Raw genomic sequence first — 72,089 nt, 5'->3', positions numbered from 1 at the left:
ATTATTTATTTAATTTATTTAATTAATATTTAGTGTTTGTTTTTGGGTTTACTTTTATTTAGCTTCTTAAAAAGCACAGGCTAATATTCTTTTCTTTTGTTTCAGATGCGTGTAAAAAAACAGTCTGCCAAAACTGCAAGAGCTAAGCGTCTTAAGAAAAAGCAAATGACAGGAACAGGAGTTGAACAGAAGACAGTAGAACCTGAAAAAACTAGTGTCATCAATGAAACTGGTAAAAAGAAAACTATTGTGGCAGTAGAAACAGGCAGAAAAAACACCAATGGGATCTTTAAAAGAAAACAAGTGTCAGAAGCTGGCCCATTGACGAAAAAGAAGAAGCCAACAGTCATAAGTGAAATTTCCAATGTTAATGAAGATAAACAAACTCGAATGCAGTTAGACCAGAGACAACTAAATATAAATGCTTTAAGCAGTGTTGTAATAACGAGACTACCAACAAAATTCGAGTTAGCTATAAGAGAGGGGCCAACTGTAGTATGTAGTTGCTGCTTGCGACTGTGGTTCCCTTTATCATGCAAAAAATCAAATCGTCACAATTTGGAATTAAAGTATGGGAATGAATTTGTAAATAAAATATATAATGATGGTGATCAATTTTGTGTTTCCTGTTTAAAAAATATTTATAAAGGACATTACCCTCTATATTGGTCTGGAAATTACAATGTGGTTTATCCTGTTCCAGAAGAATTAAAAGATTTAACAACCTTAGAAGAAAGAATGGTCTCAGCCAGAATACCATTTATGCAAATTAGGGAAGTTGGCTATGCAAGACAGTGCTATATAACTGGTCAAATTGTTAATGTACCAGTTAATGTAGATACCACTACTAGAATCCTTCCAAGAAATTTAGATGACACACAGACAATTCAAGTTCAGCTAAAGAAAAAACTTAATTTCAAAAATGCTTATTTGCTTGAAACCATTAGACCTGCAGTTGTAATTAAAGCAGCTAAATATTTATGTCAACAACCCCTGTATGTCCAAGAAGGTATTCAAGTGTCTGACAATTGGCAGAAAGACATAGAAAACTACATTAGCTCACAACAAAATCATAATGACGATGATGATATATTAATAGATGCATTAATTAGGCAGATTGATCTTGAATCATTCAAGTGTAGTACAACAAAACATATAAATAATATTGCGGTGGATAAACTAAATAATTGTGAAACAATGGAAGTCGAAAAATCAAATATTGCTGTAAGGTGTAGTAAAAAAGAGGCCAATATCTATCAGTTGGATGAATTTCTAGAAGATGAGGATGAAGAACCATTGAATCCTGGTGGCCAAGAAACTTTATTAGACAAGAATAATCTAGAAAACATCTGTTTCGCCCCTGGGGAAGGAAAAACTCCAATCCATTTAATGCAGGACAAGTACAGTGATGAACTCTCCTTTCCAAGTCTATATTGTGGAAAAATGAAACAATTCTTTATTAAATACAGCTACTCAGATGAAATTAAAATACAACTTCAACACAAAGACAGGAGATTTGCAAGGACAGATTATCTTCTATACACATTTAAAAAGAGCCAAATAATTTTATTAACAAAAGCTGTGTATACATGCCTTAGGAAGAAGAAAAATGAAAGTGGAAAATATACAGCTGGACAAGTCATACAACCCGATTTCATCGAGCAACTTGTAAAAAATGATGATGGCTATCATTTTCTTAATAAAATAAAAGGTTCTCCGGCATACTGGAAACAAGAGAAAACAAAACTAATGTGTATGATTCGACAGTTTGGAATTCCAACATTATTCATAACCATTTCTGCAGCTGAAACAGCATGGCCTGAATTAATTGTAATATTAGCCAAGGTTGTTGATGGTAAAGAAATTTCACTTGAAGAAGCTAATACCCTCTCTTATTTGGATAAGACCCGTTTAATCAGGACCGACCCTATAACGTGTGCTCGATATTTTGACCATAGATTTAAGTTGCTATTTAAACACATGAAGAGTGATAGTGGACCATTTAAACAACACCCAATAGTGCATTTTTACTATCGAGTAGAATTTCAACATCGTGGCTCACCCCATATCCATGGATTACTATGGTTAGCAGATGCCCCCAAATTTGATGAAACCGCTGAAAGTTTCAAAGAATGCTGCAAGTTTGCCGACAAGTTCATCACTTGCCAGGGAGATCTAGAGAGTGTCAATGAAATAATCCAATTCAACACTCATCATCATTCAAAGTCTTGCAAGAAAGATATAAAGGGATATGAGGTTAGTAAAGATATCTTAATGGATTAATAAGATTTTGATAAATGTTAATAAAAAAGTGTAAAAAAAAAATAGTTATTTTAAGAATAATAGCAGTAAATCTTTGTTTTTTTTTATTGATTCTCTTCTTTTATATTCTATAATACTAGTATATATACACATTTGAATTACTGTTTGTCATTATTAATCTCATGTAAAAAGGCTGATATTCAAAGATTCCAGTTATTTCAAAATAAAGTAAGGCTAATTATTATATTTTATATATATTACACTCTAATTAATTAAATTATTAAAATACTTGGCTGGCTTGTCATACACCTAAGTAAAAAGATATCTTTAAGAATACAATATCTTCAGAATAATAAATATTTTATTTTATTTCAGGTCTGCAGATATGGTATCCCCTATCTTCCTATGGATGAAACCACCATATTGATGCCTATTAAACTGGACAAGAAAATAGATACCAATAAGGAGCTAAGAAAAACCATGTCCGAAAAATTGTTGTTAATAAAAACAAAATTACAAAATAAACCTGATTTGTCCTTCGAAGGATTTTTAGCAGATCTCTGTATGTCAAAAGAAGAATATCTAACAATAATTCAACACAACATATTTAAGACAACAATGTTCCTAAAGAGAAGACCTAAAGATTGTTTCATCAACAACTTCAATGAAGAAATATTTACTATGATGAGAAGTAATATGGATATCCAGCTAGTCTATGAACCTTACGGTTGTTGTAGCTATATAGTCAACTATATAAATAAATCCCAAAGAGGTGTGTCAGATTTACTCATGAGAACAATGGAAGCGGTTAAAAAAGGCAACCTCGACATCAAAGGTAAATTAAAGGCAATGGCGTCAGTTTTTTTAAATGCTAGTGAAGTGAGTGCTCAAGAAGCGGCCTATTGTGTGCTTCAGATTCCCCTGCATGAAACGTCCAGTGGATATATTTACATTCCTACTAACCCAATAAAGGAAAGAACAAAGCTATTAAAATCCTTAGCAGAACTAAAAGAAATGTCTGCTGAGGACACCAATATCTATTGTGATGGCTTGATTGAACATTATGAACAGAGACCAGACAAACTTGAAAATATTTGCTTGGCAGAATTGGCCGCCTATTATCAATTCTCCAAGAAGGAAGAACAATCAAAAAAAGCAACCATATTTCCATTGAAAGATGGAAGTGGAATCTTAAATAAAAGAAGTCATCCTAAAATCATATCCTATCGACGTTATGGACTACAACAAGACCCTATAAACTATTACAGAGAACAGATCATGTTATATGTTCCATGGAGAAATGAAGTAGATGAAGTTGAACATGTTGATCAGCAAATGAAATATGTTGACCGATATGCTGAAATAGTCGAAAATAGACGGAAATTTAATGTTTTAGATGAGAAAATATTAGATGAGGCATTGCAATGTGCCCAAGATAGAACAGATAACCTCATTAATAATGGCTTTGAGGGCAATATCGACAATGAGTACATGGCATATGCCATAGATAATCCTGATTATAATCCATTTGATGGCATTGATGGAAACCAAAATGAAGCACCTGTTAAACATATGGCCTTTCCTACTCCTCATCAAATTCCAGACTCAGAGTATGTGGAACTTATAAGCAAATTAAACCAGAAACAATATGAGTTCCTAAATATTGTACAAGACCAGTTACTTGAAAAACAATCATTTTATTGCGTACTTAGTGGACCAGCTGGTACAGGAAAAAGTCACCTAATAACAGCCATAACTCAAACATTATTAAGACATTACAATTCAATTCCTGGAAATAAACCTGAAAGTATCAAAGTTTTACTTGCTGCACCAACAGGCAAAGCAGCATTTAACATTGGCGGAATAACTCTACATTCTGCTCTGTCCTTACCAGTTAATCAATACGATGATGACTTGATTCCCTTAAGCCATGAAACAGTCAACACAATCTATTCTGCCTTATGTGAACTTAAACTAATCATAATTGACGAGTATTCCATGGTTGGTGCCAAAATGTTTGGACATGTAAACAGCAGATTGCAGCAAATCTTCAAATCTGATGAAGCATTTGGAAACATTCCCATTGTCATGTGTGGCGACAGTCGTCAACTACCACCAGTAGGAGATTCCTTTTTATTTTTGCCATCAAAGAGGAATCCCTACAAGGAAATCTGTGGCACTTATTTATGGGACCTTTTTAAGTACTTTGAATTAACCGAGATTATGAGACAAAGTAACGATAAATCATTTGCCATCGCCTTAAATAATATGGCATGTGGTGCGATGACTGACGACGATGTGAAGTTAATTAAGTCGAGAGAGGTTCCTACTGACTTCCAAATCCCAGAAGACACCATCCATTTATTCAGCTACAATAGTGATGTGGATGCATACAATAACGAAAAATTGTCTACGTATAACACAGAGCGGTCGGTGAGTGAAGCCAAAGATGTAGTTAAAGGTAGTTGCTCTGAAAAACTAAAAACATTATTTTTGGAATATGCGAAAGGTTTAAAAAAATCTGAGAGTTTTGGCTTAATGTTGACTGTAACTCTACAATTAAATGCAAAATATATGATCTCTCTCAACATAGATACCAAGGACGGTTTAGTCAATGGTGCAACAGGTGCCCTTCGAAAAATTGAATATGATCACAATCAGATTCCAAATAGAGTATGGATAGAATTTTTCGATACAAAGACTGGTATAGATTGTCGAAACAAACATAAAGCCCACATGGAAGCCCACAACATACCGACCACTTGGACACCAATACTAAAAACTGCAAGAGCGATCAAAATCCAAAAAGGGAGTAACGTCCACGTCGAAAGGCTACAGTTTCCACTTCTCATCAGTGAGGGAATCACCATCCATAAGAGTCAAGGTGCTACCTATGAACAAGTGGTTGTTCACATAAGAAAGCAAATGTCCAGAAGCAGTGTGTATGTTGCCTGCAGCCGAGTTACCAAACTAAGTGGATTGTACATCATTGGACAATTCAAGGCTCCAAGACCACCAACCGACAAAGATGTTGCTTTCAAGGAACTCAAAAATTTGCAGACTAATAAGCTCCTAATATCCAGGTATGAGAACCAATTTGTCAAAGATGTTCATGTTAAAAACGTCATTGCTTATCAAAATGTACAAAGCTTATCAAAAAATCTCAAATTTATAAAAAACAATCCGATCTTTAAAGATGCACATTTGTTATTTTTTGTTGAGACTTGGTTACACAAAAACAATACTACTAATATAGAAATAAATGGTTTTGAATGTTTTGCAAATTTATTCAGTAATGAAAATGTAAGCAAACCTTTTGGCATAATTTGTTATAAGAAAAAAGATTTAACTGCAAAAATAAGTTCAATAAATAAGTACACTAAAAATTTCTCTGGAATAGTTTTTCAAGCTGTAACATTTCTTTTAAATGATATTTTTGTTATGGTAGTATACAATCCTCCAAAATTAACGATTTTACAAGCCCAACGTTGTTTAAGTGACATTATTTTTGGTCAGCAAGGACGGATATTAATTATTGGTGATTTTAATCAAGACATAATAAATGAGACACAAAATGGCCTTAAAATGACTTTGAATTTCAAAGGTTTAACATCTAAACTTAGTGTAGATGAATCTACTACAAAATCTAATACTCAAATTGATTGGCTTTTCAGTAACTTTAAAAATTTACAACATTTTATATATAATACCGTTTATAGTCATCATAAAGCCATAGTGGTTAGTATTTATGATAAAGATTTTATTCCAACATTACCAAAAACTGTTAATGAGTCTAAAAAAGTATCTCAAAAATTACACTTTAATGTTAAGAATACTAATAATAATAATCAATATTTAGCAACCCAAGCATCCTTACAGGAAGATGAAGAAAGTATTAATAATGATGATGACATTATTTTAAGTTCTGATGATGAGAGTATCCCTCATGTTTATAGCACACCACCTTCATTGATGAATAGAGATAATGTTTCGTGTTATGCTAATAGTGTTTTACAGTCACTTTTATGTTTACCAGAAATTCGTGATTCAATTTCAAAGCGAAACACCAACATTAACTCTAGGATTCATGACATTATGCTAAAGAGAACAAATTCTGCAATGGCAGTGAGACAATTACTAGGAGGCATATTCCTACGGCAAGAGCAACAAGACGCTGAAGAATTCTGTAGAAAATTATTGAGAAAATTGGACGTAGACGATGTTCAAATCCACATTAATGCTCGAGCCCATCTGGATGTAAAACATTGTGAAAACTGCAACATTAATGAATATGGAATCAACGATATGGTCAGTATATATATAGCATATTTTCCGGAAAACTGTGGAAATAATATAAATTTTGAATTGATGTTTATTCCTAGACAAAGTGAATTAATATGTCAAAATTGTAGTAATAACTTAACAACATTTTCCAAACTTACCTTTGTTTCTAAATATTTAGTTTTACAACTTCAAAGGTCTCAAATTAGAAATGGTCGTTCAGTTAAAATAAATACCACCTTCTCAAATTTTAATAATCAAAATGTAGTTTTAGATAATTTCAGATTTAAGGTGAAGTGTGTTATCAAGCATCATGGTCAAGAGATTACTTCTGGCCATTATACATCTGTGGTCAACATTAATAATCAATGGTGGAACTGTGATGATAATAATATAGGTAAAGTATCTAATTTTGATGACACATTAAAAGATGTCTATTTGATGATATTAGAATTAATTACAAACTAAGATAATTAACAAACGCTTATATTTTTTTAATTTACATATTTTCATTTTTTGCTTCTTTTACATTAAAAGAATTAAACAAAATTATATGCAAGCATTTCATAATTTTTAATAGACAATGTTCATGATAAAATAATAGATACTTTGAATAGAATTTTTTCTATACTGTATTTATCAATTTATTATCACTGATTTATTGTTTAAAGTAAAAAATATAAAACATATTATAGATATGGAATTTCAGATAGATATTCTAGAAATAAATTGCCTTATTTTAAAATAAAAGACGTTTAAATAAAAATAACTATATGTGCAGAAAATAAGAAAGCTATTGGTAAAACTTCTAAATAATATGAGAAAACGAACAAAATAAATATTAAATTTATTTATTACCTAGAATGTATAGAAAAATAAAAAATTAAATAAATTCTTTGGTCCATATATTTTTTGATTATATAGTTAATATTTATATATTGCAAAATATTGATATCTCAATTTGAAGTTATACTCTCTTAACAGTTTTTATTTTTTAAACTTCAGTAATTTCAAGTAAAGTCTTGATACAAGACATTTATTATGTTGCAAGAAATAATAAACCATTTTGGTATTTGTAATATGATTGAAATTGCATTAATATGTTCAAATGTTTCTATTTGTTAAGATTGTTTTACTTATTTTCCAAGAACAAAAATAACAGGTTATTAATGATAATATTATTGATAATTAATATTGTGACCAACAAATATTTTTAAAATCATTATTTGTTTCTATAATACACTATGATTGTCTTATAGCTTTAGCTACAGCACCACTTGACATTAATGGCGACTTAAGTAAATAAAAAGGCTTAAATAAAAGTACTAAAACAGCTAAAAAAGCTAAAGTACCAAAAAGCCCAATAAAACTACAAGTAGCTAAAAAAATTAAAGTTGTGTTGTGCTAAATCATTAATCCAATCAGGTATCTTTAATGCAACTTTTTTTTATTAGTTGGTCAATATTATTATAATTTTAAATATTGTCTCATAAATGTATAAGGTATTAGTCTTGCTTCTTATAATCAAACATTTTTTTAATCCTATTTAAATACCTAAAATGGTAATAGTATTCAAGTACATGGCTAAGTATTTTTAACTTGATAATTAACTATGATTGTCTTATAGATTTAGCTACAGTGTTACTTGACATTAATAGCAACTTAAGTAAATAAAAGGCTTAAATAAAAGTACTAAAACAGCTAAAATTGCTAAAGTACCAAAAAGCCCAAAAACACTACAAGTAGCTAAGAAATGTCGAAGTAATGTTGTGCTAAAATATTAATCTAATCAGGTACAAATACCAATGTTTTTTCGTTGGATTGGTGAACGTTAATAAAGATTTTTGTTTAGCGTTATTAGTTCTATACGGTACTAAAAGTTGTTCACTTAGCTTTGAAACAAATTTGTTGTATGCAAATATTCACAATTTTGCAATATATTTATTATTATATGATCAAGGATACAAATTATATTATCTAAGGGGCAAAGAAAAACAATTTAAGAAACATACCTGTAAAAAAATATGTTTTGCAATTTTAAACTTCAGTAACTTAGAATTTCAAGTAAAGTCTAATAAAACATTTATTATATTGCAACAAATAATATACCATTTTGGTTTTTGTAATATGATTTAAATTGCATTAATATCTCCAAATGTTTCTATTTGTTAAGAGTTCTTTACTTATTTTCCAACAACAAAAATAACAGATTATTTATGATAGTATTATTTATAATTCATATTGTGACCAAATATTTTTAAAATCATTATAATTTGTTTCTATAATAAACTATGATTGTCTTATAGTTTTAGCTACAGCACCACTTGATATGAATAGCAACTTAAGTAAATAAAAAAGCTTAAATAAAAGTACTAAAACAGCTAAAAATGCTAAAGTACCAAAAAGCCCAATAAAACTACAAGTAGCTAAAAAAAATTAAAGTTGTGTTGTGCTAAATCATTAATCCAATCAGGTATCTTCAAGGCAACTTTTTTTATTAGTTGGTCAATATTATTATAATTTTAAATATTATTGTGTCATAAATGTATAAAGTTAAATTAGTCTTGCTTCTTATAATTAAACATTTTTTTAATCCTATTTAAATACCTAAAATGGTAATAGTATTCAAGTACATGGCTAACTATTTTTAACTTGATAATTAACTGTAATTGTCTTATAGCTTTAGCTACAGTACTACTTGACATTAATAGCAACTTATATAAATAAAAGGCTTAAATAAAAGTACTAAATCAGCTAAAAATGCTAAAGTACCAAAAAGCCCAAAAACATTACAAGCAGCTAAGAAATGCCCAAGTAATATTGTGCTAAAATATTAATCCAATCAGGTACAAATACTAATATTTTTTCGTTGGGTTGGTTAACCTTATTAAAGATTTTTGTTTAGCATTACTAGTTCTATACGGAACTAAAAGTTTTTTACTTGGCTTTAAAAAAAATGTTTATTGAATATCAATAATTACATCTTTGCAATATGTTTAATTTTATATTATCAAAGATATAAATTGTAATAACTAAGGTGCAAGGAAAAGAAAAGGAACATACCTGATAAAAAAAATTGTAACATATGTTTTACTGTTACATGCTTTAATCCTTTTAAGTAACCACTAAAAAAACCACAATAATATTATACATATAATGGTCAACAAATAACAAAACGATTACAATAATTGGCATTTAGAGAATTAGAGTACTACATAAACGCTGATACATAAGTACTAAAATAGCTAAAAAAAGCTTAAGAAAGTACTAAAAGCGCAAACAGTACGAAATTTACTGAATCATGCCAATTTTATTGTGTCAAACTATTAAATCAATTATGTGCATATTTATTTAGAAGCACTTTTTTCCAGCATGACCAGCTTTGTAATATTATGGCAGGTTTTAGAAAAGGAACAACATATTGATATGTATATTAATGAGGATATTTAATGATTCTCTTTTTGGTAAATAAATACTTGTAATAATAATAATATATTCTAATATGTATCTATAAAAAGATAATATAATTGGACCATAAAACATATTTTTATTTTCACACATAAAAATATGTTTTGGCAAATGTTGGCTCGCTGACCCCGCAGCAACAATTGTCTATTGCTTCCGAAAAATTAATTATTTTTTGGATATGCAATACTGATGAGTCCATAATGAGGACGAAACAATATGTTGCTCATCAGATGCCAATATGTTTTTTTTAATCATATTTTCTTATAGGCACCATTTTAATCGCGGCCAACCAGGTGATAGTAACCAGATTTCAATTTAAAGGAAACACGTTCAAAGGGCTTGACAATGACAAGTCCATACACCAAACTTTGACCAGAAGACTACAGATTGAGGGAAAAATTACATCTTCCTGGAGTTTTGGATTGCTCGAGATTTAATTATTGGTGAGTAATTATATTTACTTGACATTTCTTTAAATGAATTTTATGATCCAAAATTTTTTCTTTTATTTATTTGTTTATATTATTTTAAAGAAAATCTTGTATATTAAAAACATTTCTTTACAGGTCATTAAAATGCAAGACACAGAAATGACATCCCTTACTGAGGAATAGATACGTTCAAAGATTTCAGCAAAGCAGATATTTCTTTTTTGTTGCACAATATTTGGTAAGTTTGTTGTAATAATTTTTAATAAATTGTCTTAATATTATTTTTTATAGAACACTTAAGTTACATTTTCGTTTCGCAGCTTCATCAACTGATGCACTATTAGAAGCGCATAGACCTTTTTCCCTATTCACAAATTTGTTTAACATAACATACATTTAAACTTTTCACTTAATAGTTTCTCGGTTATTGAGCTATAAATTTCTAATATCAATTAACTTTTTCTTTGCAAAGTTAGTCGGTTTTTCGTGATGAGACTCTACCATGACTTTCTTTATTGTACTTGAGTGGAAAGTCTCGCCCGGTTTTTAATTTTTAATCATTGTATGTCTTTAAACGGTTGTGATTTTCCATATGTTATTGTGAAGTAATTATTCTATAAAACTCTTTTTCTCCAGAAAGTTTGTTGGTCTTCTCAAATAACTTTTTAAATCTTATTCATAATTTTTAATTTCTAATCGAAGATCATCATCCCTATTTTCAGTTAGCATTGGTGATGACTGGATGGCGAAAGCGCTCTGCTAAACTAATACTTTTAATTTTCATTACAAAGAGGTTTTCGTGTTACATATAAAATTGGTATTTTAATTACCTTCTTAATATACCAAAATACAAATCATTTATGTTTCCATGTCAAAAATATAATTAAAAAAAAGTACGTTTTTTGAGACTTTTTCTTAGTATTATCACAAATATAGAGAGAAAATTTATCTCGTTACACTTTTGTATATACATACATTACTTTAGAGGAAATTATTCAAATTAACACAGAAATATTCTTATTACAGGCCCTTCAAATTGGAGAACAACCATGCATCTTAAACCAGAGGCTCTCCAGTCCCAACTAATGCTTCTAAGCAAAGTCTACGAGAAATACAAATAATTTCAATATTGTGTTAGCTACATTAACGTTTTAGTAAGTTAGCTATAATGATTATATAACTTTTTTTATATTATTAACTATTTTAATTCGAAGAAAATGCTTTCAATAGTCTTATTAATACAAGTACATAAATGTGATTATGGTAAAAAGAAGTCATGAACCTTCCGAAAGGAGTAAATACATGTTTAGAAATTAAATTTTAATGGGGTGTAAACGGTGAGATCATTTTGTAATTAAAATTTATCAAAATTACCTTACTTACTGTTATAAAATATCTGAAAGTAACATATCGTAATATCTTATGTAATCAAGGCTTCTGCACCGCCCTGCAGAACAAGAACCCACTTCTATAGAACACCCCAAGAATGACAGTGTTAGCTTTCAGGACTATAATATATTATATAAGAATGATTGCCCATATTATATGATAATTGTGGCATTCTATTTTTACCAATCAGATTCATACTAATTTTTTTTAAATTAAAAAATTAATAAACTTTTCTTTGATACGCATTTATTTCAAGTAATATTTTTTGGTAAATTCACATTAATTTTTAGGAATTATAATTTCGCTGCAAATGGGCCAAACCTCAACAACGGGAAATGATTGAAGAGAAGTTACTTCTATATTCGCGTTACAAGAGAGAAGGAATTATAATTGTATTGGGACAATTAAAATGTGGATTTTACTTAGGGACAAATTCAATTATTTTAATTATAGAAAGGCTTTCTTTATATCCGACAATAAATGTTCCTTAACAAACAAATATTTTTATCGGATACTAAAAAATCGGTGAAAATAGGGTTTCTTTAATTTTTATAGTTTTTCTCTTGGCAACTTATGCAAATGATACATTTAATAAAAAAAATCACATTTATAAATGATTTGAACGATACCTTCATTTAGGGATTACTTAAAAGTGTTCCATGTTTTCTCTTCAGATAATGCATACAAAAAAAAATTAGTAAAAATAAATAACTTATGTTTATGTGGCAATAAGATCCAACTTCAATGAAAATTAAAAGTTGATAACATGGAATTTTTTATGAATACATAATCAAGAAACTAAATTCAGTGCATTCTATGTTAAAATTATAATTTTGTTATCATATATTTTCATTATATCGAAATTATAATGACAGTGTAAGCTTTTTACTCCAAAGCCTCTGAATTTTCAGTACCTCAAATATATTTGGAAATATTGTATACAACTTAGATATATTTAGGTAAAAATGTATAGGAAACATTAATTGTTTTATTTGTCGCACGTTAAATATTAGCTACTGTTTTGGTGAACTCGAATGTATTTTAAAACGTATTGTAGTAATCTTTTATATTAAACAAAAAAATCTTTAATTGTGATTGATATCCAAATGTTAACATTAGTTTATGTAATTTATATGTAACAAATAGAGGTGAATTTTATAAATAAAACTTGTATCAATCTTTTTAATTATTTATTAAAAATAAAAAAAATTATTGGACCCGCCACCTCGTCCACGGCCGCGGTGTCCACCTCGTCCACGACCGCGGTGTCCACCTCGTCCACGGCGACCACCGCGGCCATGATCCGCCCCCCTGGCAATGAGGTGCCCTGCAGGTCTCCTGTCTAAAAATAGAAAATATTTCATTAAATTTTCATTTCTATTTTAATAATTTATACAGGGTGTCCAAGAATTCTACGATCATATAACAAATAGTGAGTGATAAGCTCAACTTAGTTTTTTTTTAATTGTAAATATTATTAAAGAAGGCGCTTCAGAAATCACATATTAGACTATTAATTATTAAAACTTAACACTTTGCTATTTTATATTATAATTTTGTAATTTAAGTTTATGTAAAATTAAGTAATTTAAATTACAATCCATATGGTATTTGGCCACTATAATCAATATACTTTAATTAAAATTGGACACCTTATGTTTTCAAAACTCAGATAACAGGATATAGTGAAAAATATATAAGATCTTTTCATTATTTTATTTCACTCTATAAATTAAAACCGTTTTAGTTTAAAATATATAAAACTTACCATTGCTTGCTGTCGGCCGGTTCTGAAAGATTTTTTTTTTTAATTATTTATAACAAAACTAGTGACGTTCAATTAAAAATGTGATATTTAAAAAGAAATTAAATATTAAAATAAGAATTAAAATAAAAAGGGCTGCTTACCACTAAGGCGTTGACCTGCCCTTGCAGGGCTTCCAACATTCTAAGTACTGAAAAAAAAAAAGTACCAAATGTAAGCATTATCCTTTTTAGTTATTATATTAAGGTAATTAATTATCCGGCACACTTCTTTTTCATAACTTAAGATATCATTTCAAAAAAATTAAAAATCCCATTTAAAATTCAAAAATTGATGTAATTTTGGAAAAAAAATTAAAGAAATGATAAAACCAATAAAATAAGTTAATCAAATCATAGTCATAATTGCAAGTTTTACTTTTTCAAATTAGAAATTCATAAAACATCTTTCTTGAAAATTATCATTATAGTTCGATTATAAAGTCTCTTATTTAGACAAGTTGACAATTTAAAAAGTTAAACATGTTTATAAAATATGAATTCTCTGTTTTTCAATTTTTACAGAATAAATTTTTTTTTATTGTTACATTTGTGGTTTCGAACTAATATAAATATGCCATAAATGTTGTGTATGTCTGGATTTTCCAAAGTATAGGGTTTTGGAAAAAATGGTCTTGTGGAATCTCTATAAACTGTCAGTTACATTATTCTAGATGTAATTTATATTGCTTAGATTATTGTTAAGAACTTGATGAATGATATATGGTTGTAATTTTGAAGGGTTTTAAACGTACTTTTTTTTTAAAAAATTATCATAAAAAAATACATGTCTTGAAACAAGAAAAATTATTGAAACATAGATATCGCCATAACTGAAAAGTATTATATCCATTACCTGTACATAGGCAAACCTTTAAATTACCCCTTAAAGTTTGTAATAATTTGGTTATCAAGACCTGAAAGAGTTTGTAATGTTGTTTTCTTCACAATCACAAGACATATCATACTTATACATATTTAAGCTTGTAATCATAACAAGTATATTGTGTAAGTTAACATAATTATTATACTAATTTTGTCATAAAAAATTCTATACAATGTTAAATACATTTGACCTATATGTTATAATGACATTTGAAAAGGACTTTTTTTAAAGGATATTGGTATACTCTATCTACTATTTAAACCCTGTTGTATACAAAAAAAAAATTAATTATTGACTTTTAAAATATGAAGAATGTACTTCTGAAAAAACATATATATGTCATGTAACATTCAAAAGCTAGAGTAATTTCTGGCAAATTCAAGAATATGACAAAATGAATTTATTATGACTGTCATATCATATTAATCTATATGCGAAACTTTTTTAAAAGTTATGGCTCTAGCATTTCTTCCTTAAAAGTTATCATTATGTCTGACTATAAAATTAAATTTCAGCCTAAATAGACATGGTTATCTTCAATATCTATAAAATATAAAACAAAAAATTGTTAAAAATAATTTCTATAAAGATTAAAAAATTATATAAATATTAGTTGACCTGTTACCACTTTCTTTTTCTGGGTAAAATGGGTAAACCAAATGACAATTTTGCTTATATTGATAAAATCACAATTAAAAAAATCGGATTAAATTACTTACTATCAGGGGTGGCCACTGAAGGGGCGGCAGTGGTGGCGGCGGTAGTGGTGGCGACGGTCGCCGAAGGGGCGGCGGTCGCTTCAGGGGTGGCGGTCCCCGATGGAGGGTCTATAATAACCAAGAAAGAAAAGATATCAAAAAATGTTAAACCTATTATGCGATATTGCTTAAATTTTTAAAATAACAAAAAACACTGATTTAATTTGAATTACTCACCATCAACTGCAATACCCTCAGGCTCATTGACAATCTATAAAAAAAATGTGACAAATTTAATAAAAATTAAAATAATAATGCCAGCCTAGTCAAAATATTGTACAGAGTGTCAAATTTTCCTGCCATCATCTCTGTCACTATTAATTATATTTTATGAAAAAGTAGCGTAAAAACCGCGCTGCTTTAACTCTAATAGGTAGCAACGAAGATAAGCATCAAAAAATAAATAATTTGAACAGTTCTTCTCATTGATCCTAAACTATTACTCATTATTGTTGTGGTAACACAAAAATATCTGCATTTGTATCCCCTTTTACTTAAAATCAGAACTAAGCGGACATTAAAACATTCTTGCTTAATATACACCAGGTGTCCCAAAATGCTTTTAACAGCAAAGAACTTCGCTAGTTTTGAAGATTTAAGCAAAAAATGTCAAAATGCGTTTTTCGCAAATAAAATCAAAAATTAATACTTACTGCGCTTTGTTCCGCCATTTCAACCGAACTGAACAGAAACTGTTTCCACATCCACTTCATCTCCAAAATCAAACCAACCAATGAGGAGATTGTTATTGATCACGTTATTGATAATGTTATTTATCGATATTGATCACCTGACCTGACCGGCGAAATAACATGTTAGTGCCTGTACATAATGGTGAATTCACATGTGAGTTTTAATTGCACCAGTAAAAATTCGTGCGCCAGTAAATTAAATTTGCACGTGTGTACATCGATTTGTCCAAGAAAGTTTGTATACTTCTTACGTGCTTATAGGATGTATATAGATAGTATTTCTTATAAAAGTTAAGATTGTCGAGAAACGAATCAGAACGAAATCGGAAACTTTGCGAGTTCAAATTATTTTATTTATTACATTTTATTGATTATAATAATAATAAAATTTATTTGCATTAATTTAATATTAAGAGTTACAATAATAAATTAGTTAAATTAGAATAACATAAAAAGAAAGAAACTGGAAGACAATTTATAAAAGTTCGGGTTCAGTACCTGAATATATTCTACATCCTATGAATACTTGAAATAGGTATTAATACATCCATGTAAGATGTGTAAGGAAGAATAAATAATTCAAAACTAGAGACATTTAAAAAAACCAACCACAAAAAAACGACAACAATAGAACATAATTACATGTATATCAATAGTATACACTAACAAATTGTAATAGTTGAAAAGTAGTGCCTTTTAAGTAATTAATTACATTTTTTATTTTACTGGTTCAAAGATACAAATAATAAGAACAAAATTAAAACAAACAACAAAAAAAAAGCTGCATCTTTAGATGTTTTTTAAACCGGTTAACAGTAAGGCTTTTAAGATGAGGCGAGAGTCTATTGTATAAGCAAAAGACGTTATAAGAAAAACTCCTTTTAAATATTGCGGTGGTATGTTCTGGTGGAGTTATTAAATTTCTAAACCTTACATTTATGTTCATCTGGCACATCTGTCCTATATCTAATTTTATTTAAAAGGTAAAGCAGTGTTTTGGTGATAATAATTGCATGTGAGTTGCATTTTCTGCTGCACGAGGAGCAAGTGCCGATGTGAGTAGAGCAACCTTAGGGAACCATACGCTTTCTTAATATTCAAATTAACATGCTCTCCAAAACGAAGATCAGTATCCATCAGAAGACCTAAATTACGTGCTCAGTTTGAACTGGTTAACTGATTCCTCTGCATAATTATTTGCATCTGATTTTTTACATGATTTTTGTTCTTTCTAAAAAATAATAACACAGATTTATTTGGGTTAATTTGCAAATTGTGTTTTTCTGAATATTTAACAAGATTTTTTAGGTCCTCTTCGATACATTTTTCAGCAAGTTCCCATTCTTTTGGTTTAAAAAAGTATAACATTTGCTTATCATCGGCATATTGATGAACTTTTTCATGATCAATGCATAAAGCAATATTACACGTATAAATAGAAAACCAAAGCGGTCCCAAAATTGAGTCTTGTGGTACCCCGTTTTTAATTGCACCTTGCTCCGACTGCCCCACAGACGTTTTAACATATTGGCTCCTCTCATTTAAAAAACTTTCTGTAAAAGCTATTGCTTCCTCTGAAAATCCAACAAAATGTCAAATGGACAGCAGTATCTCATAATTAATAGTGTCAAACGCCTTTAAGTAGTCTAAAAGGATTAGTTCGGTGGTATTGGCTTTATCAGTTTCCCTACATAAATCATCGGTTATATTTACTAAAGATGCTGCGCAGCTATACCCAGTCCTGAAACCTGACTGATGTTCTGGCAGAAGATTAAATTTGTTTATATGTTGTCTAATTTATTTATTCATTACCCTCTTTAAAATTTTTGATAAACATGATAATATACTGACTGGGCGTAAATCATTATAATCAACTGCAACTGCAACTTTCCTTTTTTTTGTAACGGTTTTACTTTGGCAATTGTTCAAGCAGTGGGAAAGATATTTTCAAGAATGCATGAATTAATTATATGACAAATAAAAGGCAAAACTTTCGGAGACCACATTTTTATCATCTGGATATTAATTAAATCTGGTACCACTGCAAGAGACTCAATGGCCAATAAGTGTTCCTTTACTTCATTTACAGTGATTGTTTTAAAAGCAAATAATTCGGAAACAAAACAGTTTTTTTATTGTTTTTATAAAAATGTTAATATATAAAAAAGAAAATTACAAAAAAAAGGTATTAATTTCCATTAGTTTCTTCTCTTCGTTGTTAATTGTTAACCCTATATTCGTTAAATTGCGCAACTGTTTATAATAATCGCAATGAGAGGCATTTTCAGATTTTTTGCAGCTACTGTATGCATTTTTTTTAACTTTATCATTAATACTATATTGTCGGTTAACCAGGATCTTTTTATTTTCACGGTTTTAACAGGAGCCAAAATATTAAATTATTAATTATTTATCATTTCCATTTACCAAGGGACAGACCCATCACCCATAAACCAATCAGATTATTTATTTCTGAGCTGCGCAGCATTTCTCGAATGGTTACGACTGACTATCTGCAGTTGATCTTAAATCTCTGAGTGAGCCACTTTGTACTTCTTCTCTCCATAAACCTTCTACTATTGTTCCATTTTGGAAGTGGAAGAAACTGCTTTTTGAAAATACTCGTCCATCAGATGGTCTTCCGTTTGCAGCCAAAAATCCAGTGCTTCAAATATTAACTTTAAACCTACTAAATTGCCAAGTGGCACTAAGTAGACTTTACAAGGGCTACAGGAAATTGTTCAAAAATTATATGTAAAGCCTAATACAAAAGAGGACAATGAGTTTGATTGTTTTGGGAGGTCGGTGGTTTGTTCGTTGAATAAGCTACTGGAAACAGTCGCTTTGAAATCGATAGCGTACATACACTCTTATCTTATACGGTTGGGTTGGGTTGGATTTGGGAGCATTTGATGTAATGCTCAGCAACTACAACCACCTTCCGCCTCTGCCAGTCATGAATATAACACTATGCCGAAATTCAAACCTTTCGTATAATAACAAAAATACTCACGACAGAAATTTTCGTTCCAGTCTGCAGCAAGAAGAGTCGGATCTACTTGTAATGTATATTGCAATGAAGTGAAAGAATCTCCTGTTGTAAGATATTTTAATATGACTTCCAATTTCAATTATGGTGTTAACGCGTTTCTCAGGTGAGTGTCCATTTTCATAATACGTGACTTCACACAATCTAGAAAAATTACAAAATGTTGTTTTTTCATTCGAAGATAATTTTTGTAGTTTGCAGGATATAAGTCGACAGCCAATACTTGCTTCAATTTACACACGGTCTTTTCGTTTGGTAGAGATTTTTTTTCTCCTGAAAATTTAGCGACTGTTTTGCAGGCTTCGCGAAGTTCGACTGACATATTACGTACTACATGAAAATGAAACTGTCATGACAAATATTTCTGTTTTAGCAGTAGTATGAACCTTTATTACTGGCATGCAAATAGAACTGACGCGACCGTTGGCGCCACTAAACGCATACATGTGTAAATTCACCTTAAAGCAATTAGGATAATTCATGCCAAAGGGTGCCGACGTTGTCAATTTTTTTTTTCTTCGATAAATAATTACTAATATTATCTAATAGTAATATTAAAATGCAGATTGTTGTATATGAATGATTTACTGAAATTTTGAATACTAAAGGTTAGTGGTTAAAAGGTTTGATTTATATCATCAATATAATAATACAGAGGCTATTGTAACTTTTTTGCTATTGAACCAAATGGTATTGTAAAATGAACTTTCCTAAAAACAAATAAGTTTTAAGAGCATATGTAAAAAAAATAATATGTACAATAATAATCATCGTGATATACAGGGTGTTTTGAAATTATTTGTAAAAAAAATAACACTTATACTAGTGGTAATTTTAATATATGAAGTTGTTTTCAGTAGGGGTTGTTAAGAATAATATGAATGTAAACCCAGTTCATTAGTATTTAAAATATATAAAAACAAACATTAACGCGGTATAAAAATACGTGTTTTCCTTCCACTATAAAATCATCGATTACTTCATTTGTATAGCTGCTTTTGAATAATTGTCTTTTACTACTTAACTTATATGTTTGATTAATTTGTACAATTGAGAATTGTAAGTAATATGAATACTAAGAGTTCTTGAGAACGAAGCGTATTGTAACACATCATGGTTCTCTGAAGCATGATACCCAGAAATAAGTAAGTAATATTTCAATGATATTTAATTCTGATTATAATATATAATAAGACCTTCCCTTTTCTCTCTGTATTTACTATAGATTGATGAAAAACAAAGAAAAACCCAAAGTCACGGTCTCACAACATGTAATTAAACGGGGTACACGTGTTTCGCTCTAGTTAGAGCATCATCAGTTACAGCATAAGTGTGTGGATGGCTTCTAAAGGCCTGATGATGCTCTAACTAGAGCGAAACACGTGTAGCCCATTTAATTACATGTTGTGAGGCCGTGACTTTGTGTTTCGTCAATTTTGTATATTGGTCTCTTAGAGAATAATGGATGAGATTTTTGGATTTACTATAGATGTTAATTTTTTCGAAGTACTAAAAAAAGAAAAAGTTGGGTAGAGCACCATGCCGAGGCTAAGGTTTGAACTCAGAGCCTTATGAGGATACGGCAGGTCTCTTCCCCACTGCGTGTTTAGGGCACTCCTTGGATAATTTTGGAGATTTTTTTTTTGTAGTACTGACAAAAAATTTTAAAATTTCTACTGGTCCCCACGGACTAAAGTAGACGCGAAGCGTCTACTTGTTACAATACGCTTCGCGTATTGTAAGAACGCACCGTACATAGTTGAGTGATTTTCGGGACCCTGCGTCACATAAACGTTAATAACTTTGCTTCTATGGCGAATTTTTTTTTCTGGTTTTCACCGTTTTATGTGGGAAGGTTGAGGCTACGTGACGGTGTAGATTTTTTTTGGCCACGCCGCCCCGAAGGGGCGGGCGTGGCAAAAAACCGCATTTTTCGCGAAAACAGCCGCTGCAGAGGTTTGTGAAAAACTGACTGAGCCGAATTTTCTGAAACTCACTGACGTCAAAGCCCTTCATGGGAAGCAGTGCAGAAGGGGAGCTTAAAAAAAAAAACCCATTGGAAGTCGGATTTTTCTGTGAATGAAATTTGAACTTTTTGCGCGGTACCTCGCGGACATAAACATTGGTGGGGCCTTAACGGTGACCTTCATGATGATGCGAATAAAACAACCCTTTTCTACGTGAATGTAGTTATCTTTTTTGTTAAAACAATTTTTTTCAAAAAGCAACTGCTTCCGAGATAAACGAGCTCAAACGTAAAATTTTTTTTTTTGAAAAAAAAAAAAGTGCATTTTTCGAGAAATTATTTTTTTTCTACTAGTAAAAAATTTTTTTAATTTTTTTTGTTTACACTGTTTAAAAGCCTAATCCTTTAGGATTAAATAGAAGTATTAATCATGTCGCTAGGTATTATACAGGGTGAGCTGTGTTAACAAATATGAACCCCTTTTTGAGCCTTTTTTTGACCGATTTTTTCTATTTTTCTTAATAACTCTTTAATGGCGGCACCTAGACATTTCAATCTTTCAGCGTTTTAAGAACTTTTTAAAAGCTATTTTTCGACATAGTCTACGGTCTTCTACGTAGAGCGGTTTTTGCTCTACACCTTTTTTTAACTTTGACGTTTTATACCGGCATACCTATGACACCTACGAAAACCATTTTTTTTCTGAAATCACCGGACACTATCTGGCTATAATCTACTAAAAACCATTTTTCTTCAAATGTTACCGTTTTTCCGCAACGAGCTGTTATTTAAGAAAAACCCCCAAAAATAAGCCGTTCCAATCAACCAATCATACCGTCGACACCACGGGAGCCAACGCATGGTACAATAACGTTGGCGGTCCAGCACCAAATTGACCCAATGTAAAGGCATACGGACGACGTCACTATCGAGTCGCACATGGCCAGATGACGTAAGCGCGGGGTTTTCGGGGTATTGTGGCGGCAAATTCGGCCCCGTTTGCGCTACGAGTTAGAGTAGGAAAAGCGGTTTGAGAGAAGGATGGAGGATGTCTGGCAACAATTATAAACGCGTCGTGTTCGTCTCGTGACGTCATGAGTTATTTTATTAATGAATATTATTAGTATTATGGGGACAATTTTACGCGGTTTCTTGATAAATTACTAGGATAAATAAAATGAATATAAATATTAAGAAATATATATTTGAAATATACAGAGGGTATTGATATTACGGAACATTTATGAGGATAATAATAGTATGGAAATAGAATTATACAGGGGGTTTTAAGGTTGAGGGCATAAATAAGGAAAATATTATTTGTCTTAACAGTAATCGGAATATACCGGGGGTTTTAAGGTTTTAAGGCATTTATAAGAAAAATAATATTTATAATAATAGTAATATTAATCTACAGGGTGTTTTAAAGTTTAAGTGCATTAATAAGGAGAATATTATTTATAATAAAAGTAATATTAATCTTCAGCATGTTTTAAGGTTTTGGTGCTTTCATAAGGAAAATATTATTTATAATTATAGTAATCGTATTATAAAGGGTGTTTTAAGGTTTAAGGACATTTACAAGAAAGATAATATTTATAATAATAGTAATAGCAGCATAACGGTTAGGACAAGGTATAAATATCTGGAAAAAAAATAATAGTGATAATAGTTTTATTTTAGTAGGGTTCTTTTAGTGGGGGTTGCTAAATTGGTAATAAATTTATATTAATAGTTTATCAATTTAGAAAAAAAAGACATTGATGCGGTGTCAAAAAAAGGTGTATTTTTATATTTTTTTACTATATTATTGAGATCACGGCTTTCATAGCTTCAATTCAACAAGTTGATAAATTTTTTTATTCGTTTTTTTTTCCTTAAATTTTTTTATTTTATTATAATTGCCTTTTAAAATAAAAATTTAAAAAAAAAACAAGAAACAAACCACTTTTTCCTATCCTAATACATTGCTTCTTATGGGACCTGATCTTCCTCTTTAGATTGTGACACTCGTATGAATCGTGGAAAAATTCGTCATAAAGCTTTTTTACTAGTTTTTGAATGGTCTTTAACCAGAAAAAAGAAATTTTGAATTTGGAGCATATTTTGAAAAAATGGTCATTTTGACCCCGGATTTTGTTCGAAAATCGAAAATTGCAAAGAAATAGGGTTTCTGTTCATTTTAGAGTCAAATTGGTAATAACCATTTTTAAAGGTACTCTGGAGTAGTGCAAGATAGAAAAATAAAAAATTGACATTTTTCCATAGGACTCTTGATAATTCGATATTTATGTTTTACAGTTTTATTCAATTTTCTCCGATTCTATAATAGCTAGAACCAATTCGTTTTGACAGGCCAATACCTCTTAATATACCCAAGAACTTTTATTTATTACAAAAAGTTGTCAGAGTTATAGTTTATTTATAAAAAAATAAAAACCATTTTTTCGAAATTTTTCGTGGGTATACCCCTTTCGATTTTTGACCAAAAAAAAATTATTTTTTTATTGAGTTTTTTTACTGGAAATTGTTAGTTTAGGGCTTACTTTAAAATCGGCCAATAATCATTTTAGGAAAAAAAAATTGTACGGGGAAAAAAAACCAGTTTTCTTTTGTTTTTCCCACATTTTTACTTATATCTCGGCTTCTATAGCTTCGATTCAATTCGTTGATTATTTTTTTTTTTTTCTTATTCTTCTTCTGTCAATTCTTTTGATATCTTATTACTATTAACTTTCAAAAATTAACCTAAAAAATAAAAAAAATCCACGAAGAAACCCGGTTTTCTTATTTCCAAACATGAATTCTTATGGGACCTAATGTTTCTTTTTATATTGTGACACTCGTATAAATCGTGGAAAATTTTGTCATAAGGCTTTTTCACTAGTTTTTGAATGGACATTAGCTAGAAAAAAGAATTTTTGAATTCGGAGCATATTTTGAAAAAATAGTCATTTTGACCCCGGATTTGGTTCGAAAATCGAAAATTGCAAAGAAATAGGGTTTCTGTTCATTTTAGAGTCAAATTGGTAATAACCTTTTTTAAAGGTACTCTGAAGTAGTGTAGGATAGAAAAATAAAAAATTTACATTTTTCCATAGGGCTCTTGATATTTCGATATTTATGTTTTACAGTTTTTTTCAATTTTCTCCGATTCTATGATAGCTAGAACCGATTTATTTTGACATGCGGATACCTCATAAAATTCCTGAGAACTTTTATTCGAAACAAAAAGTTGTCAGAGTTACAGTTAATTTAGAAAAAAATAAAAACCATTTTTTCGAAATTTTTCGTGGGTATACCCCTTTCGATTTTTGTCCAAAAAAAAAATTATTTTTTTATTGAGTTTTTTTACTGGAAATTATTAGTTAAGGGTTTACTTTAAAATTTGCCAATAATTATTTTAGGAAAAAAAAATGGTACCATGGGAAAAAACAAGTTTTCTTTTGTTTTTTCCACCTTTTTATTAATATCTCGGTTTCTATAGCTTCGACTTAATTCACTGATGGTTTTTTTTACTCCTTTTTCTTCATCTGTCTACTCCTTTCATATATAATTAGTATTGGCTTTCAAAAATAAAACTGAAAAATTACAAAAATCCACGAAAAAACCCGATTTTCTTATCCCCAAACATCAATTCTTATGGGACCTAATCTTTCTATTTATATTGTGCCACTCGTATGAATCGTGGAAAAAATTGTCATGAAGCTTTTTTACTACTTTTTAAGTCGTCTTTAAGTAGAAAAACGAAATTTTGAATTCGGAGCATATTTTGAAAAAATGCTCATTTTGACCCGGATTTTGTTCGAAAATCGAAAAATGCAAAGAAATAGGTTTTCCGTTCGTTTTAGAGTCAAATCGGTAATAATCTTTTTTAAAGGTACTCTGAAGTAGTATAGGATAGAAAAATAAAAAATTGAAATTTTTCCATAGGGCTCATGATAATTCAATATTTATGTTTTATAGTTTTTTTCAATTTTCTCCGATTCTATGATAGCTACAACCGATTTATTTTGACATACGCATACCTCGTGATATGCCTGAGAACTTTTATTTCATACAAAAAGTTGTCAGAGTTATATTTTATTTATAAAAAAATAAAAACCATTTTTTCGAAATTTTTCGTGGGTATACCCCTTTCGATTTTTGTCCAAAAAAAAAATTATTTTTTTATTGAGTTTTTTTACTGGAAATTATTAGTTAAGGGTTTACTTTAAAATTTGCCAATAATCATTTTAGGAAAAAAAAATGGTACGGTGGGAAAAAACCAGTTTTCTTTTGTTTTTCCCACATTTTTACTTATATCTCGGCTTCTATAGTTTCGATTCATTTCGTTTTTGGTTTCTTTTATTCCTTATTCTCCTCATGTCAATTCTTTTTATATCTTATTACTATAAGCTTTCAAAAATAAATTTGAAAAATAAAAAAAATCGACATAAAAACACGGTTGTCTTATTCCAATACTCTAATAAATGGGACCCTCTTTTTCCTTTATCTTGTGGCACGGATAAATCGTGGAAAATTTATTTATAAATCTTTTTACTTAATTTTGAATGGCCTTTAAGGTAAAAAAATACATTTTGAATTTGGAGCATAATTTAAAAACGTAAATGAAATTATCTGCATACTATGGCGAATACGCCATAACGTTCGTCAGTACAACAGTGTATTATAATTGAGAACTCTGTTTTAGCGTATTTACCATAGATGGCGCATTATAATAAACTAAGAAGGTATCATTGAATTTTGGTTATATTTATACGAGTTACTTGAGAGCGGAGCGTATTGTAACACATCATGGTTCTATGAAGCATGATACCCAGAAATAAGTAAAATCTTTATTGTTGTGACGAATTCATAATGAGTTACTTATTATATTGGGTATTACGTCACTTATACCAAAAATCAATTAGAAAATTTTATCTCACACGCTCAACAATTGAAAAGAAGAAGAAAATAGACTTATTCACGTATTTAAAAGAAATATGAACTTAAATTTAACTTGAACTTGAATAAGTCTATTTTCTTCTTCTTTTCAATTGTTGAGCGTGTGAGATAAAAATTTCTAAATTGATTTTTGCTATAAGTGACGTAATACCTAATATAATAAGTAACTCACCCAGAAATAAGTTAGTAATATTTCAATAAAATGTATTTCTGATTATAATAGATAATGAGACCTTCCCTCTTCTCTCTGTATTTACTATAGATGTTAATTCTGTCGAAGTACTAAAAAAAGAAAAAGTTGGGTAGAGCACCATGCCGAGGCTAAGGTTTGAACTCAGAGCCTTATGAGGATACGGCAGGTCTCTTCCCCACTGCGTGTTTAGGGCACTCCTTGGATTATTGTAGAGATTTTTTTTTGTAGTACTGACAAAAATTTTAAAAATTTCTACTGGTCCCCACGGACCAAAGTAGACGCGAAGCGTCTACTTGTTACAATACGCTTCGCGTATTGTAAGAACGCACCGTACATAGTTGGGTGATTTTCGGGACCCTGCGTCACATAAACGTTAATAACTTTGCTTCTATGGCGAATTTTTTTTTCTGGTTTTCACCGTTATATGTGGGAAGGTTGAGGCTACGTGACGGTGTAGATTTTTTTTGGCCACGCCGCCCCGAAGGGGCGGGCGTGGCAAAAAACCGCATTTTTCGCGAAAACAGCCGCTGCAGAGGTTTGTGAAAAACTGACTGAGCCGAATTTTCTGAAACTCACTGACGTCAAAGCCCTTCATGGGAAGCAGTGCAGAAGGGGAGCTTAAAAAAAAAAACCCATTGGAAGTCGGATTTTTCTGTGAATGAAATTTGAACTTTTTGCGCGGTACCTCGCGGACTTAAACGGCCGTGGGGCCTAAACGGTAATGTTCCCGATAATGCGAATAAAACAGCCCTTTTCTACGTAAATGTAGCTTTCTTTTTTATCTTAACTATTTTTTTCCAAAAGAAACTTCTTCCGAGATAAACGAGTTCAAACTTAAAATTTTTTTTTTCGAAAAAAAAAAAAGTGAATTTTTCGAGAAATAATTTTTTTTCTACTTCTAAAAAATTTTTTTAATTTTTTTTGTTTACACCGTTTGAAAGCCTAATCCTTTAGGATTAAATAGAGGTATTATTCATGGTGCTACGTATTATACGGGGTGAGCTGTGTTAACAAATATAAACCCCTTTTTGAGCCTTTTTTTGACCGTTTTTTTCTACTTTTCTTAATAACTCTTTATTGGCGGCACCTAGAAATTTCAAACTTTCAGCATTTTAAGAACTTTTTAAATCCTATTTTTCGACATAGTCTACAGTCTTCTACGTAGAGCAGTTTTTGCTCTACACCTTTTTTTAACTTTGACGCTTTATACCGGCATACCTATGACACCTACGGAAACCATTTTTTTTCTGAAATCACCGGACACTATCTGGCTATAATCCACTAAAAACCGTTTTTCTTCAAATATTACCATTTTCCGGAGGCCCGCTGTTATTTAAGAAAAACCCCCAAAAATAAGCCGTTCCAATCAACCAGCCATACCGTCGACACCACGGGAGCCAACGCATGGTACAAAATAGTTGGCGGTCCAGCACCAAATTGACCCAATGTAAAGGCATACGGACGACGTCACTATCGAGTTGCACATGGTCAGATGACGTAAGCGCGGGGTTTTCGGGGTATTGTGGCGGCAAATTCGGCCCGTTTACGCTACGAGTTAGAGTAGGAAAAGCGGTTTGAGAGAAGGATGGAGGATGTCTCGCAACAATTATAAACGCGTCGTGTTCATCTCGTGACGTCATGAGTTATTTTATTAATGAATATTATTAGTATTATGGGGACAATTTTACGCGGTTTCTTGATAAATTACTAGGATAAATAAAATGAATATAAATATTAAGAAATATATATTTGAAATATACAGAGGGTATTGATATTACGGAACATTTATGAGGATAATAATAGTATGGAAATAGAATTATAAAGGGTGTTTTAAGGTTTAAGGACATTGACAAGAAAGATAATATTTATAATAATAGTAATAGCAGCATAAAGGTTAGGACAAGGTATAAATATCTGGAAAAAAAATAATAGTAATAATAGTTTTATTTTAGTTAGGGTTCTTTTAGTGGGGGTTGCTAAATTGGTAATAAATTTATATTAATAGTTTATCAATTTAGAAAAAAAAGACATTGATGCGGTGTCAAAAAAAGGTGTATTTTTATATTTTTTTTACTATATTATTGAGATCACGGCTTTCATAGCTTCAATTCAATAAGTTGATAAATTTTTTTATTCGTTTTTTTTTTCTTTAAATTTTTTTTATTTTATTATAATTGCCTTTTAAAATAAAAATTAAAAAAAAAAAAAAAACAAGAAACAAACCACTTTTTCCTATCCTAATACATTGCTTCTTATGGGACCTGATCTTCCTCTTTAGATTGTGACACTCGTATGAATCGTGGAAAAATTTGTCATAAAGCTTTTTTACTAGTTTTTGAATGGTCTTTAACCAGAAAAAAGAAATTTTGAATTCGGAGCATATTTTGAAAAAATGGTCATTTTGACCCGGATTTTGTTCGAAAATCGAAAAATGCAAAGAAATAGGTTTTCCGTTCATTTTAGAGTCAAATCGGTAATAATCTTTTTTAAAGGTACATTAAAGTAGTACAGGATAGGAAAATAAAAAATTAAAATTTTGCCATAGGGCTCTTGATAATTCGATATTTATGTTTTACAGTTTTTTTCAATTTTCTCCGATTCTATAATAGCTAGAACCAATTCGTTTTGACAGGCGAATACCTCTTAATATACCCAAGAACTTTTATTTAATACAAAAAGTTATCAGAGTTATAGTTTATTTATAAAAAAATAAAAACCATTTTTTCGAAATTTTTCGTGGGTATACCCCTTTCGATTTTCGACCAAAAAAAAAATTATTTTTTTATTGGGCTTTTTTACTGGAAATTGTTAGTTTAGGGCTTACTTTAAAATTTGCCAATAATCGTTTTAGGAAAAAAAATTGTACGGTGGGAAAAAACCAGTTTTCTTTTGTTTTTCCCACATTTTTACTATAGTATCGCGGGTTCTGTAGCTTTGATTCAATTCGTTTATGGTTTCTTTAATTCCTTATTCTTCTCCTGTCAATTCTTTTTATATCCAGTTACTATTGGTTCTCAAAAATATTACTGAAAAATCAAAAAAATCCACGAAAAAACCCGGTTTTCTTATCCCCAAACATGAATTCTTATGGGACCTAATCTTTCTATTTATATTGTGGCACTCGTATGGATCGTGGAAAAATTTGTCATAAAGCTTTTTTACTAGTTTTTGAATGGTCTTTAACCAGAAAAAAGAAATTTTGAATTCGGAGCATGTTTTGAAAAAATGGTCATTTTGACCCGGATTTTGTTCGAAAATCGAAAAATGCAAAGAAATAGGTTTTCCGTTCATTTTAGAGTCAAATCGGTAATAATCTTTTTTAAAGGTACTCTAAAGTAGTACAGGATAGGAAAATAAAAAATTAAAATTTTGCCATAGGGCTCTTGATAATTCGATATTTATGTTTTACAGTTTTTTTCAATTTTCTCCGATTTTATAATAGCTAGAACCAATTCGTTTTGACAGGCGAATACCTCTTAATATACCCAAGAACTTTTATTTATTACAAAAAGTTGTCAGAGTTATAGTTTATTTATAGAAAAATAAAAACCATTTTTTCGAAATTTTTCGTGGGTATACCCCTTTCGATTTTCGCCCAAAAAAAAATTATTTTTTTATTGAGTTTTTTTACTGGAAATTGTTAGTTTAGGGCTTACTTTAAAATCGGCCAATAATCATTTTAGGAAAAAAAAATTGTACGGGGGAAAAAACCAGTTTTCTTTTGTTTTTCCCACATTTTTACTTATATCTCGGCTTCTATAGCTTCGATTCAATTCGTTGATTGTTTCTTTTTTTTTCTTATTCTTCTTCTGTCAATTCTTTTGATATCTTATTACTATTAACTTTCAAAAATTAACCTAAAAAATAAAAAAAAATCGACGAAGAAACCCGGTTTTCTTATTCCCAAACATGAATTCTTATGGGACCTAATGTTTCTCTTTATATTGTGACACTCGTATAAATCGTGGAAAATTTTGTCATAAGGCTTTTTCACTACTTTTTGAATGGACATTAGCTAGAAAAAAGAATTTTTAAATTCGGAGCATATTTTGAAAAAATGGTCATTTTGACCCCGGATTTGGTTCGAAAATCGAAAATTGCAAAGAAATAGGGTTTCTGTTCATTTTAGAGTCAAATTGGTAATAACCTTTTTTAAAGGTACTCTGAAGTAGTGTAGGATAGAAAAATAAAAAATTTACATTTTTCCATAGGGCTCTTGATATTTCGATATTTATGTTTTACAGTTTTTTTCAATTTTCTCCGATTCTATAATAGCTAGAACCGATTTATTTTGACATGCGGATACCTCATAAAATTCCTGAGAACTTTTATTTGAAACAAAAAGTTGTCAGAGTTACAGTTAATTTAGAAAAAAATAAAAACCATTTTTTCGAAATTTTTCGTGGGTATACCCCTTTCGATTTTTGACCAAAAAAAAATTATTTTTTTATTGAGTTTTTTTACTGGAAATTATTAGTTTAGGGTTTACTTTAAAATTTGCCAATAATTATTTTAGGAAAAAAAAATGGTACCGTGGGAAAAAACGAGTTTTCTTTTGTTTTTTCCACCTTTTTATTAATATCTCGGTTTCTATAGCTTCGACTTAATTCACTGATGGTTTTTTTTACTCCTTTTTCTTCATCTGTCTACTCCTTTCATATTTAATTAGTATTGGCTTTCAAAAATAAAACTAAAAAATTACAAAAATCCACGAAAAAACCCGATTTTCTTATCCCCAAACATCAATTCTTATGGGACCTAATCTTTCTATTTATATTGTGCCACTCGTATGAATCGTGGAAAAATTTGTCATGAAGCTTTTTTACTACTTTTTAAGTCGTCTTTAAGTAGAAAAAAGAAATTTTGAATTCGGAGCATATTTTGAAAAAATGCTCATTTTGACCCGGATTTTGTTCGAAAATCGAAAAATGCAAAGAAATAGGTTTTCCGTTCGTTTTAGAGTCAAATCGGTAATAATCTTTTTTAAAGGTACTCTGAAGTAGTATAGGATAGAAAAATAAAAAATTAAAATTTTTCCATAGGGCTCATGATAATTCAATATTTATGTTTTATAGTTTTTTTCAATTTTCTCCGATTCTATGATAGCTACAACCGATTTATTTTGACATACGCATACCTCGTGATATGCCTGAGAACTTTTATTTAATACAAAAAGTTGTCAGAGTTATAGTTTAATTATTAATCGAAATTTTTCGTGGGTATACCCCTTTCGATTTTTGACCAAAAAAAAAATTATTTTTTAATTGGGTTTTTTTAATAGAAATTGTTAGTTTAGGGCTTACTTTGAAATTTGCCAATAATCATTTTAGGAAAAAAAAATGGTACGGCGGGAAAAAACCAGTTTTCTTTTGTTTTTCCCACATTTTTACTTATATCTCGGCTTCTATAGTTTCGATTCATTTCGTTTTTGGTTACTTTTATTCCTTATTCTCCTCATGTCAATTCTTTTTATATCTTATTTACTATAAGCTTTTAAAAATAAATTTGAAAAATAAAAAAAATCGACATAAAAACACGGTTGTCTTTTTCCAATACTCTAATAAATGGGACCCTCTTTTTCCTTTATCTTGTGACACGGATAAATCGTGGAAAATTTATTTATAAAACTTTTTTACTTAATTTTGAATGGCCTTTAAGGTAAAAAAATACATTTTGAATTTGGAGCATAATTTAAAAAGGTAAATGAAATTATCTGCATACTATGGCGAATACGCCATAACGTTCGTCAGTACAACAGTGTATTATAATTGAGGACTCTGTTTTAGCGTATTTACCATAGATGGCGCATTATAATAAACTAAGAAGGTATCATTGAATTTTGGTTATATTTATACGAGTTACTTGAGAGCGGAGCGTATTGTAACACATCATGGTTCTCTGAAGCATGATACCCAGAAATAAGTAAGTAATATTTCAATAAAATTTATTTCTGATTATAATAGATAATGAGACCTTCCCTTTTCTCTCTGTATTTACTATAGATGTTTATTTTTTCGAAGTACTAAAAAAAGAAAAAGTTGGGTAGAGCACCATGCCGAGGCTAAGGTTTGAACTCAGAGCCTTATGAGGATACAGCAGGTCTCTTCCCCACTGCGTGTTTAGGGCACTCCTTGGATAATTGTGGAGATTTTTTTTGTAGTACTGCCAAAAATTTTAAAAATTTCTACTGGTCCCCACGGACCAAAGTAGACGCGAAGCGTCTACTTGTTACAATACGCTTCGCGTATTGTAAGAACGCACCGTACATAGTTGGGTGATTTTCGGGACCCTGCGTCACATAAACGTTAATAACTTTGCTTCTATGGCGAATTTTTTTTTCTGGTTTTCACCGTTATATGTGGGAAGGTTGAGGCTACGTGACGGTGTAGATTTTTTTTGGCCACGCCGCCCCGAAGGGGCGGGCGTGGCAAAAAACCGCATTTTTCGCGAAAACAGCCGCTGCAGAGGTTTGTGAAAAACTGACTGAGCCGAATTTTCTGAAACTCACTGACGTCAAAGCCCTTCATGGGAAGCAGTGCAGAAGGGGAGCTTAAAAAAAAAAACCCATTGGAAGTCGGATTTTTCTGTGAATGAAATTTGAACTTTTTGCGCGGTACCTCGCGGACATAAACATTGGTGGGGCCTTAACGGTGACCTTCATGATGATGCGAATAAAACAACCCTTTTCTACGTGAATGTAGTTATCTTTTTTGTTAAAACAATTTTTTTCAAAAAGCAACTGCTTCCGAGATAAACGAGCTCAAACGTAAAATTTTTTTTTTTGAAAAAAAAAAAAGTGCATTTTTTGAGAAATTATTTTTTTTCTACTAGTAAAAAATTTTTTTAATTTTTTTTGTTTACACTGTTTAAAAGCGTAATCCTTTAGGATTAAATAGAAGTATTAATCATGTCGCTAGGTATTATACAGGGTGAGCTGTGTTAACAAATATGAACCCCTTTTTCGAGCCTTTTTTTGACCGATTTTTTCTATTTTTCTTAATAACTCTTTAATGGCGGCACCTAGACATTTCAAACTTTCAGCGTTTTAAGAAATTTTTAAAAGCTATTTTTCGACATAGTCTACAGTCTTCTACGTAGAGCGGTTTTTGCTCTACACCTTTTTTTGACTTTGACGCTTTATACCGGCATACCTATGACACCTACGAAAACCATTTTTTTTCTGAAATCACCGGACACTATCTGGCTATAATCCACTAAAAACCGTTTTTCTTCAAATGTTACCATTTTCCGGAGGCCCGCTGTTATTTAAGAAAAACCCCCAAAAATAAGCCGTTCCAATCAACCAATCATACCGTCGACACCACGGGAGCCAACGCATGGTACAAAATAGTTGGCGGTCCAGCACCAAATTGACCCAATGTAAAGGCATACGGACGACGTCACTATCGAGTCGCACATGGCCAGATGACGTAAGCGCGGGGTTTTCGGGGTATTGTGGCGGCAAATTCGGCCCCGTTTGCGCTACGAGTTAGAGTAGGAAAAGCGGTTTGAGAGAAGGATGGAGGATGTCTGGCAACAATTATAAACGCGTCGTGTTCGTCTCGTGACGTCATGAGTTATTTTATTAATGAATATTATTAGTATTATGGGGACAATTTTACTCGGTTTCTTGATAAATTACTAGGATAAATAAAATGAATATAAATATTAAGAAATATATATTTGAAATATACAGAGGGTATTGATATTACGGAACATTTATGAGGATAATAATAGTATGGAAATAGAATTATACAGGGGGTTTTAAGGTTGAGGGCATAAATAAGGAAAATATTATTTGTCTTAACAGTAATCGGAATATACCGGGGGTTTTAAGGTTTTAAGGCATTTATAAGAAAAATAATATTTATAATAATAGTAATATTAATCTACAGGGTGTTTTAAAGTTTAAGTGCATTAATAAGGAGAATATTATTTATAATAAAAGTAATATTAATCTTCAGCATGTTTTAAGGTTTTGGTGCTTTCATAAGGAAAATATTATTTATAATTATAGTAATCGTATTATAAAGGGTGTTTTAAGGTTTAAGGACATTTACAAGAAAGATAATATTTATAATAATAGTAATAGCAGCATAACGGTTAGGACAAGGTATAAATATCTGGAAAAAAAATAATAGTGATAATAGTTTTATTTTAGTAGGGTTCTTTTAGTGGGGGTTGCTAAATTGGTAATAAATTTATATTAATAGTTTATCAATTTAGAAAAAAAAGACATTGATGCGGTGTCAAAAAAAGGTGTATTTTTATATTTTTTTACTATATTATTGAGATCACGGCTTTCATAGCTTCAATTCAACAAGTTGATAAATTTTTTTATTCGTTTTTTTTTCCTTAAATTTTTTTATTTTATTATAATTGCCTTTTAAAATAAAAATTTAAAAAAAAAACAAGAAACAAACCACTTTTTCCTATCCTAATACATTGCTTCTTATGGGACCTGATCTTCCTCTTTAGATTGTGACACTCGTATGAATCGTGGAAAAATTCGTCATAAAGCTTTTTTACTAGTTTTTGAATGGTCTTTAACCAGAAAAAAGAAATTTTGAATTTGGAGCATATTTTGAAAAAATGGTCATTTTGACCCCGGATTTTGTTCGAAAATCGAAAATTGCAAAGAAATAGGGTTTCTGTTCATTTTAGAGTCAAATTGGTAATAACCATTTTTAAAGGTACTCTGGAGTAGTGCAAGATAGAAAAATAAAAAATTGACATTTTTCCATAGGACTCTTGATAATTCGATATTTATGTTTTACAGTTTTATTCAATTTTCTCCGATTCTATAATAGCTAGAACAAATTCGTTTTGACAGGCCAATACCTCTTAATATACCCAAGAACTTTTATTTATTACAAAAAGTTGTCAGAGTTATAGTTTATTTATAAAAAAATAAAAACCATTTTTTCGAAATTTTTCGTGGGTATACCCCTTTCGATTTTTGACCAAAAAAAAATTATTTTTTTATTGAGTTTTTTTACTGGAAATTGTTAGTTTAGGGCTTACTTTAAAATCGGCCAATAATCATTTTAGGAAAAAAAAATTGTACGGGGAAAAAAAACCAGTTTTCTTTTGTTTTTCCCACATTTTTACTTATATCTCGGCTTCTATAGCTTCGATTCAATTCGTTGATTATTTATTTTTTTTTCTTATTCTTCTTCTGTCAATTCTTTTGATATCTTATTACTATTAACTTTCAAAAATTAACCTAAAAAATAAAAAAAATCCACGAAGAAACCCGGTTTTCTTATTTCCAAATATGAATTCTTATGGGACCTAATGTTTCTTTTTATATTGTGACACTCGTATAAATCGTGGAAAATTTTGTCATAAGGCTTTTTCACTAGTTTTTGAATGGACATTAGCTAGAAAAAAGAATTTTTGAATTCGGAGCATATTTTGAAAAAATAGTCATTTTGACCCCGGATTTGGTTCGAAAATCGAAAATTGCAAAGAAATAGGGTTTCTGTTCATTTTAGAGTCAAATTGGTAATAACCTTTTTTAAAGGTACTCTGAAGTAGTGTAGGATAGAAAAATAAAAAATTTACATTTTTCCATAGGGCTCTTGATATTTCGATATTTATGTTTTACAGTTTTTTTCAATTTTCTCCGATTCTATGATAGCTAGAACCGATTTATTTTGACATGCGGATACCTCATAAAATTCCTGAGAACTTTTATTCGAAACAAAAAGTTGTCAGAGTTACAGTTAATTTAGAAAAAAATAAAAACCATTTTTTCGAAATTTTTCGTGGGTATACCCCTTTCGATTTTTGTCCAAAAAAAAAATTATTTTTTTATTGAGTTTTTTTACTGGAAATTATTAGTTAAGGGTTTACTTTAAAATTTGCCAATAATTATTTTAGGAAAAAAAAAATGGTACCTTGGGAAAAAACAAGTTTTCTTTTGTTTTTTCCACCTTTTTATTAATATCTCGGTTTCTATAGCTTCGACTTAATTCACTGATGGTTTTTTTTACTCCTTTTTCTTCATCTGTCTACTCCTTTCATATATAATTAGTATTGGCTTTCAAAAATAAAACTGAAAAATTACAAAAATCCACGAAAAAACCCGATTTTCTTATCCCCAAACATCAATTCTTATGGGACCTAATCTTTCTATTTATATTGTGCCACTCGTATGAATCGTGGAAAAAATTGTCATGAAGCTTTTTTACTACTTTTTAAGTCGTCTTTAAGTAGAAAAACGAAATTTTGAATTCGGAGCATATTTTGAAAAAATGCTCATTTTGACCCGGATTTTGTTCGAAAATCGAAAAATGCAAAGAAATAGGTTTTCCGTTCGTTTTAGAGTCAAATCGGTAATAATCTTTTTTAAAGGTACTCTGAAGTAGTATAGGATAGAAAAATAAAAAATTGAAATTTTTCCATAGGGCTCATGATAATTCGATATTTATGTTTTACAGTTTTTTTCAATTTTCTCCGATTCTATGATAGCTAGAACCGATTCGTTTTGACATACGGATATCCCGTAATAATCCCGAGAACTTTTGTTTGAAACAAAAAGTTCTCAGACTCACAGTTAATTCAGAAAAAAATAAAAATCATTTTTTCGAAATTTTTCGTGGGTATACCCCTTTCGATTTTCGACCAAAAAAAAAATTTTTTTTTTATTGAGTTTTTTTACTGGAAATTGTTAGTTTAGGGCTTACTTTAAAATTTGCCATTAATCATTTTAGGAAAAAAAAATTGTACGATGGGAAAAAGGACGTTTTCTTTTGTTTTTCCCACATTTTTACTTATATCTCGGCTTCTATAGCTTCGATTCAATTCGTTTATGGTTTCTTTTATTTCTTATTCTTCTCCTGTCAATTCTTTTAATACTTTATTACTATTGGCTCTCAAAAATAAAACTGAAAAATCAAAAAAATCCACGAAAAAACCCGGTATTCTTATCCCCAAACATGAATTCTTATGGGACCTAATCTTTCTCTTTATATTGTGGCACTCCTTTAAATCGTGGAAAATTTTGCTATTAAGCTTTTTTACTAGTTTTTGAATGGTCTTTAACCAGAAAAAAGAAATTTTAAATTCAGAGCATATTTTGAAAAAATGGTCATTTTGACCCCGGATTTTGTTCGAAAATCGAAAATTGCAAAGAAATAGGGTTTCTGTTCATTTTAGAGTCAAATTGGTAATAACCTTTTTTAAAGGTACTCTGAAGTAGTGCAGGATAGAAAAATAAAAAATTGATATTTTTCCATAGGGCTCTTGATAATTCGATATTTATGTTTTACAGTTTTTTTCAAGTTTCTCCGATTCTATGATAGCTAGAACCGATTCGTTTTGACATACGGATACCTCGTAATATTCCCGAGAACTTTTGTTTGAAACAAAAAGTTCTCAGACTCACAGTTAATTCAGAAAAAAATAAAAATCATTTTTTTGAAATTTTTCGTGGGTATACCCCTTTCGATTTTCGACCAAAAAAAAAATTTTTTTTTTATTGAGTTTTTTTACTGGAAATTGTTAGTTTAGGGCTTACTTTAAAATTTGTCAATAATCATTAAAAAAAAAAAAAATTGTACCGTGGGAAAAAACCAGTTTTCTTTTGTTTTTCCCACATTTTTACTAATATCTCGGCTTCTATAGCTTCGATTCAATTCGTTAATAGTTTCTTTTATTACCGATTCTTTTCCTGTTAATTCTTTTTATATTTTATTACAATTGCTTTTCAAAATAAAAATGAAAAAATCGACATAAAAACCTGGTTCTCTTATCCCAATATCCTAATAAATGGGACCCTGTTTTCCCTTTATCTTGTGGCACGTATAAATCGTGGAAAATTTACTTAATAAACTTGTCTACTAAGTTTTGCATGGCCTTTAAGGTAAAAAAAGAAGTTTTGAATTTTAAGCATAATTTGAAAACGCAAATAAAATTATTTTGAATTCAGCGATTATCTGCATACTTTGGTGAATACGCCATAACTTTCATCAGTACGACAGTGAATTAATTGATGAGTTGATTCAGCATATCCACCCTAGATGTCGCTAAAGAATTAACATTAATATTTTTAGTATATTTTTTTTATCTTGGATGGCCTTTTTAATAGAAAGGTTTACTTTACTTACACTCATGAGACCTAAACTTTTTTGCTCTTGGTTTAACCTGGCTTTTTAGGGCAGAGCCTATTCCCTTCACCAAAAATGTAGGAAATAGTGAAAATAATATTGTCATTTGCCAATAACGACCTTTATTCTCCTTAATGTTTTTAGGCTCTAATGCTACATAACATACAATCATAATTTTTAATGAAGATATTACGTGTGTGTCTATATTATGTGTTATGCTTTAATACATGTTATCCTTATCTTAATAAAAAAATTTATATATGTACATATAATTTCTGCATATTCTATGTGAAGTATACAATTATTATTTAAATAATGTATAAAACTAATTAACTTAATAAGATTACAAAAATATTTATTACATGTCAAACCTGTATACAACTGAACTTTGTCATGATTATTTTTTATGTGCTCATATGAAAAACTTAATTTTAACTTCTGCACTTTTTTCTTTCACATCCTCCAGTTTTTTGCGGCAAAATGAATTTTAGCTCTGCTGTTGGTGCAAAATTGAAATCATGTCCCTTACTGGAATTTGACACCGGCTCACCTTCTACAAAATTGTTGACAGTGTCTCTGTTTGAAGTACCATGCTCCAAAGAAGTGGACGAACTTGAAATCGGTATAGATATGTTTGTACTAAGCAATTCTGTATTTACCTTGAAAAAAATCAAGCTTTGAAAAAAATAAAGATAAGTTGGAAGTATAGACTTACCTAGGTTTTTGACAATTTCTTTAATTTCTCCTTGGTTAACCTCTTTGCATGTGGAAAAGTAGTGAGGCCATTCATTGTATTTTTGTCAACAATTACATACCAATGCATGGACTGAAGGTTTTTTATCCATTTGCCTACAAGGAACAAAATTTATAGATTACCTCATTTAGGTATTAAAAAAAATGAAAGATTTAGTAAAAATACCTTAGTATTCCTTGGCAAAGATATTCATTTTTCTTTTTCCAGGGGCTCTTTTGAAAATTTAAAGATATGACAGGTCCGTTTTTCGCTATGATGCTTTCAATCTGGTGCAAAACACATAACCTTTGTTGGTGTAGTCCACTAAAATAACAAAAACAAAATCAAATATAACAATCAAAACATTATGACATAACCTTAAAATGTATGTATTTTCATAAATTTCAGGATTATTCACTAAAAATTGGTAATTATGAAACTGAATTAAAAAAAAAAACTTGTATGTGTGTAATTGTGATACTTACATTTTATTTTCATATAGGAAAGTAAGAAAGATGCGGAGACTTAAAAATATCTTCCAACATTTGTTTGGATTTTGGGAACTTCCGTTGCCGGTGGCGTTTATGCTTGTGGGCCGGAAAGTGACATTGAAATGACAAGTGAAAGTCTCTTCGTCTTCTTCTTTTTTTCTTCGATTTTTATGGCTTAAGCCCGATAGCAACCAACGTGAGTCAGAATTATGCAAAAACATGTTAAGGTGGCTTTACATAAAGGAATTAAGCTGTTTACCTTCCAAACAATACCAAAGTTGTTAATTCGTTTTTTTAGGCATAATTAACAATTAAATTGTAAATAATGGCTAAGAGTTAAACGATACACTTTATAAGATTAAAATTAATAATAGACAGAATTTTATAACTTTTATTGCTACAGAATAGATGTAACTATTTGCTAGTATAGTACTTTTTTCAATCGGACCAAAGCAAATTTTTTAAATTATTTCCAATGTTGATCTGGTTTACGATTTTATTACCGATTCATTTTAGAACCCTGACATAATTTTGATATATGCAGGTTTTGAGAATATTTTCTACTAAACTAAAATTAAAGAGCGGAGCGTATTGTAACACATCATGGTTCTCTGAAGCATGATACCCAGAAATAAGTAAGTAATATTTCAATGAAATTTATTTCTGATTATAATATATAATAAGACCTTTCCTTTTCTCTCTGTATTTACTATAGATTGACGAAAAACAAAGAAAAACACAAAGTCACGGTCTCACAACATGTAATTAAACGGGCTACACGTGTTTCGCTCTAGTTAGAGCATCATCAGTTACAGCATAAGTGTGTGGATGGCTTCTAAAGGCCTGATGATGCTCTAACTAGAGCGAAACACGTGTAGCCCGTTTAATTACATGTTGTGAGACCGTGACTTTGTGTTTTTCTTTGTTTTTCGTCAATTTTGTATGTTGGTCTCTTAGAGAATAATGGATGAGATTTTTGGATTTACTATAGATGTTAATTTTTTCGAAGTACTAAAAAAAGAAAAAGTTGGGTAGAGCACCATGCCGAGGCTAAGATTTGAACTCAGAGCCTTATGAGGATACGGCAGGTCTCTTCCCCACTGCGTGTTTAGGGCACTCCTTGGATAATTGTGGAGATTTTTTTTTGTAGTACTGACAAAAATTTTAAAAATTTCTACTGGTCCCCACGGACCAAAGTAGACGCGAAGCGTCTACTTGTTACAATACGCTTCGCGTATTGTAAGAACGCACCGTACATAGTTGGGTGATTTTCGGGACCCTGCGTCACATAAACGTTAATAACTTTGCTTCTATGGCGAATTTTTTTTTCTGGTTTTCACCGTTATATGTGGGAAGGTTGAGGCTACGTGACGGTGTAGATTTTTTTTGGCCACGCCGCCCCGAAGGGGCGGGCGTGGCAAAAAACCGCATTTTTCGCGAAAACAGCCGCTGCAGAGGTTTGTGAAAAACTGACTGAGCCGAATTTTCTGAAACTCACTGACGTCAAAGCCCTTCATGGGAAGCAGTGCAGAAGGGGAGCTTAAAAAAAAAAACCCATTGGAAGTCGGATTTTTCTGTGAATGAAATTTGAACTTTTTGCGCGGTACCTCGCGGACTTAAACGGCCGTGGGGCCTAAACGGTAATGTTCCCGATAATGCGAATAAAACAGCCCTTTTCTACGTAAATGTAGCTTTCTTTTTTATCTTAACTATTTTTTTCCAAAAGAAACTTCTTCCGAGATAAACGAGTTCAAACTTAAAATTTTTTTTTTCGAAAAAAAAAAAAGTGAATTTTTCGAGAAATAAATTTTTTTCTACTTCTAAAAAATTTTTTTAATTTTTTTTGTTTACACCGTTTGAAAGCCTAATCCTTTAGGATTAAATAGAGGTATTATTCATGGTGCTACGTATTATACGGGGTGAGCTGTGTTAACAAATATAAACCCCTTTTTGAGCCTTTTTTTGACCGTTTTTTTCTACTTTTCTTAATAACTCTTTATTGGCGGCACCTAGAAATTTCAAACTTTCAGCATTTTAAGAACTTTTTAAATCCTATTTTTCGACATAATCTACAGTCTTCTACGTAGAGCAGTTTTTGCTCTACACCTTTTTTTAACTTTGACGCTTTATACCGGCATACCTATGACACCTACGGAAACCATTTTTTTTCTGAAATCACCGGACACTATCTGGCTATAATCCACTAAAAACCGTTTTTCTTCAAATATTACCATTTTCCGGAGGCCCGCTGTTATTTAAGAAAAACCCCCAAAAATAAGCCGTTCCAATCAACCAGTCATACCGTCGACACCACGGGAGCCAACGCATGGTACAAAATAGTTGGCGGTCCAGCACCAAATTGACCCAATGTAAAGGCATACGGACGACGTCACTATCGAGTTGCACATGGTCAGATGACGTAAGCGCGGGGTTTTCGGGGTATTGTGGCGGCAAATTCGGCCCGTTTACGCTACGAGTTAGAGTAGGAAAAGCGGTTTGAGAGAAGGATGGAGGATGTCTCGCAACAATTATAAACGCGTCGTGTTCATCTCGTGACGTCATGAGTTATTTTATTAATGAATATTATTAGTATTATGGGGACAATTTTACGCGGTTTCTTGATAAATTACTAGGATAAATAAAATGAATATAAATATTAAGAAATATATATTTGAAATATACAGAGGGTATTGATATTACGGAACATTTATGAGGATAATAATAGTATGGAAATAGAATTATACGGGGGGTTTTAAGGTTTTAAGGCATTTATAAGGAAAATATTACTTATAATTATATTAATCATATTATAAAGGGTGTTTTAAGGTTTAAGGACATTGACAAGAAAGATAATATTTATAATAATAGTAATAGCAGCATAAAGGTTAGGACAAGGTATAAATATCTGGAAAAAAAATAATAGTAATAATAGTTTTATTTTAGTTAGGGTTCTTTTAGTGGGGGTTGCTAAATTGGTAATAAATTTATATTAATAGTTTATCAATTTAGAAAAAAAAGACGTTGATGCGGTGTCAAAAAAAGGTGTATTTTTATATTTTTTTTACTATATTATTGAGATCACGGCTTTCATAGCTTCAATTCAATAAGTTGATAAATTTTTTTATTCGTTTTTTTTTTCTTTAAATTTTTTTTATTTTATTATAATTGCCTTTTAAAATAAAAATTAAAAAAAAAAAAAACAAGAAACAAACCACTTTTTCCTATCCTAATACATTGCTTCTTATGGGACCTGATCTTCCTCTTTAGATTGTGACACTCGTATGAATCGTGGAAAAATTTGTCATAAAGCTTTTTTACTAGTTTTTGAATGGTCTTTAACCAGAAAAAAGAAATTTTGAATTCGGAGCATATTTTGAAAAAATGGTCATTTTGACCCGGATTTTGTTCGAAAATCGAAAAATGCAAAGAAATAGGTTTTCCGTTCATTTTAGAGTCAAATCGGTAATAATCTTTTTTAAAGGTACATTAAAGTAGTACAGGATAGGAAAATAAAAAATTAAAATTTTGCCATAGGGCTCTTGATAATTCGATATTTATGTTTTACAGTTTTTTTCAATTTTCTCCGATTCTATAATAGCTAGAACCAATTCGTTTTGACAGGCGAATACCTCTTAATATACCCAAGAACTTTTATTTAATACAAAAAGTTATCAGAGTTATAGTTTATTTATAAAAAAATAAAAACCATTTTTTCGAAATTTTTCGTGGGTATACCCCTTTCGATTTTCGACCAAAAAAAAAATTATTTTTTTATTGGGCTTTTTTACTGGAAATTGTTAGTTTAGGGCTTACTTTAAAATTTGCCAATAATCGTTTTAGGAAAAAAAATTGTACGGTGGGAAAAAACCAGTTTTCTTTTGTTTTTCCCACATTTTTACTATAGTATCGCGGGTTCTGTAGCTTTGATTCAATTCGTTTATGGTTTCTTTAATTCCTTATTCTTCTCCTGTCAATTCTTTTTATATCCAGTTACTATTGGTTCTCAAAAATAAAACTGAAAAATCAAAAAAATCCACGAAAAAACCCGGTTTTCTTATCCCCAAACATGAATTCTTATGGGACCTAATCTTTCTATTTATATTGTGGCACTCGTATGGATCGTGGAAAAATTTGTCATAAAGCTTTTTTACTAGTTTTTGAATGGTCTTTAACCAGAAAAAAGAAATTTTGAATTCGGAGCATGTTTTGAAAAAATGGTCATTTTGACCCGGATTTTGTTCGAAAATCGAAAAATGCAAAGAAATAGGTTTTCCGTTCATTTTAGAGTCAAATCGGTAATAATCTTTTTTAAAGGTACTCTAAAGTAGTACAGGATAGGAAAATAAAAAATTAAAATTTTGCCATAGGGCTCTTGATAATTCGATATTTATGTTTTACAGTTTTTTTCAATTTTCTCCGATTCTATGATAGCTAGAACCGATTCGTTTTGACATACGGATATCTCGTAATATTCCCGAGAACTTTTGTTTGAAACAAAAAGTTCTCAGACTCACAGTTAATTCAGAAAAAAATAAAAATCATTTTTTCGAAATTTTTCGTGGGTATACCCCTTTCGATTTTCGACCAAAAAAAAAATTTTTTTTTTATTGAGTTTTTTTACTGGAAATTGTTAGTTTACGGTTTACTTTAAAATTTGCCATTAATCATTTTAGGAAAAAAAAATTGTACGGTGGGAAAAAGGAAGTTTTCTTTTATTTTTCCCACATTTTTACTTATATCTCGGCTTCTATAGCTTCGATTCAATTCGTTTATGGTTTCTTTTATTTCTTATTCTTCTCCTGTCAATTCTTTTAATACTTTATTACTATTGGCTCTCAAAAATAAAACTGAAAAATCAAAAAAATCCACGAAAAAACCCGGTTTTCTTATCCCCAAACATGAATTCTTATGGGACCTAATCTTTCTCTTTATATTGTGGCACTCCTTTAAATCGTGGAAAATTTTGCTATTAAGCTTTTTTACTAGTTTTTGAATGGTCTTTAACCAGAAAAAAGAAATTTTAAATTCAGAGCATATTTTGAAAAAATGGTCATTTTGACCCCGGATTTTGTTCGAAAATCGAAAATTGCAAAGAAATAGGGTTTCTGTTCATTTTAGAGTCAAATTGGTAATAACCTTTTTTAAAGGTACTCTGAAGTAGTGCAGGATAGAAAAATAAAAAATTGATATTTTTCCATAGGGCTCTTGATAATTCGATATTTATGTTTTACAGTTTTTTGCAATTTTCTCCGATTCTATAATAGCTAGAACCGATTCGTTTTGACATACGGATACCTCGTAATATTCCCGAGAACTTTTGTTTGAAACAAAAAGTTCTCAGACTCACAGTTAATTCAGAAAAAAATAAAAATCATTTTTTCGAAATTTTTCGTGGGTATACCCCTTTCGATTTTCGAACAAAAATTTTTTTTTTTTTTATTGAGTTTTTTTACTGGAAATTGTTAGTTTAGGGCCTACTTGAAAATTTGCCAATAATCATTTAAAAAAAAAAAAATTGTACCGTGGGAAAAAACCAGTTTTCTTTTGTTTTTCCCACATTTTTACTAATATCTCGGCTTCTATAGCTTCGATTCAATTCGTTAATAGTTTCTTTTATTACCGATTCTTTTCCTGTTAATTATTTTTATATTTTATTACAATTGCTTTTCAAAATAAAAATGGAAAATAAAAAAAATCGACATAAAAACCTAGTTGTCTTATCCCAATACCCTAATAAATGGGACCCTCTTTTCCCTTTATCTTGTGGCACGTATAAATCGTGGAAAATTTACTTAATAAACTTGTCTACTAAGTTTTGCATGGCCTTTAAGGTAAAAAAAGAAGTTTTGAATTTTAAGCATAATTTGAAAACGCAAATAAAATTATTTTGAAATCAGCGATTATCTGCATACTTTGGTGAATACGCCATAACTTTCATCAGTACGACAGTGAATTAATTGATGAGTTGATTCAGCATATCCACCCTAGATGTCGCTAAAGAATTAACATTAATATTTTTAGTATATTTTTTTTATCTTGGATGGCCTTTTTAATAGAAAGGTTTACTTTACTTACACTCATGAGACCTAAACTTTTTTGCTCTTGGTTTAACCTAGCTTTTTAGGGCAGAGCCTATTCCCTTCACCAAAAATGTAGGAAATAGAGAAAATAATATTGTCATTTGCCAATAACGACCTTTATTCTCCTTAATGTTTTTAGGCTCTAATGCTACATAACATACAATCAGAATTTTTAATGAAGATATTACGTGTGTGTTTATATTATGTGTTATGCTTTAATACATGTTGTCCTTATCTTAATAAAAAAATTTATATATGTACATATAATTTCTGCATATTCTATGTGAAGTATACAATTATTATTTAAATAATATATAAAACTAATTAACTTAATAAGATTACAAAAATATTTATTACATGTCAAACCTGTATACAACTGAACTTTGTCATGATTATTTTTTATGTGCTCATATGAAAAACTTAATTTTAACTTCTGCACTTTTTTCTTTCACATCCTCCAGTTTTTTGCGACAAAATGAATTTTAGCTCTGCTGTTGGTGCAAAATTGAAATCATGTCCCTTACTGGAATTTGACACCGGCTCACCTTCTACAAAATTGTTGACAGTGTCTCTGTTTGAAGTACCATGCTTCAAAGAAGTGGACGAACTTGTACTGGGTATAGATATGTTTGTACTAAGCAATTCTGTATTTACCTTGAAAAAAATCAAGCTTTGAAATAAATAAAAATAAGTTGGAAGTATATACTTACCTAGGTTTTTGACAATTTCTTTAATTTCTCCTTGGTTAACCTCTTTGCATGTGGAAAAGTAGTGAGGCCATTCATTGTATTTTTGTCAACAATTACATACCAATGCATGGACTGAAGGTTTTTTATCCATTTGCCTACAAGGAACAAAATTTATAAATTACCTCATTTAGGTATTAAAAAAAATGAAAGATTTAGTAAAAATACCTTAGTACCTATTCCTTGGCAAAGATATTCATTTTTCTTTTTCCAGGGGCTCTTTTGAAAATTTAAAGATATGACAGGTCCGTTTTTCGCTATGATGCTTTCAATCTGGTGCAAAACACATAACCTTTGTTGGTGTAGTCCACTAAAATAACAAAAACAAAATCAAATATAACAATCAAAACATTATGACATAACCTTAAAATGTATGTATTTTCATAAATTTCAGGATTATTCACTAAAAATTGGTAATTATGAAACTGAATTAAAAAAAAAACTTGTATGTGTGTAATTGTGATACTTACATTTTATTTTCATATAGGAAAGTAAGAAAGATGTGGAAACTTAAAAATATCTTCCAACATTTGTTTGGATTTTGGGAACTTCCGTTGCCGGTGGCGTTTATGCTTGTGGGCCGGAAAGTGACATTGAAATGACAAGTGAAAGTCTCTTCATCTTCTTCTTTTTTTCTTCGATTTTTATGGCTTAAGCCCGATAGCAACCAACGTGAGTCAGAATTATGCAAAAACATGTTAAGGTGGCTTTACATAAAGGAATTAGGCTGTTTACCTTCCAAACAATACCAAAGTTGTTAATTCGTTTTTTTAGGCATAATTAACAATTAAATTATAAATAATGGCTAAGAGTTAAACGATACACTTTATAATATTAAAATTAATAATAGACAGAATTTTATAACTTTTATTGCTACAGAATAGATGTAACTATTTGGTAGTATAGTACTTTTTTCAATCGGACCAAAGCAAATTTTTTAAATTATTTCCAATGTTGATCTGGTTTACGATTTTATTACCGATTCATTTTAGAACCCTGACATAATTTTGATATATGCAAGTTTTGAGAATATTTTCTACTAAACTAAAATTAAAGAGCGGAGCGTATTGTAACACATAATGGTTCTCTGAAGCATGATACCCAGAAATAAGTTAGTAATATTTCAATGAAATTTATTTTTGATTATAATATATAATAAGACCTTTCCTTTTCTCTCTGTATTTACTATAGATTGACGAAAAACAAAGAAAAACACAAAGTCACGGTCTCACAACATGTAATTAAACGGGCTACACGTGTTTCGCTCTAGTTAGAGCATCATCAGTTACAGCATAAGTGTGTGGATGGCTTCTAAAGGCCTGATGATGCTCTAACTAGAGCGAAACACGTGTAGCCCGTTTAATTACATGTTGTGCGACCGTGACTTTGTGTTTCGTCAATTTTGTATGTTGGTCTCTTACAGAATAATGGATGAGATTTTTGGATTTATTATAGATGTTAATGTTTTCCAAGTACTAAAAAAAGAAAAAGTTGGGTAGAGCACCATGCCGAGGCTAAGGTTTGAACTCAGAGCCTTATGAGGATACGGCAGGTCTCTTCCCCACTGCGTGTTTAGGGCACTCCTTGGATTATTGTAGAGATTTTTTTTGTAGTACTGACAAAAATTTTTAAAATTTCTACTGGTCCCCACGGACCAAAGTAGACGCGAAGCGTCTACTTGTTACAATACGCTTCGCGTATTGTAAGAACGCATCCATCTAAATTGAGGGATTTTCGGACCCTGCGTCACATAAACGTTAATAACTTTGCTTCTATGGCGAATTTTTTTTTCTGCTTTTCACCGTTTTATGTGGGAAGGTTGAGGCTACGTGATGATGTAAATTTTTTTTGGCCACGCATGGCAAAAAACTGCTTTTTTCGCGAAAATAGGGTCCATGATCGGTGGGGGAAAAGTGACTGAACCGAATTTATTGAAACTCATTGACGTTAAAGCCCTCTATGGAAGGCAGTGCAGAAAGAAAGCTTTTTAAGATAAACCCTCTAGAAGTGGGATTTTTCTGTGAATGAAAATTGAACTTTTTGCGCGGTACCTCGCTGACTTAAACAGTTGTGGGGCCTAAACAGTAACGTTCTTAACAATGCGGATAAAACAGCCCTTTTCTGCGTGAATGTAGCTATCTTTTTTGTTAAAACAATTTTTTTCAAAAAGCAACTGCTTCCGAGATAAGCGAGCTCAAACGTAAAGTTTTTTTTTCCGAAAAAAAAAAAAAGTGAATTTTTCGAGAAATGATTTTATTTCTACTAGTAAAAAATTTTTATAATTTTTTCTGTTTACACTATTTAAAAGCCTAATCCTTTAGGATTAAATAGAGGTATTAATCATGTCGCTAGGTATTATACAGGGTGAGCTGTGTTAACAAATATGATCCCCTTTTTGAGCCTTTTTTTGACCGATTTTTTCTATTTTTCTTAATAACTCTTTAATGGCGGCACCTAGAGATTTCAAACTTTCAGCGTTTTAAGAACTTTTTAAAAGCTATTTTTCGACATAGTCTACAGTCTTCTACGTAGAGCGGTTTTTGCTCTACACCTTTTTTTAACTTTGACGCTTTATACCGGCATACCTATGACACCTACGAAAACCATTTTTTTTCTGAAATCACCGGACACTATCTGGCTATAATCCACTAAAAACCGTTTTTCTTCAAATGTTACCGTTTTTCCGCATCGAGCTGTTATTTAGGAAAAACCCCCAAAAATAAGCCGTTCCAATCAACCAGTCATACCGTTGACACCACGGGAGCCAACGCATGGTACAATATAGTTGGCGGTCCAGCACCAAATTGACTCAATGTAAAAGCATACGGACGACGTCACTATCGAGTCGCACATGGTCAGATGACGTAAGCGCGGGGTTTTCGGGGTATTGTGGCGGCAAATTCGGCCCGTTTGCGCTACGAGTTAGAGGAGGAAAAGCGGTTTGAGAGAAGGATGGAGGATGTCTGGCAACAATTATAAACGCGTCGTGTTCGTCTCGTGACGTCATGAGTTATTTTATTAATGAATATTATTAGTATTATGGGGACAATTTTACGCGGTTTCTTGATAAATTACTAGGATAAATAAAACGAATATAAATATTAGTAAATATATATTTGAAATATACAGAAAGTATTGATATTATGGAACATTTATGAGGATAATAATAGTATATAAATTGAATTATACGGGGGGTTTTAAGGTTTTAGTGCTTTCATAAGAAAAATATTACTTATAATTATAGTAATCATATTATAAAGGGTGTTTGAAGGTTTAATGACATTTACAAGAAAGATAATATTTATAAAAATAGTAATAGCAGCATAAAGTTAGGACAAGGTATAAATATCTGGAAAAAAAATAGTAATAATAGTTTTATTTTAGTTAGGGTTTTTTTAGTGGGGGTTGCTAAATTGGTAATAAATTTATATTAATAGTTTATCAATTTAGAAAAAAAAAGACATTGATGCGGTGTCAAAAAAAGGTGTATTTTTATATTTTTTTTACTATATTATTGAGATCACGGCTTTCATAGCTTCAATTCAATAAGTTGATAAATTTTTTTATTCGTTTTTTTTTCTTTAAAATTTTTAAAATCTTTAAAAATTTTTTTATTTTATTATAATTGCCTTTTAAAATAAAAATTAAAAAAAAAAAAAACAAGAAACAAACCACTTTTTCCTATCCTAATACATTGCTTCTTATGGGACCTGATCTTCCTCTTTAGATTGTGACACTCGTATGAATCGTGGAAAAATTTGTCATAAAGCTTTTTTACTAGTTTTTGAATGCTCTTTAACTAGAAAAAAGAAATTTTGAATTCGGAGCATATTTTGAAAAAATGGTCATTTTGACCCCGGATTTTGTTCGAAAATCGAAAATTGTAAAGAAATAGGGTTTCTGTTCATTTTAGAGTCAAATTGGTAATAACCTTTTTTAAAGGTACTCTGAAGTAGTGCAAGATAGAAAAATAAAAAATCGACATTTTTCCATAGGACTCTTGATAATTCGATATTTATGTTTTACAGTTTTATTCAATTTTCTCCGATTCTATAATAGCTAGAACCAATTCGTTTTGACAGGCGAATACCTCTCAATATACCCAAGAACTTTTATTTGATACAAAAAGTTGTCAGAGTTATAGTTTATTTATAAAAAAATAAAAACCATTTTTTCGAAATTTTTCGTGGGTATACCCCTTTTGATTTTCGACCAAAAAAAAATTATTTTTTTATTGAGTTTTTTTACTGGAAATTGTTAGTTTAGGGTTTACTTTAAAATTTGCCAATAATCATTTTAGGAAAAAAAAATTGTACGGGGGAAAAAAACCAGTTTTCTTTTGTTTTTCCCATATTTTTACTTATATCTCGGCTTCTATAGCTTCGATTCAATTCGTTGATTGTTTCTTTTTTTTTCTTATTCTTCTTCTGTCAATTCTTTTAATATCTTATTACTATTAACTTTCAAAAATTAACCTAAAAAATAAAAAAAATCCACGAAGAAACCCGGTTTTCTTATCCCCAAACATGAATTCTTATGGGACCTAATCTTTCTATTTATATTGTATCACTCGTATAAATCGTGGAAAAATTTGTCATAAGGCTTTTTTACTACTTTTTAAGTCGTCTTTAAGTAGAAAAAAGAAATTTTGAATTCGGAGCATATTTTGGAAAAATGCTCATTTTGACCCGGATTTTGTTCGAAAATCGAAAAATGCAAAGAAATAGGTTTTCCGTTTGTTTTACAGTCAAAACGGTAATAATCTTTTTTAAAGGTACTCTAAAGTAGTACAGGATAGAAAAATAAAAAATTGAAATTTTGCCATAGGGCTCATGATAATTTGATATTTATGTTTTATAGTTTTTTTCAATTTTCTCCGATTCTATGTTAGCTAGAACCGATTCGTTTTGATATACGGATACCTCGAAATATTCCTGAGAACTTTTGTTTAAAACAAAAAATTGTCAGGGTTACAGTTAATTTAGAAAAAAATAAAAATCATTTTTTCGAAATTTTTCGTGGGTATACCCCTTTCGATTTTCGACCAAAAAAAAATTATTTTTTTATTTAGTTTTTTCACAGGAAATTGTTAGTTTAGGGCTTACTTTAAAATTTGTCAATAATTTAAAAAAAAAAAAATGTACCGTGGGAAAAAACCAGTTTTCTTTTGTTTTTCCCACATTTTTACTAATATCTCGGCTCCTATAGCTTCGATTCAATTCGTTAATAGTTTTTTTTATTACCGATTCTTTTCATGTTAATTCTTTTTATATTTTATTACAATTGCTTTTCAAAATAAAAATGGAAAATAAAAAAAATCGACATAAAAACCTGGTTGTCTTATCCCAATACCCTAATAAATGGGACCCTCTTTTCCCTTTATCTTGTGGCACGTATAAATCGTGAAAAATTTACTTATTAAACTTTTCTACTAAGTTTTGAATGGCGTTTAAGGTAAAAAAAGAAGTTTTGAATTTGAAGCATAATTTGAAAACGCAAATGAAATTATTTTGAATTTAGCGATTATCTGCATACTTTGGTGAATACGCCATAACTTTCATCAGTACGACAGTGAATTAATTGATGAGTTGATTGAGCATATCCACCCTAGATGTCGCTAAAGAATTAACATTAATATTTTTAGTATATTTTTTTTATTTTGGATGGCCTTTTCAATAGAAAGGTTTACTTTACTTACACTCATAAGCCATAAACTTTTTTGCTCTTGGTTTAACCTGGCTTCTTAGGGCAAAGCCTATTCCCTTCACCAAAAATGTAGGAAATAGAGAAAATAATATTGTCATTTGCCAATAACAACCTTTATTCTCCTTAATGTTTTTAGGCTCTAATGTTACATAACATACAATTATAATTTTTAATAAAGATATTACATGTGTGTCTATATTATGTGTTATGCTTTAATACATGTTCTCCTTATCTTAATAAAATTTTTTATATATGTACATATAATTTCTGCCTATTCTATGTGAACTATACAATTATTATTTAAATAATGTATAAAACTAATTAACTTAATAAGGTTACAAAATATTTATTACATGTCAAACCTGTATACAACTGAACTTTGTTATGAATATTTTTTATATGCTCATATGAAAAACTTAATTTGCAAAACTTAATAAGCAAAATGAATTTCGGCTCTGCTGTTGGTGCAAAATTGAAATCATGTCTCTTACTGGAATTTGACATGGGCTCACCTTCTACCAAATCGTTGACAGTTTCTCTGTTTGAAGTACCATGCTTCAAAGAAGTGGACAAACTTGTACTGGGTATAGATAAGTTTGTACTAAGCAATTCAGTATTTACCTTGAAAAAAATCAAGCTTCGGAATAAATAAAGATAAGTTGGAAGTATAGACCTACCTAGGTTTCTGACAATTTCTTTAATTTGTCCTTGGTTAACCTCTTTGCATGTGGAAAAGTAGTGAGGCCATTCATTGTAGTTTTGTCAATATTATATTAATTACATACCAATGCATGGACTGAAGGTTTTTTATCCATTTGCCTACAAGGAACAAAATTTATAGAATGCCTCATTTAGGTATTAAAAAAAATGAAAGATTTAGTAAAAATACCTTAGTATTCCTTAGCAGAGATATTAATTTTTCTTTTTCCAGGGGCTCTTTTGGAAATTTAAAGAAATGACAGGTCCGTTTTTCGCTATGATGCTTTCAATCTGGTGCAAAACACATAACCTTTGTTGGTGTAGTCCACTAAAACACAAAAACAAAATTTAACACAAATATAACAATCAAAACATTATGACATAACCTTAAAATGTATGTATTTTCATAAATTTTAGGATTATTCACTAAAAATTGGTAATTATGAAACTGAACTTAAAAAAAAACTTTCGTATGTGTGTAATTGTGATACTTACATTTTATTTTCATATAGAAAAGTAAGAAGGATGTGGAGACTTAAAAATATCTTCCAACCTTTGTTTGGATTTGGGAACTCCCGTTGCCGGTGGCGTTTATGCTTGTGGGCCGGAAAGTGACATTGAAATGACAAGTGAAAGTGGGCGTCTTCTTCTTTTTTCTTCGATTTTTATGGCTTAAGCCCGATAGCAACCAACGTGAGTCAGAATTATGCAAAAACATGTTAAGGTGGCTTTACATAAAGGAATTAAGCTGTTTATACCAAACAATACCAAAGTTGTCAATTCATTTTTTTAGGCATAATTAACAATTAAATTGTAAATAATGGCTCAGAGTTAAAGGGTACACTTTATATTATTAAAATTAATAATAGACAGAATTTTATAACTTAATTGCCACCGAATAAATGTAACTATTTGGTAGTATAGTACTTTTTTCAATCGGACCAAAGCAACTTTTTTTTAAATATTTCCAATGTTGATCTGGTTTACGATTTTATTACCGATTCATCTTAGAACCCTGACATAATTTTGATATATGCAAGTTTTGAGAATATTTTCTACTAAACTAAAATTAAAGAACGGAGCGTATTGTAACACATCATGGTTCTCTGAAGCATGATACCCAGAAATAAGTAAGTAATATTTCCATGAAATTTATTTCTGATTATAATATATAATAAGACCTTCCCTTTTCTCTCTGCATTTACTATAGATTGACGAAAAACAAAGAAAAACACAAAGTCACGGTCTCCCAAAATGTAATTAAATGGGCTACACGTGTTTCGCTCTAGTTAGAGCATCATCAGTTACAGCATAAGTGTGTGGATGGCTTCTAAAGGCCTGATGATGCTCTAACTAGAGCGAAACACGTGTAGCCCGTTTAATTACATGTTGTGAGACCGTGACTTTGTGTTTTTCTTTGTTTTTCGTCAATTTTGTATGTTGGTCTCTTAGAGAATAATGGATGAGATTTTTGGATTTACTATAGATGTTAATTTTTTCGAAGTACTAAAAAAAGAAAAAGTTGGGTAGAGCACCATGCCGAGGCTAAGGTTTGAACTCAGAGCCTTATGAGGATACGGCAGGTCTCTTCCCCACTGCGTGTTTAGGGCACTCCTTGGATAATTGTGGAGATTTTTTTTTGTAGTACTGACAAAAATTTTAAAAATTTCTACTGGTCCCCACGGACCAAAGTAGACGCGAAGCGTCTACTTGTTAGAAGAGCCATAGTCGAAGTCGTTTATAATAATCAGTAACTCATCGTTACCATTAGGGCCACCGGGACGGTTGCGCGGCAGCGGCGTAGACATTTTTAAAAAGTGATTTTAGTATATTATATAAATTATTATTTATTTAAGCTCATAATAATTTTATTATGATTTCAATATTATTGTCTCGATTATTGTAATGAAAATATTTAGTGTAATTTATAATAAAATGATAAATAATAACTAATTTATAATAGGTATAATGAAATTATAAATGTATGTAGTTCAATAAATGAAGGAAACTTTGTTGCAATAGAGAAAAAATGAAAACTCCAAGTCTCAGTCTCAAAATGCCTTTTTAATTAATCAGGTACTAAGAAGACCTTAGCAGGTCATCTAGCTATAAGGTCTAATGATGCTTTATTAGCGAAACATGTTACCTGATTAATTAAAAAGACATTTTGAGACTAAGACTTAGAGTTTTCATTTTTTCTCTAGTTACGTAGGTCTCTTTGAGATAATGGACGAGTTCTTTCAATTTGTTGCAATAAACAAGTTTTAAATAATAAATATTGTACCTCTATAATGGTTAAAACGCGCTAATTATCAGAGGTTTCATCAGGAGAACTTGAAGAAGAATCATCGCTATCACTATTTCCAGAGCCAGGAGTGATAATAAGTGGTTCCACAACAATTTCAATGTGATTATCCAAATCCCACTTTTTTTGCTCCTTTTTCACCACATGTTCGATGCACTTTTGCCAGTTGGTGGGTGTTACATTACCGATAGCTTTATTTAATAACACTTTAAGGTCATTTAATTTAAACGTTGTATTCTTGCTGGCCACTTCGCCTTTTATTTGTGCCCATATAAGTTCTATCGGGTTAAGTTCACAATGATACGGCGGTAACCGCAATATTGTAACCCCATTGTTTCGCGCCATTTCATCAACCACATATTTAATATATTGTGCTTTGTGGACACGAAAAATATCAAGCAATTATGCCTTAAGCATGTCTTCGTCAAATTTTATATCGCCTTTTGATTTTAACCAATCTTTTATATCATTTTTTCGCCAAGCAGTCGTGGGTATTTTTTCCACTCGCCGACTATGATAAGTCACTATAACTGAACCGGGCTGCATACACTTGAACACGGACGAAAACCATTTTTCAAAAACCTCAGCGTTCATGTCTTCATGATAGTCTCCCGATTTTCTGGATTCAAAAACATTCAGACCTCGTTCATCGGTATAATAAATTTTTCTTTCTTCGCGCCGATGTTAACGAATTTCATCTAAATATTTCCTTCGCCACAAAACAATCTCTTTTTTGTCAATCAAAAAACTTTTCCGGTTCCTTTTTAAATAACGAAAATTTAAGTCGCGTACTGTTCGCTTTAAAACACCAACGGAAATTTTAGGTAAATAATAATTGTCACTATCAAGTTCGGCTTTAATTTTCTTAATAGTTGGAATCTCATTTCTAAAAAAAAATCCGTGCACTTTTCGCCTAATGATATATTTTATGTCCTCATCTAGAACAATTTTTTTCCTGCCCCTTTTTTCTACTTTTTTTTTGTTTTCATTAACTTTAAGAGACCTGAAAACTGTTCTGGAACTAACTTTTGTCAAATCTCCGCATAATTCTGCCGCGTCCTCAATCGACAAATCGGGATTTTTAGCACGAACACTTTCATATACAGTTTTAACTAGTTGATATTCCGCAGAAGTGAAATAATGTCTTTTTGCTTTTTTGGCAGGCGGCGGGACACAACTTGTCGAAGGTTCTTCGTTTTCCATATTTAACAAAAACACCGTATTAAACACCGAAGAAAAATACCGTAAATTAATAATATTATAAGTAATAAAATAAATTTATAATATATATATTATTTATTATAATAACGTATCATAACGCAAGCAACTGCAACAACACTAAAATAAACAATAAACCCGCAAACACGCCCATGGGATGTATCAAATCAACGTATAACAAGGAAAGCATGTGTCTGCGTTTATAGGCGTTGCCATTCTGTTAAAAGTAATGACTGTTTATCTCGCTGCCCCATTTACCGCGAAACAAAAGAGAAAAGGACGAGTAATATACTTGGCACCACTGCGCGCTTTATGCGAGCAAGGCGGGACTATGACAACAACCACTGAGTTCACACAATTGGAGTAGGCGCGTGTCACCGGCTTTCAATGGATTTTGTATTTAGGGAATTTAATATTATTTTAAGCCACTCTAGTTGTGTTGCTTGTTGGTTTTTTCTGACGTCACTGACTATTATAAACGACTTCGACTATAAATATATGTAAGAAAATTTAAATGAAAAAGTCCATGAATATTTAGTCAGGACTGATTGTTTTTTTAAGATAACAAACTTAGTGGTGACAGGCGATTTACTACAGATAACAGCTATATGTACAGATCGTGTTTTCGTTCGTTACTTATAGAAAACCGCATAGAGGCGAAATTTTGCAACGTCACGCGTGTACGAGTGCCTGCGACAGAGCACCGCCCCGGCCGGCCCGAGGACGGGATTAGTAAACATCTGACTTTTGTGGGAGCTGCGTCGTTTGGCGACAAAATGTTTCAAAATATTGCGCGAAAATCCAGGCATTTTTAAAATATTTATTCTAATATGGGTTTTACAGACATGACAATGTGTAAAACCCGCATAGAATTGTAATCTTAAAATGTTTAATATGCTGTTTACATAATGAGATTTAAAGCGTTATTCTAATGAAAAATAAAATATCAACTCTGATAAAAATATAATAAAAAATCAGAAATAAATCTCTAATAAACAAACTTAACAACATTTTATTTTTTAAATAAAAGGCTCAAATAAACCGCGTTCTTTCGCTAAACAAAAACTTAACCTATTGTAAAAGCTATTTCGCACCTTCAAAAGAGTTTCAGGTAAAATGGAATTGGCATCTTCGAAAATTTTGTTTCGCAACTCCTCTAAATTTATTTTCCTACTAAATTCATGCTTGTAAATGGTCTGCTTAAGGTAACTCCACAGATAAAAGTCATTTGAAGACAAATCTGGAGATCTAGGAGGCCATTTAATATCGCCAGTCCCACTAATAAAGCGGTTAGGAAAAGTATTTGTTAAAAATTATTTTTTCCTAGCCGCGTTATGAGCAGGACAGCCATCTTGCTAAAAATAAACCGATCCCAGGTCTAAATCAGGTAGGATTTGAATGGCAGGAAGAACTTGGTTTTGCAGCAACTCAAGGTACTTTTGGGCGTTTAAAGTGCCATCAATAAAAAATGGCCCTATAAAATTGTCGCCCAAAATACCTGCCCAAACATTCAATTTCTGAGGATACTGGGTATGAAACTGAAAACTTCTGTGCTCGTTTTCTTGAGACCAATAACGAACAATGGAAGAATTGTGTTTGCCATGTAATGGAAAAGAAGATTCATCAGAAAACAAAATATTTTTTAAAAAATATTCGTTTTCATTTGCCTTTTCCATCATGGTTTCACAAAATTCCATTCTTCGCCACTGGTCTTCAGGAAATATTTCCTGAGTTATGAATACTTGAAACATTTGTACCCATATTTTTTCCAGATACGAGCAACAGTTTTATTGCTCATTCCCAGTTCCTCTCCAACACTTCTAGTGGACCGTGTCGAATCAAGTTCTAGGGTACTGCAAACCATTTCTTCCCGCCGTTCTATATCCTGGACCACTTCAATAGGTGGTTCTTGACGTTTTGTGTGGCATTTTTTTACAATCTTGAAGACAAAAAGATGTCTCAAAATTTGTAACCACTTTTAAAACCGTTTTTGCACAAGGAATCGGTCTATTCTCAAATGTCACTGAAAACAAATCTCTACATTGTACTGCCAAATTGCCTCCATAAAACCATTTAATTAGTTGAACTCTTTCGGAAGGTGAAAAAAACACTAAATTAACGGTCAAAAATTATTAATGCAACGTGCAGTAACACAGCAAAGTGAGGTCTGCTGACTCCTGGTTCAAAAAATAAAAACGAAAAATTCCGCCGCCTGCAAGCCGCAACCAAGCGGTGTTGCCATTATTTTGGGTAATACGTAGCTCACGATAACACGATCTGTATATTGATTGTTACAGAAAATATCTAGAAATAAATGTGCGGCACAGAGAGTCCTTGATAACGTTTTAATTTTATAAAAAACTCTATTAACTCCATTAGGGCATTGAAGGTAAAATAAATAACAATGAAAACCTTAAATGGGCTATAGAGTAACATAAAAAATTATGTCAATCAACAGATGTTAAGAAATAATGAAAACCCAAAATAGCAAGAAATATGAAAAGTTTAAGAACTGGAGGCTGAAGCTCTTATCGACAACAATAAAGAAGAGGGTAATTACCTAGAGTAAATACCTCCTGCAAATGTAATTCTATTTTTACATATACAAAATTCGATTAGCTACACTTAATGATTAACAATACAGATACTGCTGTTATTAAATCATTGGGAGGTGAGATCGGAGGTAAAAAAAATTAGTGCGCTTGAGATTACACAACTGAAGTAAAACTCGTTTAGGCTTATTTATATGTATATTTATGCACAATTTCCGTATGTAATTTGTTCTTAGTTAATGGTTATGGAGCACCACTTTCATATTCAGGGTCTGTATAACTTCCTGCTATACTTTCTTATTATTCACCTGAAAATTTATAAAATATGAACTTTAAAATTAATTTATAATTTTATTCACTTTTAATGCAGAATAATTAGTACACTGAATAACACAAATTAATTTATAAATTTTTTCAAGACCGAAATGAAATTACGCAATAATCAAGAAATCGCCGTTCGCGTAACGCTAGCAAACTCGCAAAGTACTGATTGAAATATATACATATATATTTCATACACTGACACAAGTGCCAGCATTATCAAAAAACCCTATCAAACTAACACAGCACTTCTGAACTAGACTGGAATATATCCAGAAGGAGTATACTTGACATATTAGTATTTATTAATATTTTTACTTGTAAACTTTTCAAGATAATATTAGAATATTTGTAAGATAAATCCAGTTTTGGTCAATTGATTTTTAATTTTTGTAATATTTACTATGTCATGGAGCTATATATGACACATTTAAAGAAAAAGGCTATAATTCGATAAAAATTTAATGACACGTTTAGAAACATTTATCATTTCATTAGAGTTATCGCAACCAAATTATATTAGTGGAGTGCATATTCGCCAATTATCTAAACCCGGTCTAACTCAATCCAAACTAACTGAGGGACAGGGACAAGTAATTTACGTTTATCTCTAAACAGCAGATTTATGTGATGGTTATTCGATTGGACTGTCTAACAGCTGAAACGAAAACTTAATTGTTTCTATTAGGTTAAACGTTAGACTGCACAATGAATTTGTAATTATTTAAGACTGGTAAATTTTATATTAAATTAATTTTAATTACATAACTAAAGCAGTAAATTAATAAATTAAAATTCAAAATCAATGTCAAAAACTAAAATTAAAGAGTAAGCTTTTCGTTAACATAGTCCAATATCATCCACAATACTATATACAGGGTGGTCCATTTAACTTGAGACATCGCAATATCTCGAAAACTAAACATGTATCCAGAAAGTGTTTCATGTGAAGTTTGAATAATTTCCAGGGGGCCATAAAATGACTTCATTGGTTTTGCCTTGAGTGGACGTCTTCAAGGTCAAATGAAGGTCAACTGAGCTAACTTTTTTGCATAGAAACCTCTATTTTTTTAATAGTATCTGATTTTGCGTTAAAAAATGAGTAACTTTCATCTGACACTTTTTTACATGCGACCTCTCCTTTTCAAGATATTAATCCTTGATTCTTTGATATGATTATATATATATATATATATATATATATATATATATATATATTGATTTTTTCCTTGATAATGACATTAGAAACAGGAATAGCTTTGGTTCAGCAAATCTTCAATATTGTTGTGATAAGGCATTGTGGATCAATGATTAATGCAAGTTGTTATGATGCGAAAATTTTCTATAGTGAACAGATCTCACGTATTTATCCCAGGTATTTCAGGCGATTGTAAGCAAATACTGATGAATAAAGTAAATGAGAAATTATTTTGGTTCACAGTATTCGTTCAGTTATCAAGTATTTGACTATTTTGTTAAGTGACTATGGAATGCCTAACAATAAATGAAAAAGTTGAAATGGTCCTTATCTATGGTGAATCTGAATGGAATATTAATAAAGCCATTGAACTGTATACCATGCGACATCCTCAACGGCGACTTCCATCGCGAGCATCATTTTATCGTGTAGTGAACCACTTTATAGAATATGGAAGTGTGAGAACGCTAAATCGATCACAAAAGAGAAGCATTACCAGTCAAAATAATGAAATTGCCGAACAGCTGCAGTTGCCCATAATCCTGGAGTCAGCTCACGATCAATTTCTTCTGCTTTTGGAATCTCCAAAACTAGTGTCCTGAGAATTTTGAAACGCCACATGTTTCATCCGTATCACTTGTCGTTACATCAAGAGCTTCACGGGTGAATGATTTCCAAAATCGAGTGTTGTTTTGTGAACGGGCCCAAAATCAGTTGCATGAAAATAACAATTTCTTTCTGCGCGTCTTATTCACCGATGAAGCTTTATTTATAAACTATGGTGTAGTTAATCGTCATAACATGCATTATTGGGCAGTTAAAAATCCCAGGTGAATTTGAGCGATAGAACATCAGCGTCCATGGTTTGTGATTGTCTGGTGTGGCATCATCAATGATGAAGTCATAGGACGTTATTTTATTGATAGTGTCCTTACAGGCCAAAAATACCGTAATTTTTTGCTGGAGATTTTACCAGTATTTTTGGAAGATGTGTGTTTTGAAGTGAGACTAAATATGTGGTACTAGCATGATGGTTGTCCTACACATTATTAACGGGTTGAGCGCCAAGTATTGGATCGTGACTTCAATGGACGTTGGATAGGTCGCGATGGAGCAGTCCACTGGCCGCCACGGTCATCTGATTTGAAGCCCTTAGATTTTTTTCTATGGGATTATTTGAAGGAGATCGTATATCGCGATCCACCAACGACTCCCGAAAATATGAAGCTGCGAATTGCGGGCAGATAACTTCACATATGGTGCACTCTTTTCATCGATCATTTAGAAAGCGTGTCGAAAAATGTATAGAAGTCGAAGGTCAACACTTTGAACATTTATTAAAATAATTTTCTGACTTTTTTTGTTTCAATTTTTTTTATTTGAACTTTGTACATTTTATTTTCAAGTTTTCGATTCTGTTGATAATAAAATTTTATCATAAGACATTTTCACTCCTTTTGATAGATCATCATATACTACCTACAAGGGCAAATATCATTGTCAAGGAAAAAAATCGTAAAAGAATCAAGAATTAATATCTTGAAAAGGAAAGGTCGTATGTAAAAAAGTGTCAGATGAAAGTTACTTATTTTTTAACGCTAAATCAGATACTATTAGAAAAAATAGAGTTTTCTATGCAAAAAAGTGAAGTTGACCTTCATTTGACCTTGAAGACGTCCACTCAACGTCAAACCAATGACATCATTTTATGGCCCCCTGGAAACCACTCAAACTTAACATGAAACATTTTCTGGATACATGTTTAGTTTTCGAGATATTGCGATGTCCAAGTTAAGGTTAGGTTACCTAATTTTGTTTATTTATTTTATTTATGCGTTTTCTTGGTCTCCATCACCAGATTATGCAAAATTTGCGAAGCGTTTCATTGTATTTTAGGTTTCGTTATATTTTAATCAGTTTTGTTGTTTATCTTGGAACCAATTAAAACGCAGATAGAAAACTCAAATCATTTAAAAATATCGTATTTTAAAATCTAAAACAAAGAAGTTTAAAGGTCAATTAGCATAAGTATAAAGACCGTCAATATTTTGATTTAACCTGCATGCGAAGAGCAAAAAAGTCTATTTGGATAACTAGGCAAAGAACAACAAGAATTCAAAACTAGTTTAACGTGCGTAGAGTGATTTAAACATGCCGGGTATACCAAAAAGATAAAAATAAAACATGATATTAAGACAAAATCACGACAAAATTGTGGTGGTAATTGGTTTGGTGGTAATTGGTGGTAATTGGTAATTGGTTTATTTCGTTTTTTTAAAGCAATACGATGTTTTAAAAATCATGAAATTTAGATTTTTCAATTAATTATTTAATAACTACTTGTTTACTTTTGAAACCCCATAACTTTCATAAGTTTATGTTGTTTAACCAGTTAGCAGCCCATCAGAGCAAACTTTTTGCCTTCAATTTTCTCGAAAACCATCGTTCTGGGCGATGTGCAACAAGAGTACCTTTTTTGTAGGAAAAAGTATGTAGTTTTTAAAAAATGGACCCACGTTGCGAAGAAAATAACCTAAAAAAAGTTATTCACGAATTAACCCCCTACCCTTGCAAAAACTACCCTTTCCGATTTTCCAAATTATTTTTCAGTATCACCATTTGATTTTGGGTCAAAATTTATGGCAGAGGATTTTTTTTCGAAATTTTATCTCGTTTTTTAATTTATGAGTATATATAGTACGTATTACTTTTGCAATATTTTATTATTGATAATTGTTTTCTTGTATTATAATAGGTTCATACTTCAAAAAAATTCTGTACTAGCAACCATTATGAGAAATCATATAATACAATATATTGAGGTGTAATATGTATGACATAATTATTGTTTAATCTTTAATTAAGGAATGTAGTCCAAAGTATGTAGGTTAGTATGGTGTTCTAGATTGTCAAGGCAACACCAATATATGTATAATTTTGTATTATGCTTATTACATAAAAAACAGCACGTAGACGCTGCGTAGTTGAGGTTACTAGTTTAGGATTGTTGTGGACGTAAGGCAGTTGTAAGTCAGATGCTAATAAATATATAGTAAAAACCACTCTAACGCCTTTGATTTACGATGAACTTTTTCTCAACATTACACCAGTCAGTGCACCTTGGATTTCTGTAGGCTGTGGTATCGCACTGGGCCTGCTTCTTTAATTCAAAAAGAATGTGCCTGTGATCCGACATTGTGACCTCAAGGGACATTCTCCATGAGCTGAAAAGGTTCACAGATAGTAAGGTCAATAATTGATTGACCCCTATTGCAGTAGAAAGTTGGGACACTGCCTCGGTTGAGTACTTCTATGCCATTTAAGCACAGGAAGTCAACCAGGGAGCGGCCCCTTGGGTTCCCATCTTCGCATCCCCAAAGGCCGAGATGTGAATTCGAATAGTAGCCCATGAGAAGCGGGAGACCCAAGTCTTCACAGTATTTGACCACCGCAGTGACGGCCGGGGCGGGTGATTTAATTTCGATGGGAAAGTAGGCAGAGTAGACTACAGATCCTTTCCCGTGTCCATTGACAGTTTGACGACTTGTACAGAGACCTGAGAGGAGAAAGCACCGCACATTCCTAGTAAGGATGCATGCGCAGGGATTCTCACAAGGTACATGTTTATGTAGTGTGCCGCCAGCTAAACCCAGTCCTTTACCAGAGCCCTGGTAAGTCCAGAGCTCCTGTAATAAGGCGACGTCGATATGGAGCTCGTGAGCCTTTTGCACAGAACAGCGGTGGACGTTCTTCCATGCTGTAGATTCGCCTGCAGAAATGTTAGAGGCATACTGTAAGGTGTGGGACTAGCTGGCTGCCAGCACGCTTCTTGGAGTTCTTGGAGCTGGAAGGGCTATCGTCTACGGATTGCCCTGGCCCCTCGGAAGCTGCGCTGTCAGCAGTAGTGGTCTTTGCTTTTTTAGGCCCTGGTGATGCTATAAAATAGCGAGCCCTCTCTCTCCCTTATCGTTTTGGCCGATCCCTCATCCACTTTCACCACCAGCCTGAGGTTCTTAGCCTCTTCCTTGCGCTCCTACACTCCACTGGGAGCACGGGAGGCCAGGATTTTGAAGCTCCAGAAGCCTCAGGGTATCCTTGTCAGACTTATGTCTAATACCCGGGATCCTTAAGATAGCCCGGCGTTGGCGAAGAGTGGAGGGATCCACTGTTGCCAGCGTGATCCCCTCCCAAGGGGAATGACTTGGGAGTGCTCGACGGAGCCACTCCAGACTTTCCTGGTTCGCGGCCGTTAACAGAATGTGGTTCCTGATCAGCCGCGGTGGATAAAATAATTAATAAAAAACTTAATGCAAGTCGGATCAATGCCATAGTATTTGAGCTTGGCACAAAGCAAATCATGATCCAGAGTGTCGAAAGCCTTCGAAAAATCCAATAGAATTAAGACTGTAGCTTTGTGTACATCGCGAAACCTATAAATATCGTCTATTACTTTTAATAATACGGACGTTGTACTATATCCTTTTCGAAAGCCAGACTTCAGAGGACTTAAAATATTTTTGGAGGCATATTCATAAAGCTGAATGTATACTACCCTTTCTAGTATTTTGGAAAATGTGGAAAGTATACTAATGGGTCTTAAATCCGAATATACTTCGGGATTATTGATCTGAGGTAAAGGAGTTATATGCGAGACTTTTCACAAGTCTGGAAAGTAGCCACTTTCCAAACAACAGTTAATAATTTGGGTTATATACTTATAAGCAGGAACAGGTTATATACTTATAAGTTATATACTTATATAGCAGGAAGACAGTACTTAACCATTTTTGTTATATATCACAACAATCTGCGTTACTTTTAAGATTGTGAAAATTAAGAAAGTGCAAAGTACACTTTTCATTTAATTTATTAGTCTAAAAAACGAGGCATGCTCTGTACAGTTTTTAGAGTTACTAAAAACTAAGGAGAAATATTGATTTACGTCATTAGGTTTTTTAAATTGATAGGAATTTCATTTTTATATTTAATTTGAATATCCATACTTTTAAGAGTTTTCCAAAGCTGTTTTATTTTTTTGTTAGTCTTGCAATATTCCAAAAATGCATTTATTTTACGCCTTAATCGCGATGCAACTGCATTACCCAGTTGTTTGTATGTCTTAAGGTCAATTAAATTTTTATCCTTTTTATATTTTTTTAAAAATTTGTCTCTATTTTTTATAACTGCCTTTATTGTATTCGTTAACCAAGGACAACTCTTTTGTAATTCTTGAGGTCCCAAGGGGAGCGTACCGATCAAATAGTTACAATATTTAATAGTTTAAATAATTGATTTTTTGTTCGATATCTTCCCCGATTCTCAGAAAGAAGATCACCACTAAACTTCTTAAAATCGAGATAAGTTACCACCATGGGCGGGTGCTTTTGCAGCCTGTAGGCAAACGTGGTGTAGATAGCCATCTAATCCGATATTAGATCAGCTAAAAGTATTCCAGAAGAAGTTACAGAATCAAAGTTATTTGTGTAGATCACGTCTATAATTTTTCCTGTGTTAGCAGTGATTCTTGTGGGTTTGTCTATAGTGTGTCTAAAATCGTAAGATATAAAACAGTCATAAAAAATATTTGTTACATTGTGGTCAATATTGCTATCGCCAAGAAAAACTACCGGACCTTATAGAGTAGTTACATATGACAATAGACTATTCCAGTATTCAACACTCCCTTGCAAGTTTCCCGAAGGCACCCTATAAAAACAACCACTACAAAATTTTAGCTTGTAATTCCATAAAATCAATTCGACCTCCTTTATTCTAGGATAATCGCTAAGAACCACCTTGACCTGTAAATCCATGTGGAATATATACACCCATACCACCATCCCTTCCCTCACGATCCAGCCTATAAAATGTAAAATCAAGTAAAGAAACCATTGCAGTGGGAATATTTCCATTTAGCCAAGTTTCCGTTACTGCAAAAATATCGAATGCATTTTCGCTAAGCATATTTTTCCATTCATTGAAGCCCGTTGAAAGAGAACGCATATTTAAGTGACCAACTTTTAATTGAGGCATTATAAGACTACCTAACAATCCTTTCTTCTCACAAAATACCTCGGTAACGTCCCTTAATAAATCTACTCTCTTTATTACTAGGATGTGTAAGAAAACCGGTTTGACCAAGAATCAGGTACATCATCGGCGTCTGAAACCTAAGTATGCTCAATACCGATCGTTGGCCAAACAAAAACAAAAGGATAGAATCTTATCTGAGAGACCTAGCTCTCTTTTCCCTTTATCTGCTACTCCTCCAGCTCCTTGTAACCCCCCGAACAAGGAGCCAGTCAAACGTTTATCTTTTAGCCCTTCACCTTCTCTCTCATCTATTGCCAAATCACCAAGCATAACACAATCGACCCTAAAGTCTATCCTTAAAAAGTCAACTACATCTACTACGGTCTCCAACCCTTTATCAAAGTCTTTTACCACCACTAGCACCACCACAATAGTTAGTACTGTACCTGCAACTTTTGTCACCTCAATCACCCTTATGACCACTCCCATTTTCTCTACCTTTTTTCAGGTTTCTTTATTTATAATCTACTCTACAATAGTTTGTCCAATCTTCTACTCGTACTTCTACTTGTTCCTCTAACACAAATAATTCTTACACCACCTCTCCCTCAAGTCGCAATACAGTTTCTTCCACTTCTATCCTCTTTGCAATTCTTCCTATCGCATCGTCAGCAGGAGAACACACCTCCCAGATTCCCGGACCATCAACGGTTCATCCCGATATAGACCGTGATGACCCCCTTTCACCAGGCTTCGCCCTTGATTCCCCTCGTCAACTTTCTCGGATCCCTTGATCTTACAGGATCCCTCCGCCACCCCGAGGGAGAAACTCAAGGAAAGAAATTCAAGAAAAATTCAAAGAAAATCAAGGAAACGCGCCAGGGAATCTACTTCTCCTCAGGAGGCCAATCCACCGAAATATCGCCCCATATTAATAGCCGATGTCCTTGAATTTCCTCTACCAGAATCTCCCACTTCTCCCAGCGCGCGGAATTCTCCCTTTCTTCGGAATGCGTCTTCACAACGCATTGTGGGGGAAACTCCGCCACATGTGCCGCCATTGACCTTGAGCACTCGGTTCCTGACTCTCTTGACCAAGTGAGAAATTATTTACAGTGCCTGGCCCTGGAGTTCAGTGAATCTAGTGGGCAGGGACAATGGGTTGCTTGGGCTGATCTTCTCGGCGCTACGCCCCAGCGACCAGTCTTTTTCTAACACTGTCGAGAACTGGATCGCTGAGACTTTTGCTATTAAATCTAGATCTAATACCGCCCCTCCCCCATGGGCTTCGACTTCGCGACTTTCGAACCAGCCCTCCCAAAAATTACGGGAAAAAATTTTCAGGTTCTGGTCCGCCAACCAGTCGTTTTAAAAAGGGTTTTACCAGTGGTTTTAAACAGGACCTTTTTCAAAAGGCGAGCATGAACCTTGCGGAGTCCATATTTGCTGGTAAGTATTTACTAGCCCCTGACGAATATCCTGAGGTGGCTGAAATCGAGAGGCTTTATTCCGGTATTTTGGAGAGCCCCTCTCCCCTGACGATGTACCAATATCAGATCAGCACTCCTTGACCCAGTCCTTACTAGCTCCAATAACTGCCGGGGAAATAGCTAAGTCCAAGTTGTCTTGGAAACCGACTGCAGCTGGTCCCGATAGGGTTCCGGTTGGCCGTGTTAAAGCTACCCCTGATAACAAATTAGCAGCCCTGTATAATTGTCTCCTACTCACGGCTCATAATCCTTCATCTTGGACTGTTTTAAGAACTACTCTGTTCCCAAAAGATGGAGATCGTCGGCCCGCCAACAACTGGCTACCAATCACAGTTTCCTTGCCCATTCAACGGCTTTATCATCGGGTTCTTGCTGCTAGAATCAAGGAGAACGCCAACCTCGATATTAACTAGCGAGGCTGCGTTAATATTGACGGCACTCTGGTGAACTGCCTGATCCTAGATCATTATATTTCCAGCAAAACGTCCTCTCGATAGACCTTTGCAAGGTCTTCGATACGGTGTCGCACTGCTCTATTTTTCGTGCAATAAAACGCTCCGGTATTCCAAATTACTTAATTACGTGCATTATGGGTTCTTTAAACTGTGCCACTACTATCATTAAGGCCTGACCTTTGCTGCCCTGGCCTTTGCTGATGACATTGTCATTTTGGAGGATAACGAGGCGCAACTTCCGCTGATTCTTAACCGGCTGGATTCCTTTTTTGGGGCTAGGGGAGTGGCGAATAACGTCAATAAGACTTCGTTGCTTTTCATGGCCTTAGTCCCCAGTGAAGAAAGAGTGGTTTCTAGGACCCGCCCCTTCCTCCATTATCAAAATATACCCGTACGCATGATCAGCAACATCGATCCTTTTAAATATCTTGGCCACATGTTTGGCGCGACCGGGATTTTTAAGTCGAGTCTTGCCAACATTAATAGTTGGCTCAAGAATCTCATTTCGGCTCCTTTAAAGCCCGATCAAAAGTTAGCGCTCCTAAAAACCTATCTAGTCCCCAAAACTCTATACGGCCTCCAAAACACCAGGCCTACGGGCAGAGTTCTACGACAGGCTAATAGATCCGGGTTGCGGTTAAAAAATTCTTAAACCTTAGCCCGCATACTCCGGATGTAACCATCTACGCCGAAACAAAGTTTGGTGGTATTGTAGTGATGAACCTGCGCAAAACTATTCCGCGTATTTTCTTAGGCCGTCTGCAGTGGTTACTTCTTAACAGCTCAAAAGACACAACACCCAAACAGCAGCCTACTCTTAGTTTCGTGCTGCAAACTCCTCAGTTGCGATCCATCTTTGACAGGCTGCAGGCTCTGGCAGGACCTGTGGAGCCAGAGCAGTATTGGTTAGAAGCAGTCAAAAACTGTCCAATGCTCGTTGGTGTCAAAACTCTGCTGACGATGTCACCAGCAATTGGATTGACAACAAACCAACGGGCTGGACGGGAAGAAACTACATTCGAGCCATAGAACTGCGCTACAATAACCTTCTTGTGGCGCGATTGCCATACAATCTTCCTGAACACCGAAAATGTCGTGTCGGTTGTAATAAAATCGAATCCATCAGTCACGTTCTTCAACAGTGCCCGGTTACTCACTGGGAAAGGATTCGCCGGCACGACGAAATTGTTGGCAAAATTGCGGCACACTGCCGCTCCAAGGGTTGGAGAGTAGAAATCGAACCTAGTGCTCGGCATCAGACTGCTCCTCATTATTTAAACCTGACCTTGTTATACACAAGCATAACATCTCTCTCATTTGCGACATTCAGGTGCGATGGGAAGGCAACACTCCCATTGCTCAGTCCCACGCGCAGAAAAAGGTTGTCTACGAGTTGGACGCAAGATTTAACGAGACAGCACAACACCGCTGGCCGGGGAAGGAGTTTAATCATCTCCCAGTTACTTTAGGTGCCAGAGGAATTTGGCCCATTTGTAATTTCCGCACTGAGAAAGCTCTTAAAATCCCTCCTTCCTTAAAATCATCTTGCGTTCACTTCTGTCTTAAATGGGACTTTATGATACATTCCTCGTTTTCTCGTTGTGTGTGGAGAACATGCACAAATCCCAGGGGCCGCCGCCACCACGTTTGAGAATCCCGCGTCCACTCACTCACCCTCGTTCTATCCATAGGGCTCCGAAGTTCCGACTCTGGTGAGCGACTGGTTGGTGGATAAAATCGATTGTTTTCTTTCGGCATTCATGCTAGATCATCCTTGGTCTGTCAACCACCTGGAAATACCCTTTCCTAAAAGTTTTTTGGGGTTTTTATCAGGCTTTGGACAGCGGTAAACCGGTACAAATCATGTATAATCTGACAATAAAATCTCCTCGATTGGCAGTCTTGGACATCTACTCTTAACCACTGTCTATATGTAATGCGTTTTGATGTCATGATATTCTGTCTTTACTTTTACTTAGTACTGTTTGTTTTTATCATTTTACCTAGTTTCATAATTGTATTTGGTGTTATTCATGTTTCATGTTGTACTTTAATAATTATTGCAGCTGTACCCTTGTTCATGTTATTTTAAGACCTTATAACATCGGGCCTAGCTAAGGAAATGATTTTTATATAGCTAGTAGGACCGGCTGTTGGGCTTTGCCCCTCTGTATGTTAACACTTTTTATCGTGTGCATGTTCTTTTATATATTTAATGAAGAATTTTGATAGCCAAATGCCTCGTCATCTTATTAGTGACGCGCATGAATGGATTAACGAGATTCCCACTGTTCCTACCCACTATCTAGCGAAACCACTTCCAAGGAAACGGGCTTGAAAAAATTAGCGGGGAAAGAAGACCCTGTTGAGCTTTACTCTAGTCTGGCATTGTAAGGAGACATGAGAGGTGTAGCATAAGTAGGAGATGGCAACATCACCAGTGAAATACCACTACTTTCATCGTTTCTCTACTTACTCGGTTAAGCAGAAAGCGTCCGCCGTTGTCTCACGAGGCGGCGGCTATTGTTTTTTTTTAATCAGACTTGGTTTGAGGTTTCGGAGAGCGGTTCGGAGAGTTGCGGGAGGACCATTATTTTTAAAAAGTTGCTTTTTGCTTACAAAGAACTCTGTAAAGGTAACTTTATTTGCTTCCAACAAATCGGCCACCTCAAAACTATCCTCATTCACCATTAATTTATTTTTTATTATTTTAGCCGAAAAACCTTTATTTTTTGCTATTTTAAGGAATTTATAGAGGACATTTTGTTCTTGTTGTTGTTGAGGCGTGAAATCATTGGAAATAACTACACCAGTCTCCTTATTAAGTTTATAAACGTTTTATCAGAATTTTTTGCTTATCCGAGAAACGCAGAAATCTCACAATAATCGGTCTTGCAGCCTCTCTAGCCTTTTTGCCCACTCTGTTTATGTTATCAATGTCCTGGGAATTTATTTGAATAAGCAATTTTATAGTAAATAAGCGTAGGGTACTTTCCTTTAGAGGATCATCTGCCTTTTCCTGTAGACCAAATATAACTATTTGATTTTTTTATCAGATTCCTCAAGTTGTACTTTGTTTAAAAGTTTTGAATTTTTGCCTTTAATTCAATGACTTTTAGCTCCAGCTCCTGTATTCTCCCTTAAAAACTATTGAAATCTCTTTTTATTGCTTCTATGTCATTTTTAATATTGTCATTTTGCAACTTAACTTCTTGCAATAACTCGAAAATTTGTTAATTCGTTATCGGTGACATTGCCTTCCATTTATTTTGGCCGGTCTTCCCGTATAGTAGGCCCGGTTTGCCGGTGAGGTTGATCTCTTATCGATGTTTGTATAGCACAATAAAAAACAATTTCCAACTTTGTGAGGCAGTCGGATACAAAATGTATTATTTATATTGTCTTTAATGCTGATTTATTATTAAAAACATTATTAGACTTACAGTTTTCTTAATTTATTGTATTGTAATAGTTTATACTGGCACTTACTAATCTTTTTATAATCCCCTCTCGATCTTCTGGGTTATTTATAAAGTTTGTAGTTGGTAATCCAACCATTTTCTTGGGCGCCACCCTCAAGTTTAATATGGGTGAGGGACCACGGCCTATCGCGTAGCCTTTAGACAGTAGAGAAAGTAATCCAGGTCTTCTGTGTGAGTAAAACTATAGGCAACATTGCAACAAAATCACATTTATTCATCCCAAAGCCTAACATGTCATCTCTTTGCTAACACTTCTCAATAAGCCTTACATACGGCCAAATTCAATACGGTGCGGGAAGAGAAAGGGTGCAATAAAGAGAACCCATGTCGGTAAGCAAAATG

General features: G+C 32.1%; 3 protein-coding genes and 3 long non-coding RNA genes across 12 annotated transcripts; 3 read left to right on the top strand and 3 right to left on the bottom strand.

The window, feature by feature from the left end:
- The first annotated feature begins 506 nt into the window (after positions 1-506).
- On the top strand, positions 507-3,476 carry LOC126745941 (uncharacterized). The gene is made up of 3 exons (XM_050454005.1): positions 507-2,256; positions 2,638-3,417; positions 3,465-3,476. The coding sequence occupies exons 1-3, from the start codon at positions 739-741 to the stop codon at positions 3,474-3,476; spliced, it is 2,310 nt and encodes a 769-aa protein (XP_050309962.1). The 5' UTR covers positions 507-738.
- On the top strand, positions 3,459-12,514 carry LOC126745458 (uncharacterized). Of its 3 annotated transcripts, XM_050453316.1 has the most exons (6): positions 3,459-5,345; positions 6,122-6,940; positions 10,279-10,454; positions 10,578-10,680; positions 11,469-11,596; positions 12,122-12,514. In XM_050453316.1, the coding sequence occupies exons 1-2, from the start codon at positions 3,541-3,543 to the stop codon at positions 6,147-6,149; spliced, it is 1,833 nt and encodes a 610-aa protein (XP_050309273.1). In that variant the 5' UTR covers positions 3,459-3,540; the 3' UTR covers positions 6,150-6,940; positions 10,279-10,454; positions 10,578-10,680; positions 11,469-11,596; positions 12,122-12,514. The 3 variants fall into 3 exon arrangements, with proteins under 3 accessions (XP_050309273.1, XP_050309271.1, XP_050309272.1); XM_050453314.1 differs by having other exon boundaries at positions 3,459-6,940; XM_050453315.1 differs by lacking the exons at positions 11,469-11,596; positions 12,122-12,514 and having other exon boundaries at positions 3,459-6,940; positions 10,578-11,015.
- Positions 12,515-12,849: 335 nt separating this feature from the next.
- On the bottom strand, positions 12,850-16,314 carry LOC126745459 (30S ribosomal protein S5-like). Its single transcript, XM_050453317.1, has 6 exons — positions 15,932-16,314; positions 15,456-15,489; positions 15,240-15,347; positions 13,740-13,786; positions 13,600-13,621; positions 12,850-13,173 (listed from the first exon to the last, which is right to left on the bottom strand). The coding sequence occupies exons 1-6, from the start codon at positions 15,989-15,991 to the stop codon at positions 13,025-13,027; spliced, it is 420 nt and encodes a 139-aa protein (XP_050309274.1). The 5' UTR covers positions 15,992-16,314; the 3' UTR covers positions 12,850-13,024.
- A 9,128-nt stretch (positions 16,315-25,442) lies between these two features.
- On the top strand, positions 25,443-54,402 carry LOC126745462 (uncharacterized). The gene is made up of 3 exons (XR_007663558.1): positions 25,443-25,591; positions 31,825-32,191; positions 54,244-54,402. It is a non-coding gene; the product is annotated as an uncharacterized LOC126745462 (long non-coding RNA).
- Positions 38,577-47,288, bottom strand: LOC126745460 (uncharacterized). 5 transcript variants are annotated; one of them, XR_007663554.1, is made up of 5 exons: positions 47,024-47,284; positions 39,457-39,721; positions 39,158-39,295; positions 38,954-39,087; positions 38,577-38,897 (listed from the first exon to the last, which is right to left on the bottom strand). It is a non-coding gene; the product is annotated as an uncharacterized LOC126745460 (long non-coding RNA). The 5 variants fall into 5 exon arrangements; XR_007663552.1 differs by having other exon boundaries at positions 39,158-39,721; positions 47,024-47,288; XR_007663555.1 differs by lacking the exons at positions 39,158-39,295; positions 39,457-39,721; positions 47,024-47,284 and adding exons at positions 46,457-46,598; positions 46,759-46,984.
- Positions 52,722-53,532, bottom strand: LOC126745463 (uncharacterized). The gene is made up of 3 exons (XR_007663559.1): positions 53,189-53,532; positions 52,884-53,021; positions 52,722-52,813 (listed from the first exon to the last, which is right to left on the bottom strand). It is a non-coding gene; the product is annotated as an uncharacterized LOC126745463 (long non-coding RNA).
- Positions 54,403-72,089: the final 17,687 nt, after the last annotated feature.

Source organism: Anthonomus grandis, chromosome 16, assembly GCF_022605725.1.
Source record: "Anthonomus grandis grandis chromosome 16, icAntGran1.3, whole genome shotgun sequence".
NCBI lineage: Eukaryota > Metazoa > Arthropoda > Insecta > Coleoptera > Curculionidae > Anthonomus > Anthonomus grandis.
The sequence above is the reverse complement of the archived record's forward strand: the minus strand, read 5'-3'. Positions and strand labels throughout refer to the sequence as shown.

Excerpts from the sequence above, each read along its gene's own strand:
- LOC126745941 (XM_050454005.1), top strand. The coding sequence starts at position 739 with ATGGTCTCAGCCAGAATACCATTTATGCAAATTAGGGAAGTTGGCTAT. Across the intron at positions 2,257-2,637 it reads AAGATATAAAGGGATATGAG|GTCTGCAGATATGGTATCCC; the intron begins GTTAGTAAAGAT and ends ATTTTATTTCAG.
- LOC126745458 (XM_050453314.1), top strand. The coding sequence starts at position 3,541 with ATGTTATATGTTCCATGGAGAAATGAAGTAGATGAAGTTGAACATGTT. Across the intron at positions 6,941-10,278 it reads CTGTGATGATAATAATATAG|GCACCATTTTAATCGCGGCC; the intron begins GTAAAGTATCTA and ends ATTTTCTTATAG.
- LOC126745459 (XM_050453317.1), bottom strand. The coding sequence starts at position 15,991 with ATGAAGTGGATGTGGAAACAGTTTCTGTTCAGTTCGGTTGAAATGGCG. Across the intron at positions 15,348-15,455 it reads TGAGGGTATTGCAGTTGATG|ACCCTCCATCGGGGACCGCC; the intron begins GTGAGTAATTCA and ends TGGTTATTATAG. Across the intron at positions 13,787-15,239 it reads TTCAGTGGCCACCCCTGATA|TACTTAGAATGTTGGAAGCC; the intron begins GTAAGTAATTTA and ends TTTTTTTTTCAG.